A 70,948-nucleotide genomic window follows, 5' to 3' on the forward strand; every position below is an offset into this window, starting at 1 on the left:
AGAGCTTCTGTTCGACTATCACAACTATTCAGAGCTCAAGAAGGTGAAGTTGGCCGCGATAGAGTTCTCATATTATGCACTTGTTTGGTGGGATCAGATGGTGACGAGTAGGAGAAGAAACGGTGAATCACCTATTCAGACTTTGCATGAGATGAAGGCTGTGATGAGGAAGCGATTTGTGCCTAATCATTACTACCGAGAGCTTTTCAACAAGTTGCTGAATTGGAAGCAGGGAAGTAGGAGTGTGGATGAGTACTACAAGAAGATGGAGGTTGCCATGATTCGAGCCAATATTGTAGAGGAACGAGAGGCGACTATGGCGAGATTCTTAGCTGGTTTGCATTGGGACATTCGTGATAAAGTGGAGGCGACTATGTTGAGTTGGATGATATGGTTCAAATGGCCATCAAGATAGAGAATCAACTCAAGAGGAGGGTCAACAACAACAGCAACCAGAGACCGAATCAGTCCAATTGGAGGCAATCCCAATCAGTTTCTAGTGGTTCCTCGTCAAAAGGGAACCAATGGAAGACAGAGGCACCGCCGAGAGACGACAAGAAGCAATTCTTTAGGTCCCAAACAGAGGGTGCGAGTGCAACAAATCAAGGCAATCCGGCAGTTTCCGATGGTCGAAATTGAGATAAAAAGTGTTTCAAGTGTCAAGGATTTGGGCATATTATGAGTGAGTATCCGAATAGGAGACTTATGATCATGAGAGATGACGGCGAGGTTGTGACTGATGGGAAGGACACCGATCCGGATATGCGAGTTTTGGAGAATGTCGACGATAAAGAAGAGGTTGAGGAGATTTTCGCACCTGCTAGACAACTGATGGTAGCTAGGAGAGTTTTGAGTGTTCAAACTCAATTCGATGAGAGCGAGCAGCGGGATAATCTCTTTCACGCGAGATGTCTTGTTCAAGACAATGTGTGCAACATGATTATTGATGGAGAGAGTTGCACGAATGTGGCTAGTAAAGCCATGGTTGAGAGATTGGGGCTGACCGAGGTGAAGCATCCCAAGCCGTACCGTTTGCAGTGGCTAAATGAGACCGGCTTCATCAAAGTTACGAGGCAAGTGAAGGTTCCTTTTAGCATTGTGAAGTATGGGGATGAGGTGTTATGTGATGTGATTTCCATGCAAGCGAGCCACATCTTGTTGGGACGATCGTGGCAGTTTGATCAACGTGTGACTTATGATGGCTTCACCAACGAATATTCCTTTGAATATAAGCAGAAGAAGGTGTCGATTGTTCCTCTTACTCCTCAACAAGTTTATGAGGATCAAGTGCAGTTACGAAAAGAGGCGTAGAAGATGAAGTCCAAGGAGCAGCCCGTAGTTAAAAATGAGAATGGATTGATGCATAAGTCCCTTCTTACAAGGACTAGTGATTGGAAGTGGGCCATGAAGGAGGAAATGCCGATCATTTAGTTGCTGGCCAAGGGGTACGTGAGGAAGAGTTTGAGTCCTAGTTACTTCGTCAAAATAGTGTTTGAACCTGGTGCTTGGGAATGGTTGCATATGCGCAAGGAAAGATTTCCTTTTGAAGTAGGTGACGACTTGGATTTGAAGATAAATCCTCTTCAAGAGGAGGGGATTGATGCAGCTCAAGGTTCGTCGTTAGTGTAAGAAGTTTGGAAGCAAGAGTTGAAGAAGAAGTCATTTGGAGTTGGTGGAGTTGGCACGTTGGATAGCAGCCCACGTTTGATTTACGTGCTTTTGGGCCGAAGATGGAAGACTTTATTTATTTATTTTTAGCTTTGTTATTTAAAGCCCAATAGTTTAGCTTATTGGGTTATTTTCGAAATTAGGGAATAAGGGCCTTGTTTGGCTTATTAGGGTTTTTATTTAAAGTTGTTTCCTTATTAGATTAGGTTTAGTCTTTGCCTATATAAGGCTTGCTATGTGTTGGCCGAATTGTTAGCCTTTATCAATAATATTTTCGTGAGTTTTTACTCCTCTCTTGAGAGTTATCGAATTCCTCTTGAAATTCCAAGACGAATTCATCTATCGACGTAACAGCGAGTCAACCAACCCTCGTCGGGTGTTATTCATCGTCCCCGAGTTGCTACGTCAACATCATGTTGGGGTATAGGGATTCAATCGCCTATATCATTCTGTGGGTTAGATTAAGAGGTTTTGAGATTTTCCATATTCATTCGTTTCAAGTCTTCCGTTTGCGTGTTCGTTTGAACTGACTGGCAAGGATCGTATCATTTGGTATCAGAGCCGCATTCGTATTCAGGTTACATTTTCATTTTCTTTCGTCGTGTCAAGGGTAAAATTCTAGGGTTTCGTATTTTATTTATTTTTTATTTAGGATGTATGCCGTTAGATCTGTCCGTGTTTTTCATATAACTTCCAAATTTTTCAGAGTTCCATATATCTGTTCCGTGTTTGTCCGTGTTTAAGAGTTTGGCCGAATTGTTAGCCTTTATCAATAATATTTTCGTAAGTTTTTACTCCTCTCTTGAGAGTTATCGAATTCCTCTTGAAATTCCAAGACGAATTCATCTATTGACGTAACAGCGAGTCAACCAACCTTTATCGGGTGTCATTCATCGTCCTCGAGTTGTTGCGTCAACATCACGTTGGGGTATAAGGATTCAATCGCCTATATCATTCCGTGGGGTAGATTAAGAGGTTTTGGAATTTTCCATGTTCGTTCGTTTCAAGTCTTCCGTTTGCGTGTTCGTTTGAACGGTCTGAAAAGGATCGTATCACACCGCCTGCACCCAAACGGGTACACTTGAAGGTTGACTCCGCAAGGAGTGAATGACGCGTACTTTGAGGAATTAAAGGTATAATTGAATTTATAGTACATATAAATTTATCATTATATATTGTTAAAATGTTATATAATTAAATTAACTATTTCTTTTAACAGAAAGAGTTTGTTTGGTCGCCTGATGCTGAGCCTAAGGTGAGGTCGATGTGAGAGCATAAAGCCAGCAAAAGGTACAGTGATCTGATGAGCGACTACAAGAGGAAGCTCAAAGCGAAGATCGATGCAGGGGAAACGATGGATAGACCCCTGGGCATGTCAGACGAGTTTTGGATGGGACTCTAGGCATACTGGGAGCGGGAGGATGTTCGGGCTATTTCCCAGCGAGCACATGCGAACCGAATGTTTGAGCCCGATGAACCCGGTACATGGATCAGCAGGCACGTTGGAGGGTCTCAGTCCACTCGTATCCTGCAGCAGAGTTTGGTTAGTAATTATCAAATAAGTTCATAAGTAATGATTAGGGAGTGGTTCGATTGAGAAGCTCAAACGTGTTGAGAAACAATCTAATAGATGAACATGTTAGTACATTTTGATGAACATCACAATTAGACCCTAGATCAATAAATTCTTTGAACATACCAAATATAACTGACGAACATACGAATCTATTTAATTTATTAAAAAATACGTCACCACCAAGGATCAAACCCCAGATCAAACTCGCTTTCATAAAAACTAATTGACATGTTCATCTATTAGATTGATTCTCAACTTCTCAACACATTTGAGCTTCTCAATAAAACCTAACCCAATATATATAATATCGCAAATAATAACTTATTTATCTGATATACATGCATGAACAGAGCTTGGAGACTGGACTCCCCCTGACTGTAAAGAACTATAGCACCTTCCTCCGCCTCCACATGCGCGAGGATGAATCTTTTTTGTCATCGAGGGATGAGAGAATAGATGTAAGTGTTTAAGTTTAATCAAATATTAATACATAGTGAAATGTATTTATTTTCTAATAATTATGCATTATTATGTATGAATTAGGTGGAGATTCGTTGCATTGTTGTTGAGACTGGGTGAGATAATCGGCTGAATGAGATCTTCATGGAGGTCATACAGCCCGACAGGTCACGGCTCTACGGCACTAAAAGTACCGGTCGGAGCCAGGTTAGTAGGGGGTCTACTCACAGCACAGACACTTCCGCGATGTCTGAGCAACTGTATGAGACACGGATCTCCACACTGGATGAGCGCCTGCAGAAGGTTGAGGAGGACAGGGCTACAGAATTTGCAATACTTGAGGCCAAACGAGCAGCACGTGAGGCCCTTGAGCAGCGTGTGGCTCAGTTCGAGAAGTTCATGAGACGGTCGGGTCAGCTACCTTGAGCAGCAGTTCTACGTATTTATATTTGATTGAACTATTTATTTCATGTTTTGGAACAAAATTACACTTGCACTTTTTTTTTTACATTTATGTTTTCTTGAACTATTTATTTCATGTTTTCAAACAACATTGCACTTACCTCGTTCTCCATCCCCTATTTATTGTGATTGGATTCAACGTATGCAAATGAATTCAAAATACATTACAATTACCAAATTAAAATATTAATGGTGTATAAACTAGATTGATATATAAAAAAAATATTAATTATAAATTAATAAATAAATATTTTTTCGACATAAAAATAAGGACGTACACAATTATCAAATTAAAATACTTATGGTGTATAAACTAGATTGATAAAAAAATAATAATAATAATAATAATAATAATAAATTAATTAATAAATATTTTTTCGACATAAAAATAAGTGCGGAAACAAGACCGATCAATAATTAACGACATCTCTTGGATATCATCTCGACATATTCTAAGGTTATGAATGTATGATATTGTATATTGAAATAGAGTTTAAATGAATTAATAGGTACTAGATATATCAATAATACGAGTGTTCTGTACTGGTGACCACTCGAAAGGAACTTCAAAGTTAAGCGTGCTTGACTTAGAATACAACTAATATGGGTGATCGACTGGGAAGTTCGTCTAACATATGCACTACTGTATAAATATAGAAATACTTGTGGGGTATAAATAAATAAATAAAATAAATTCAAGACAAGTAATTAGCGCCGGCCTCTGCCGCCGGTAATACTCCAGCACATCCGGCGATCGGCACCACCGCCATTCGGTCAACATTATCGCCGCCGCTAATCACCGACGGTGGCCGCCGCCGGTAAAGTCCGACGAAGTTCCATCGATCAACGGCGAAGTTCACTAGCGGAGTCGCCGCCGTTATTTATCGGCGGCGGTCGTTTGCCGCCAGTAAACGAATCACCGACGAGGAAATTACCAGCGGCAACCCTCCGCCGGTGATCGTGTTTTCGGCAGTCGCCCCACGATTACCGACGGCAAATGTTGCCGGTAATCGCACTTTTTTTGGTAGTGTTACTAAAGTTTCAACCGGAATTTTTCTTACAATTGGTTTAACTTTTATATATAATATATAAATGGTTATAATGAAAATCAAAATTCAAAATTAGAACTATGAACACTGCATTGACGTGTAAAATTAATTGCACTAAAAAAATAGAAAAAAATAAAATTTTAGTTCCCTTCAAAATTAAAAATTATGTGCTACATTCATCAATCAAGATAATGCAACTATCGTAGCTCTTCATAATCGAAAAGTTAAGAATGGTTTTTCATTATTATTTTAAATAAAAATCCATTTGAATCCCTCTCTATATTACTATATATTATATATTATATGAATTTTAGATTTTTTGTAATCCAGTAGCGTTTTGGATACCTTTGGGCCATTTTTAAAGCCCAATGAATAATAATCAAAGTATTCCGGCCCATATTCTGCTTCATGAGCATAAAATTGGCCCATTAATATTGGCGTAGGCCTACAAACCTATAAACCGTAACGATAAAATTTTCACCTATTGTCAGTCACAATATAGCATATTTGACCAATAAAAATTGTGCACAATTTATGCATTTGACATATCATAGAATTTCTTTGTGAGGGTAAATATTTAAAATATGATCAGGATTTATACAAAACTCTTAGAATTAATATATTCAAATTACAATATAAACATCTAATTCTAAACTATAATAAACATACAATATAAACTGCTTTTATGATTAAGAACAATTTTAGCGTCCAAACTTATTCAAAAATGACAATTCAGTAAAACATTACAATTAAGGACTTTGGGTTTGGGCTATGTAGACGAGATATTTTTCCTTAAACACGATATTAGAGGATCAAATTTACAATTACTGAAATATTCTGAAATGTTTGAAAATTTTATGAAATAAAGAATTTGAAGTTTGACTGCGTCTACGTTTATAATCCAAATACTATACTTACATCTTCATTTCATCCAATTAATATTTCATCATTGACTAGCTGTCTGCGTTGGACAAAAATAAAAGCATATATGAGTCAATGTAAGCAACCAGCCACTGGCAGAGGGAGACCTTAGAAGTAAACTATAATTATAAACTATATGCAATAAAGTCAACATATAAGTACAAGATTAGCAGCTTATTTAGTAGTGAAGACTTAGTGCATGGAGAGGAAAAAATATACTGTATATTTTAGAATTTGGTGTTGGATGTTCTTAAAAAAACTCAATTATATACTATACTCCATGACATGACTGTTTGTGGTGGATTATCTGAAAGCATAAATGAAAACAGAAATATACTCAAATTCATAGAACTTAATTCCAAGTATTTAGGTATTCCATAATAATAATCTCCTGTACACCCGGGTGCACCATACACCCGGGTTGACCCGTACCCAGATCCTGACCCGCATGCTAATTCAAACTTGTATCATGATTCAAATCATGTTAATGATACTATTCAGTTATACAAATGACACTGCTTATAATTGACACTATTCAATTATATAAATGACGACACTGTAACATTTTAAAATGTTAGAGTGTCATTTTCAATCTTATAGTGTTATTTAAAATATTATAGTGTCATCTACAAGCTTATAGTGTTAATTACAAGAAGTGTCATTTATATTTCTGAATAGTGTCAATTATACACAGTGTCATTACAATGTTATAGTGTCATTTGTATAACAGAATAGTGTCAATTACAGGCAGTGTCATTTGTATAACCGAATAGTGTGATTTACAAGATTTGAATTAGAATGTGGGTTTGGATCAGGATGCGGGTCAGAATCTAAATACGGGTCAACCTGAATATACGATACACCCGGGTGTACCCAAGACCACCTCTATTATTATTACCGTAGTGATCAAAGTTTTGAGGGACCATAACCCTAGCTAGTTATATATATTGGATTATCCAATTTTGAGGGACCATAACCCTAGCTACTTACATAAGAAATTTCTGCGGCCACATTGTGGCTAGCTACGTACACATTAGTTAAATAGGAAAATTTTTAATATATTTATTTTAAATAAAAAAAGATAATATGTCACTGATTAGCAATGCTCTTACGTAAAAGTCACATGAAATGTTGGACGCAAAAAATATCACCCTGAGAGTTTTGATCAAATATGGTTATATAAATGTACATAAAAATCGTGATCGACATTTTTCGTTTCAAATTGTCGAAAAATAATGGAGCATAAACTACATTTACCCCAGAATTTAGGAAGCAATCTATTTATTCCCAATTCGAAGTCGACCTATAATTATGTAAAGTTGTAAACTCATCAAAATTCATAAAGAAATGGGTAAATATCGTATTAAACCCTGAACTATATTCGTTTTTATCAAAAATACCTTAGAACTTTTGAAATGCTCTCTAAACTCTCAAAGTATCAAATACATCCCGCATCTCTTTTTCGACCACCAGAAACGTGACGTGGCTCGCCGAATGCCACAGTGTAATTTAAATTCTATTTTTTTAATCTATGTCATTTTATATTCTCTTTTTTAAATCCATGTCATTCTATATATCAAAATTCATCCTGGAAATTAAAACCCAAATATTGAAAACCATCCCAAAATTAAAACCCAAATGAAAACCCTCCCGTCCGATTCGCTCGTCAAATTCGTCGGAAACCCATTTGGAATTACTTGCAAATTCGACATGTTGTCGGTGTTTCCGGGATAATTGTGGTCGGTGGCGTCCGAGATAGGCGGATTGTGCGATGAAGGAAATTTAAGGTTTTGGGGGAAAGAGGACGAGGGAAATTGGGTGTTCCGCAAAAAGTTGGGAGAAGATGGCGAGCTAGGGCTAGTGTGGATGTGGAGAGATGGTGGGTGGCGAATTGGTGGAATCGGAGAAGATGGAGCCATGGCTTGTACGGACTTGCATCAGATGATGCTTGGGATGGGGAGTTTGGAGAGGATTACCAATGATGATGTGTGATGGTAGGTTTGTCAACAAATCTAATTGCTTCATTTTGGCGTGGGATTCTAAGCTATAGGTTGTGGTAACCACTTTGTTAAATAAATGGATCGGAGTGGCATTTATTGGAGAATTGATTACAAAAGTATGGAGAATTGAACTTCTTTCGAGGTCTCCATGGCCGCCGAGGCTGGTAAAATTGAGCTCTAGAGCTCGGGAGAAATGGAGCTGTCGAATGCAGATCTAATTTTTAAGATGGATTTTGATTTATAGGATGACATGGATTAAAAATGAGAATATAAAATGACATGAATTAAAAAAAATAAAATTTAAATTACACTGTGGCATTCGGCGAGCCACATCATATTTATGGTAGCCGGAAAAAAAAATGCGGCATGTATTTGATAAAACCTTGATACTTTGAGGGTTTAGAGGGCATTTCGAAAATTTCAGAGTATTTTTGATAAAACGGGTATAATTCAAGGTTTAATATGATATTTACCCTATAGAAATTCATAAAAAAATAAACTAATGATCGAATTTATTAAAATTAGATTTTATTGCCGAACAAAAAAAGAACAAAAATCCCTTGGAAGCATATAAAGGAAACTAAGGGTTGGGCTTCATTGAAAAAATAACGATCGAATGAGCATTGATAAATAATGTAACACATTCCACAATGAAAAAAATAATTCAATGCAAAGTGGAGAAGTAGTGAAACGCGTCTTAAATTTTAAACAGGAAATGGACAAAATACATGCATGATGCATGCATTCGTTTCTTAATATATGTATATATTTATTAAGTCAACTATATATTATTAGTAAATGACCTTTCCAAAGTAAACCACGATGTTTCATGCGAATGTAGTTGCGACGTGAAATAGAAGAAGTCGTTAAAAATAATTTACTTCAGCTTAATTCAGACAATTAAGATAAAACGTTAACTAATTAATTAATGAATAGCTATGTCCACATTAATTAACAATATTTTTGATGATTCTACTACTATATGACGTCATTCAGTAGTTTAATTCGTTATATGCATCTCATATTACAAAAAGAATGATCAATATTATCATCATCATAATAATAATAGTACGTAGGCCATGAATATGATATACTTTTTTATGAATATGTGGATACATTAAAAGGTAATAATATAATGTGACATGAATCGTCATGACCTATTTACGCGTGGAAATATAACTGTATGAAAGTATAGCAAATTTCTGATTAAGTACCTTATATATCATATTCTCTCCGTCTCATTTTAAGTGTCTTACTTTATTACGCGCCGCCTCCTTCCGCCGCCCTCCCTCCAGACTCATGCTTCAATTTCCACCACCTTGATTTCATCTATTGAAGGATTTTGGGGAAGGGTTTGATTTGATCGGAGTTGGCCTTTGATTTCCTTCCCTCTTCCCCCGTCCCGCCGCCCTCCCTCTTCCCCCATGATTTTCACCGCGATTTCCGCCGCCTCGCGCTCTGCGTAAATCCTCCTCCTTCATCGACCTCCGCCCTCTACCAGATTCATGTGGTGCAGAGCGCGCGACCTTAATTTCTGAGATTCGGCGGCCCCTTTTCTCCGACCCAGATTCATGTGGCAACAACGTTTTTTTCCTTTTTTTTAATTTAAAAGAGTTTGACAAAACGACGTCGTTTTACTACATCGAAAAATCGTCCACGTCAACAAAATTCGACAGCCACGTCACCACCGATCAAGGTGGTAGTCAATGCGGGTGCAATTTGCGATAAAATTAAAAGGTGGTGTATTCTGGGACTATTTTTAAAGGTCGTCATGTGCAATATACAAATTCGGTGAAAGTTCGTGTATTTTTCGGCTATTAACCCTTAATTTTTTCATAAAGGGAAACAAAACATTTAAAGTGGGACAATTCAAAAAGAAAAATAAGGCACTTGAAATGAGATAAAAGAGCATTTTTTAAGACGGGCACATTAGTTTACTTTTGTAAATTAGTAATAAATATCAAGGTCAATAAATTTAAAGAGGTAATGATTAATTAGTATGTTGGTAATTTTTTAATTCAAAAGGTGCTTAATCGATTTAGTGAGTACATTGCAAGTTTATTAACTCACATTAGACATTGCACCAACATATATATATATATATATATATATATATATATATATATATATATATATATATATATATTTCTTTTTGATTAATTTTATGTGTTGCTTAATTTAAAATTTTAAATAAAATTATGTACTATTTCGATTTGATGATCTCTGTTTATCAAGGCTTATATGAACTAAATTGATTTATAGTTAACCAAATAAGAATAATTAACATGAGAACTCATCCTTATGTAAGTGATCATCCATGTGAATATTGTTCATTAAAGTCCATGCAATATTACTATATAGGAGTTTGAATTGGCTAACTTGATAATGACTTTGACCCATGCATATATATTATATAAATCCAAGTCGTTTGAAAATTGTCCAAGATTAAAGAGCCACTTGGTTTAATTTAGCTAAGTTAACGTGGTGCTTCGCTGACCTACAAATATTTGCCACCGATATATTTTGGATGATTGATAATATATGATCACAAAAACTTGAGTACAATTGGGTTGGTCCATATTCAGAATAGTGTTATTTATATAGTTCAAGTTAGGATACGGGTTCGGATCAGGGTGCGGATTAAAGTCTAAGTGAGGGTGGATCAGGGTGCGGGTTAGAGTCTAAGTGAGGGTGCAACTCGGTTGTACGATACACCTGATTGTACCCAAGACCACCTCATGTATGATTGAGTATTTTTATCCTCAAAAATAGGATTTTTCCAATTTTGTTCTTTCAATAAGATAAAAATCAAACAAAACTAGCTTAAATGATGAAAATAATGAGCCTTGATATATTCCAAAGTTTCAATCCATCAAAATAAATAAAATATTAGTCTTACTATCATCTAAATAAACGCTCCTTTAGTGTATTTTTCATATTTTATTTGCTTTTAACTCAAGATTTACAAGTGCTAAAGAATTAAAAGGTTTTTAAGAAGTTGTTAAATATGATTTCAAGGACTCAATGCAACAAAGTAATCAACACAAATGTATGAAAAATATAAGACATACAGCACAAATAAGCAAATTGTGGCCTCCAAAACTAACAATATAATCATTGTTATATCGCAAATTCTTGTGTGCTCCATGGAGCATCGTGCTTGATGACACTAACACTATTTTGTTTTACAAATGACACTATCATGTTATAGTGTTAGTGTCATTTCGCGACAGTGTTATTTATATAACATGATAGTGTCATTTGTAAAACAGAATAATGTCATTTCAAGATAGTGTTAGTGTTAGTATCATTTAATGCAATAGTGTCATTTGTAAAATAAAATAATGTTAGTGTCATTTCAAAATAGTATTAATATTAGTGTTAATGTCATTTAATACAAGTGTTAGTGTCATGAAGCACGGTGCTTCATGGAACACACAAGAATGCCTCTTGTTATATTGATTATTGAGAGCAAAAATATTCTCATCATTTGACTTTAATCTCTAAAAATACCTGTAACTGTAATCATAGTTTGCCTAAACATTCCCAAAAAGCGGACCTAACCGCCAGAAATTTTCGGCGAATACTAAGCTGGTTATAATTAAAATGTTATATTAAATTTTTTAAATTTTCGGACAAGAGCCGAGTTGAGATTATCTATTTAACTATATTTATCGTCACATTACAACTTACAAGCATTGACGAAGACCAAGTAAACTGCATGAGTTGTTGGTAAGATAATGTATTATCATAAAAATTTGAGTACAATCGCGTGCATTGTACAATCGAATTGATCCGCATCTAAAATAATATTATTTATACGATTTAGATTAGGATACGAATTCGAGTCAGAGTATGGGTCAAAGTCTAAATAAGGATGCAATTCGGTTGTACGATACACCCAGTTATACCCAAAATCAGATCATATGATATATGATTGTAAAAAAAAAAAAAAAAAAAAAGATAATGTCATATATCAACCTTTTAATATCATGTATTATCAATTTATATGAGATCCCATGTTGCATTTTTAAATGAAGAACATTTAAGAATTCTAAATGGTATTTACTTTTTAGGATTAATGTTGATGAATACAAATAATATAACTAATTGCTTGTTTACTAAGAGGGATTGAAACTTTGAGATATTCCAATGTCTTTGATATATAATTTTTATTATTTGAGCCAATGCATTAGAGGTATTTTTGCTTCTTAATTATATAATTACATAAAGAGATTTATTATGTGTATTTGTATCGATTTAACTAAATACTACTAAAGTTATACAATTTTCATGACATATATACAATTTTTCAAATCAAGATTTTGATTTAAATATATCTAAAATATAAAGTGATTAAATTGAGAATTTAGATAAATAAGAACAAAAAATACATAGAGATGCCATTTAGGACATAGGATTAAAATATATTTTCATATTATTTCTAATATATATATATATATATATATGTATATATGTGATATTTAATATTTTTAAAAATATATAAATTGAAAATGCACAAAATGAGAATTTTAAGATAAATATAAAAGAAAATGTAGAAGACGCCTCATAAGATCCCGAATAAGAGAAAAATTGGAATAACTAATCGTATTTTATAGTATATGACATGGTAATATAATCCTTTATACATAAATTATCTTCAATGAAGGCACAAATTACGTTTAAATTCAAGGTACATTAAGAATTTAGAAAAAAGAAAAAGAATAATTAAGTAATAAAGCATCCCTAACATTTACATTGAAAATCAAATAGGTCCTTAACGTTCACAAATTAGGCAAATAGGTCCCTAATGGCATTCACAGTCGGTAAATGAAGTGACTTATTTATCCCAATTTATATATAAACGTTAAAGATCTATTTATCTCAATTTGTAAACGTTAAGAATCTAGTTGCATAAAACATAACGTTAGAGACCTATTTATTTTCTTGTTATAAACATTATAAGTGTATTTGTTATTTAACCCATAAGTTTAAACATGATTTAGGATTGGATCGAGCTACCTTGTACATTTATACTCAATAAATTAAGTTTCAAACAAGAAGTCGGAATCAAGTACAAATAGGTGGAAAGGTGCCGACCTTTAAAAAGACAAGCAATTTTGATAAAGAACTTAAAATTATTTTAGGACCCTTTACTTCTTAGGATTAATTTTAGTGCATAAAAATAATAAAATTAATTCCTTATTTATTAAGATGAATTTACAACTTTAGAATATATCAATGTCTTTAATCATTTTTATCATTTGAGTTAGTTTTGCATATGATTCATATCTTTATTAAAAGGATAGGATTTATAAAATACTAATTTTAAACTAATAACATTTAGTTATATATTTTAAATTAATTATGTTAAATAAACGCTCCTTAAATAGAGAAACAAATCAAGATAACAAATGATAGGTGACGAGGGTCCGAATTAGAAGTCGAAACGCGTAAACTTAAGAGGGTGAATGTCAATTATAGTTTAACGTCTAGTCAATTAACAAGAACGAGAAAGTCAAGCTTTTATAGACTATATATAGTGATAAACGTGACATCGACACACATGTGACACATGTGAAAGGAAAATAAAATGTTTTAAGAAAAATAAATCAAAAGTTAAGTATGAAAACTAAAATTGGGAAAACACAACGATCAGTCCGGAAATGAAATGTTGAAAGTTGTAAAATAAAAACAAGCACCGGCCAAGCTTTGAAATCCAAAAGAAAAGTTAATTAAGAGCAAAAATATATAGTATATAAAAGCTATTTATTGCTAAAACTATATTTCATTATACATTTAAACTATGTGAGCAACAAATATATTCGTGTATTCATGTATCCAAAGATTGTAAGATTCGAATTCATAAATTGATTATCTATATTCACCAAAAGTTTAAAGACCTTTTAAATGTTCTATTATTGTCTTCTTTATATTCCCAGTTAATACACTAAACTCTTTACTGCAAATTGAAATAAAAATATATCATGAAATCTAAAAAGACATATAAAAACTTAAAAAAATCAAGGCTATATTACACATGAGGGAAAAATTACGACAGCGCTCGCCAAACATGCTGATATAAATCTAACCGTAAATGTTCATCACAATGCAAAAATACAAATAAACACACAAAATAGATAATTTATCAGTATTTATACTAATACATATTTACATAAAGTTCATATTGTTAATTTTAAGTTACTTAAAAACAAGTCACTGATTACTCGTGTTTAATCGAGTATAAAAAAAATGATAAATGGAGTAGTAACTTTTTTTTTAGGGATGGAGTAGTAACTTTTGATAGGGTTTTACAATACAATAATGCTATTTGGACAAAATATAGTTAAATACTTTAAAAAATAAATTTATTTAAAATGTTTGGTTCAAAATAAAAAAAGATTTAGTTAATTTTATTATTTTTTCTACATTGTCTTTTTTTAATAACTTTTTTAATTTTTATTATTTTTAAAATACAAAAGCTACAAAAAGAAAATAAAAATTTTAAAAATTGTTAAGAACTTAAAAATAAAATTATAATGTGGCTAAAAAAATAAAATTAATAAAATATTTTCTAAAGTTGAACAAAATTTATTAAAATATTTAACTTTTTTATCCGATCAAATTTTATCCAAATAGCAGAGAAAAACTTTACAATATCCATATTAACCTTTTTCGATGCACATATAATGTATCCACATATAATTTATTAAACTATTTTTGGAAAGTATCCACATATAATGTAAATTAGTGGATTTGACACCAAAAAAGAAAAAAAGAATAAGTGTAAGTGTAAGTGGCGGAAGCAAATTTGAAGTAGAAAATTGCAGCAAAGGAAGGTTCTTGGTTGTGAATATAGCGGCAGCTGCGGCGGGCCCCACAAACAACTGCCACATCTCCGCCACGCCTACAATTCTACCAACTGTTTTAAACTAAGCATGAAGATAGTCGTGTTGCCGTCGACTTTCTTTTTCCATCAATTTCCTATTTTCTCGATTCATGCTACTAAATACATTATGATGATGGTGATGATGATGATGGCCGCGTTTTCTTCTTCCTCTTCTCCTCTCTGTATTTGACTTGACCATTTCTCTCTCTCTCTCCCGAGGTACAATACGGCTCCCTCTCTCCAATCAATCACTCTCCATCCCGTATATATAACTGTTGAGGATTTGCTCATTCTCATCCCCACTCTCCGCTTCTCCGATTGGGCCAGGGTTTTAATTCCTCATTGCACTTGCTCTACCACCAAGTAATTTAACCATGTTTTTTAAGGATTTTTTGCTGATTCTGTTTGTGTGCTGGATTAATTTTGGGGGCAGCGATGCCTACGGCCTCTTCGGCTTCGATGTCCACCACCGCTATTCCGATACCGTTAAGGATTTCCTCGACGTCAGGGGGCTGCCGGAGAAGGACAGTCTCGACTACTTCGCCGCCATGGCCCACCGCGACCATCTCTCCAAAGCCCGCCGCCTCGCCACCACCCCGGCCTCCAGCCCCTACCTCACCTTCTTCGGCTCCAACGAGACTTACCGCCTCTCCTCTCTCGGATTGTACGTGCTGTCAATTTCTCCACTTCATTATTTATCTGCTCGATTATGGTCTTAATTCGATTAATTTCTACTGGTTTATGAGGGAGGGCTAATTGTTTGAATTGCTACTGCTACTATCTGCCCCTAAAAGAGAGGTGGTTGAGATTTTGAAGGAATGTCACAAATTGGGTGAAAATGGAAGGATACGATAAAGTATAGTTTAGACACGCCCTTCACTTTCACTAGATTCACGAATCAACTGTTTTATAAGTAGCATCTTTTGTTGGTCCCCAAATTCGCTTGTGCACTTACAAGTTTGTCTTTGATAAGCTTTTGTGATTTTTGCTTCATTCTTCAATGGCTTCTGGGGTAACTCACGTTTTCTTGGAGATTTTGAGTATTGATGACTTAGAAACCAATTTCATGCTCTATTAGCTAAGTTAAACTGTGTTCTTATTGTCTAGAGATATGAAGGCTTCTGCACAACTAATAGTATGTAGTGGTGAGGAGAGACAAGGCATGGTGAGCTTAACAAGAAACTTCCAAAAACACCTATTTTATTCTTTGGATGCTTAGTAGTTGAGCTACAGTTCTCTCTTGAAAACTGGTTGACTCAACAAACTATAATTACTTTCTTATAATTATATCATATTTAGGAGAGTAAATTAATGATGTATAGTTCAAGTAGTTGAACTGCATCTTTGTTCTATAGAGTTCATATTACTTGTCATTTTTAAGAGAATTACAATGATAGCTCCAGTGATAAAATTATGTGCTTTTTTTTTTTATCTTTTCTTAATTTTCCCTGTCTTAAAGGGTTTGGTGTCTTAGGTATTTCCTTCTATAAAGTACCTTAAAAAGTGAATGTAAACAGTAGTTGCATCTCTTTCTTAATTATTATTGTTTTGTGTATTTGCAGTTTGCACTATTCACTTGTTTCTGTGGGTACCCCGCCCGTGTCCTTTCTTGTGGCACTCGACACGGGGAGCGACCTATTTTGGTTACCATGCGACTGTACGGATTGTGTACGTAGCTTGAACTCGACTTCAGGGAAGGTATGTCATTCCAAGACTTCAGAAATATCTACATCAACATTATCGTATTCAAAACCTACTTCCATAGAAGTTGTGATGTTATTCAACTAGCCAACCTCACAGCACCACGCCTCATACTTCTCGTTTTCTTGATTTGCATGCATATCTCTGCTCATTATTGATTTTATTTTAATGAAAACAGACTGTAGAGCTAAGCATATACAACCCTAATGTATCGTCAACTAGCTTACCCGTTCCCTGCAATAGCACTATGTGTGGAAGGACAAGAGGATGTGCGCTGAGGCGTAAAGCCTGTGCTTATCAAGAAGTGTACCTTTCCAGCAATACTTCAAGTACAGGGATATTAGTAGATGATGTTTTGCACTTGGGAACATATGAAAGTCCTCAAAAACCTGTTAGTGCCCCAATTACATTAGGGTATGTGTTTCCTTTTTTCGGTAGACTCGCTCATAACTCAAAATATTTCCTTAAATTGAGACTAAATAATATGTAAATGCTCACTTTTGGTCTCCTGGGACTGTTTTATTTTTCACAGTTATTTCGTATTAAAGCTTTAGCATGTGTCCTCGTTTCAGATGTGGAATAATTCAAACCGGTGATTTTCTTGATGGTGCTGCTATCAATGGTCTATTCGGACTTGGTATGGACAATATATCGGTCCCTAGCATCTTAGCCAACAAAGGGCTCGCAGCAAATTCTTTCTCGATGTGTTTTGGAGGGCGTGATGGAGTTGGAAGAATTGCTTTTGGCGATAAAGGAACTCCCAATCAAAAAACAACGCCTATCAACGTTGAATCATCACAGTGAGCAGTTGAATTTGTTTGTGCAAAACATGCATTGATTTATCCTATTTTCAGCTCCTAAGTCTAATACTTGCAATCAATTTCTGCTTCTTGTCTGCAGTCCCAGCTATAATGTGACCGTGACAAATATAGTTGTGGGGGGAAATTCAAGCAAGGTCGAGTTCACAGCAATCTTCGACTCTGGCACCTCCTTCACATACTTGAACGACCCAGCTTATTCTGTTATCGCAGAGGGTGTAAGTATATATATATATATATATATATATATATATATATGATACAACCATCTTTCGATTAATCCTCTCTTTTTTTTTAGCAAGTCATGAAATAATTTCTTCCTTTGCAGTTTGATTCTCAAGTAACTGAACCACGTTACCAACCTGAGAGGAAGATTATCTTCGACTACTGCTATTCACTCAGGTCAGTTGATTTAGTCAACTTCTTGGGCCACTGTATGTTTGATTTTGGGTCGTCCTCGCTTCATTATTTCCATTGCCTGCAGTAAAACTCAAGATAGCTACTATACTCCGGACTTGAACATCACGTTTAAAGGCGGAGACCTATTTTTTGTCACTATGCCAACTATTGTGATTCCACGGCAGGTGTGAAATCTTCAGTAGATTATATTAATTTATGAAATTTTTTTGAGGAAAATTAATTTATGAAATTTACTGTCAAAGAATGTGCTAAAAACTCTGATTCATATTCAGGGTGGATATGCATATTGTTTGGCTATCGTCAAAAGCGAGGATATTAACATCATTGGACGTAAGTATATTGGATTAGTTTACTTGCTGATTTGCATTTATCTCTTCGTTTTAAACCAAGAATTTATGCCTCAAGTGACACAGAAGAATTAACAAAGCATCTATATTCTGTTTAAACGATTTTTAGATTCTTGAACCTATTAGCCATCTATATGAAAGCATCTTTTGGGTCATCAGTCTGTTTCTTCTGACATTAATACTGTCTCATTTTTGCTGACGAACTCTATGAATTTTTTAAAATACTCCTAGAAAATTTCATGACTGGCTACAACATAGTCTTTGATCGCGAGGAGATGATCTTGGGGTGGTCAGAATCCAACTGTAAGTTTGGTTTATCATTCTCGCTATATTATGCATCTATTTCTACAGCCACGAGCTCGATTTAATAAGCACTCGGCTGCTGATATCAGGCTATGTTACTGCTAGTGGATCGAACACCTTACCTGTAAACAAAGGCAACAAAACGAGTGATGCTCCCGCGCCTTCCATTTTAGACCCGGAGGCCACACCTGGGAGCACGAATCGTTCTTCTGCACCATCTCCACCGCCACCACAGCCAGCAGGGCTGCCTGTTGGAAGTGGAGCTGCTCGACTCAGTTCCATCGCTAACGGACTTCTGATGGTGGCTGCTTCTCTATTTTTCTATCAATTCCTCATTCTTTCTTCATGAGATTTGCCAACGAGGTAACAGTCCCTTTTTGAGTATTCTGTTGACAAATATATACCACAGGGTTAATTAGTTTGGAAGATTTTTGTCAATTATTTGTTCTTTGATAATTACATGAAATGATCTGATATACTTATGTATATAGAAAAGGGATTGGACTTCAATAATTACACATGTGGATGGAATTGGATTCTGGGACGCTCATAGAGCATTTTGGGTTTTCCTTTCACTATTTGTATCTATTCGAATATTCTTGTATAATATTATTACATTTGTTGAAAGTTATTATTATGTTTACATTTTGCTTTGTTATGACAGTATGCATTACTTTTTGGTGGATTGGTTTATACTACCAATAAATATCCATTTATTGGGATGTATGGTAATAATGCCCTAAGTTTATAAATTTGATTATACTATCCAGGAGCATGCGATCTATACGTGTAGGTGTAGCCTCTTACTTAACATGATGAGCTTATAATTGAATTATTATATAATATTACATAATTGTTCTTAAATTAAAAATAAGAGGTATATGATAGATATAATTGATAAATATAAGTATATAATTATTGCCCTTCAAGTAGGGACATATTTAGCAAATCAAATTTTATAAAGTAGATACCTTTTATACAGAGTGTATAGGCCTCATGTTTTCAACTCACATATGATATAATGATGGAGCGGTTAATTCGTGATTTAAATGTCCAGATTTCTTAAGGTGTTTGGTTTGAATTATAAGGCATAATTGATGAAATAGTTCTACTTAATTAAGTGCTTGGTTTCAATAATTCGGACAGTGATGGATAACTCGACCTGCATTCTAAAATTTCTAATAATCAAATTGAGTGATTATTTATCACTGTTAAATTAGGTGAATTATTTAATCATCTTCCTATATCATCAATCTTATCAATCTCATCCATCAAACCAAACCTCCGTTAACAAGAGCACAAAGAATCAAATTTGATGAGGATGATCATCTTCATCAAAGATGTACAAGTAGGGTACAGCAGGTGTAGGTTCATGAGTCTCATCACAATCCTTCTCACTCTCTTTCCAACCTAAATGCTTAATGTACATTTCATCAAAAGCATCCATGTTGAGGCCTGACGCTACAAACACTTCTAACTCTTCTACAAACCTCTCTGTCCTACCTGTCAAAAATGGCCTCACCGCATCCGAAACTGCCGCTCTGAACTCTTCTCGCGCCTTTTCAGTCGAGACACTAGTCTTCTTTGACCAATCCCTGCAACATTGAAGAAATGATGACAATCATCCAGATCTCTGCAAATCGCATTTAGAAATTAAGATGCACAATACCTTCTTAACGAGTCGACAACACCAAGTACGTGATGCATGATAACGTCGACATCCTCCTCCTGCATATGGAGTGAACGATATACATGTAATCTACAATACTCTCTCAAGCGACAGAGAACATCAGCAGTAACTAGGGTACCTAAAAACTGACTTGACTTGACTTAATAATGATTATTAATCGGCATAATAGATTCTGACCAGACAATCCATGTTTCTTCTCTCAGATCCAAACATTCTACAGTCTTCATTTTCTTTGTTATCAAAGGCGTATATTAATTCATCAATTAGGCTCCTACAAATATAAATTCCAATCATATCTTCAGTACTCAAATGTCAAATCTAGTGGAAGAAAAATATGTAAAGGGAGACGCTGAGAATCAGATGAACGCTGAAACTGTTAAGTATTTGGCGTTGTATTGATAAAGAAAGAATCTTTGCATTCTTGACTGACAACTTCCACAAAGACCTACACTAGACTGTATTAGTAAGAAATCTAGAAACATTGGCAGAGGGTAGAAGGTCTTGTGTCGGGTTGAGGTGGAAATTAATGTCCACCAGATATATATAATAAATTACTGTGTGATCCATCTAAAGGCAATTTATTCCGATCGCGTAAGTTTTTCCATCTTCCAAACAATTTATGTATTAAAATTTACAAGGATAATCCTGGTAGAGTATTATTCAAAACTAACCACTTTGTCAAGTGCAATAGGAAGGGTGGTGATTTATACTCAATTCAGTTATCAAAAGATTGGGAAATAAATGGAGAATATAAGAATGAATACCTGCATTACAGCCTGAATTTCCCTTCTCAACCAGTCAGCTAGGAAATGATTTTGCCGTAGATACTTGCGAAACTTCCAGTAAAGTGAAACATGTACTTTTTCAGCAATATCACCTGCCACCACATAACCAGGGTTTGAAAGGGGGGGTGATTAAAGCTAATTACAAGATTGAAATTGAATAGAGCAATTCAAATAGCAAAGGAATTGAAAAAACCTGGGTCGGTGTAGTAGCATTTCAGCCTATATCTGTGAGCTTCTGAAAAGAATTCACTGTGAAATCACAATAAACGATCAAATAATTGAATAATTTGCAGTCGAGAAACTAAGAAAAGGTAAAGATGAAGATCTCATAAATATAGGCTCAAACTAAACCAACTCTACCATACCTATCTCCCAAACTCTTGCCAACATAATGCCGTTGAAAAGAAGTTCCATCATATCCACAGATAATCGAGAAGTTCTCTCTCTGAAGAAAGGTATAAAAGAATGTAATAAAAGATAAAAACAGCCCGAAGAGGAATAGAGCATTCATAAATTATCCACTGGTAACTGTTTACAAATAAATATACTTATTCATCTCTATCTTTTCTTGTCGCCATATTCTGGCATTTTGGTATCACAAACTAAAGAGAAACCCTACGAAAGAAACAAAAACTAGTATTTTATTCCTATTCATCTCTCAAGAGGATGTGGACAACGGAGATCATCAGACCTTTAGCAAGCTCCTCGACCTACACAAAAATCTTGATAGACTGGAAAGCAAAACTATTGTTAAACTACACAGCATCAGTAGTTTTACCTAGCTAGCCCGATTAAGATTTGCTAAAATCTCCTTACCAAGCATGCAGGTCATTCCGAGTTTTGGCCAAATAATAGGTTCTTAACTTGCTAGAACCGGTAAGCATGGGATACCACATGTTAATAAATATAGGAACTATCAAAGTGAGATCTTGTCATTGCAATAACACAAGAAAAAGGCTCACATCCATTATATGATTTTCCCAAGACAATTGCATCAACAAGGATTATTGTTTACAAAGAGAGTATCATGATCGGTTTCATAAAAGTGAGCAAAGTATCTACGGTGATGAAATTTGTTACAGAAAATTTGACGTGATTTTAAAATATAATTGCATCAGCAAACATACAAAGGCATAAAATATATGTTAACATCCTTGATCAACTAAGACTAATGTTGAATTAGTAAATGAAAGGTGAAAACCAAAATATAAAGCTTACCTTGCACAAAGGACAAGTCATCGATGAAGATGAACAGGATTGCCGGCGTGCAACTATATTGATCCATTTCACTATGCAGTGATAGCAAAATTTGTCTGAAACATTTGAGCTTAAACATCAATGGATAATTAAAAACCACAATATGCCTTCTTCTTTCTGGATAAAATTTCAAGTAGCATATTTACAAAGACAGCTTGAAATAAAGGCCGAGACAGCATACAAAGTCTCGCAAAAACTATGAGATATGCATCTTCCAAACATCAGACATAAAGTTTCTGAAATTCACTCCATAGAACTATTCTCCATCAACATAAGAATTAAAGTTCCAATATTAGAATCTCACTAAAAACTACTTAACCATCTAAATATCATAATTAAAATGTAGTTTATTATGCCTATAGAGTCACTAGCTCCTTTTAAGATCTTTTACTAGTATAATTTGCATCTTCAAACTCCTTGGTTTCTTTCTATTTTCCTCTCCTCATTTCCTCTCTACTTATTGCACCTCAAAATGATTCATTACCTACTCCAAATTCCAATCAAAACATACTCGGAGGGTTCAATTTCAAGAAGAACGATCTGAAGTAATTGCAAATCAACTCTGGGAAATTAATTTTTCAAGAACATGGAGAATGTAAAAAATGAGTTGAAAACAAGAAGAGAAATCAAAATTGAATTAATTGAAGAATAATATCGCGGAAATGGAGGCTTACGGAAACACTGATCCAAATAGGATTCTTGCGTTGTAGGGGAGAGGCAAATGGGGCACGGATTATGGGTCGGGGTCGGGCTCGGGCTCGGGCCGGCAGAGGAGCCGCTCAACCTTTCTTCTTCTGCCATATGATTATCTGAAACCACCCTCTCATTAAATAACTACTCCCTCCGTCCCAATATTGTTGGCCACATTTCCTTTTTGATCTGTTCCATTATTATTGGCCACTTTCCAAAATAAGGAAAAATTAGACTTAATTAAAGACCTTAATTAACTCACTAAATGAACCCTAATTATACCCTACTTAAACCTATTTTTTGGCATCATTTCTTTTCAACCTAGCCGCAACCCTTTTTTCTCTCTCTCTCATCGGTCCAACCCTAGCTGCCACACTTCGGCTCTCTCTCACCGTCGAATCACCGATTGAACGACGATTACCCCTCTGAATCTAGGGGTTTCTCCCTTGGTTCCCCGATTAATTGCATGTGTCCGTCTTTTTCGGCCCATTTCATACGCTGTGATGAAGAAACACACGATTTGGTCCGACGAGCAGGCGTCGCCGGAGCCCGTCACCTCTCTGAGCGGTGTCCTGTTGGCCGCATCTCCCTAAGCCGGTGTTAGGTAGAATCTATGTGCTGCCTTTGTGATGTAGAACCACTTTTCATCTATGTGAATGGTGTTGTCCATAGCCTTAAACTTCAATGCCAACATAATGCGATCAAATTCCAATGCCTCTAATGAAAAACGCAGTCGCATCAACTTATTTGGGGCTGTGAGATCCGGCTTAATAGCACTTGAATGAGCTCTGATCAGCCCCTTGTTTACCCACCTCCAAACTGTGCTTTTGCTTTGATTTATCCCCACTGCAAGTCGTCTAATTGTTGATCTTTTGTGTAGCTCTAGGCTTTGAATTAGCTCTATGTCGACGCTAACTCTTTTTCTTCTTGCAGCACTGGTTTGTGGCTTGTTAAAAATATTTAATCACCTTTTTCCTTTTGTTTCTTGGCAGCCGCCCAAAGTCGAGTGACGGTGCGTTGGGAGGAGTTGAAGAGGGCTGCAGCCTAGTTGAAGAGGGCTGCAGCCTCCTTCATGGCACCATATCTAGGTTTGCCATTCTTCAAATTTGCAAGAAGAAACTGCACTATTTTGTTCCTATCTTTGGTAGAGAGGTCTTTGATGACCATAGTGTATGTAGTTTTTGAATTTTTGGAGCAGAACTTGTAGTTTTTGAGTTTTTGGAGCAGAACTTGATTAGTGAAAATCTCCAAATGATGGCAGATTTATAGATTTGTTTTTGGGGGAAACTAAATTTGTACTCAAATTTGTGTAATGATGGAGATTTATAGATTTGGAGGCCAAAAAAACTGCGGCCTCTTTTTGTTCATTTTTGTCTTATTTAAATTGTTTTTTGTTAGTCATAGCTTTGAGTTAATTTAAAAACTTGAAATTAGTGAATACTGGTGACGTCAAATTAATGAATGGAACAGCCGAAATTATTGAATATTGGTGACTTCATATTTAAAGTTGACTTCAAATTAATGAATGGAACAGCCGAAATTATTGAGTATTGGTGACTTCATATTTAAAGTGAAAAATGAAACAACAAAAATGAATGAAAACAGCCGAAAATGACTTCATAATTATAGAGTTAATTAATGAATGAAATAGCCGAAAATGAAACAGCGAAAAAAAACAAAAAAAGTGAAATATATTTAAAGTCAAATGAGAATAACAAATTAATTAAATGCCTCTAATTATATGGGGACCACACTTATCTCCACTAACTATTCCTTTTTTAATCTCAGTGTCGAAAAGAATGTGACCAACAATATTGGGACGGAGGGAGTACTTCTTCCAAAAAAAAAATTAAATAAATATATCCATTATTAAATTGATAATTTTACAGAAGAATACACAAGCATACTCATACTATACTGTAACCTTTTTTTTTCTCTATTACATACAGTTTGTATGCTGCTCAAAACATTTTCTAGGTATTTAAAAAAAATCGCTTAACTATTTTGGATTGAGATTCAGTGTATTATATTTGATGTCCCATTTTATATTTTATTTTCAATTTTATTTATTTTATTATATATTTTCTCTCTAATTTCAACTTTATATGCTTTAATTTAATTTTATGATTATTAATTGGGGTTTATTCCATCTAATTAGGGTATATAATTATTTTTTATTATTTAATTTCACTTTTATTTTCTAATAATAGGCTGATAAATTATAAATAATGGTGTATTATTTTCTAAAATAAAATTAAGTATAAATCATACTAGTATTATAAAATTTTTATTAAAAATTATTATTTAAATAATAATAATTATAAAAGTGAGAGAGACAGTGCACACATAAAATTATAGAACACCGAATCTTATCCCCTTGGTCTCACTTTGTTAATGTCCTATTCTTTCTTGATATGTTCAAATATATAGTTCACTTTCTAAATTTAAATTGCATTACTTTCTTAAAAAATTATTAAAAACAATGTGATAGCATCAAAGTGAAATGGTAGGAGTATTGATTTTATGGTTTGAGCTCGATTCGACCATGAATTTGATTGTGGAGAATGAGGAGGGTGCATTTGAGAGAGAGAGAGAGAGGGAGAGAGATTGTATGATAAAGAAGTTGAGAGAGAAATGTTGAATTGATCATCACTCCAGCGGAGTAAAACCTCCTTTAACATACTGCAAACAAGAAAATGGCATGTTAAGCAGTTTGTCCACCTCAAGACCTTTGCAAATCAGAGTGTTCAAAATTGTATTCCACTCCATACTATCCTTAGGTCTGCCCAAACCTCGACATACAACAAGAGATGTATTATACACCCACGGTACAGGAACAGTATAACCAAAACCATTGCCCCTCTCTAGCAACACATCTACATATGCGTCACATACTCGAGACACGTGCTTTCCCATATGGAAGAACGAGACCTGCGGTGCATCTGCTGCATCCAAGTCCACCTCCACGTCAGCGTGCAGGTTCACCACAACTGTGCCGTGATCCGGATGGAGCCGGCTCCCCAGAGCTTGCAGAAACGGGGAATCAGGATCCCACAGCTTGCGTGGGAAGATGTCTTCCCCGTCGTAGGCATCAATGAAGATGATGTCGTAGACATTCGTGCTCTCTTGAACAAACTTCTCCGCATCCCAACTGAACAGTAGCATCCTTTCATGAATGCCTTTCCACAGAACCTCATCCAGAGGGTCTGGCACTGCACGAGCACGCTTTCCATTGGGAGACGTAACTGTGAAGGCAGGAAACCCCATTGCTCGTGTTGAAGCTGAGACTACAATCGGATCAATCTCAACCGTGTGAACCACAGCACCTGAAAAGGTACCAAAGATGAGATACGCAGCCATGTCCAGCAAGAGTAAACAGCAAAATGTTTGGCCAAATCAAAGAACATGGTTCTCGTCCTTATCAAGCTAGTAAACAGATTTTTCAGATCAGAAATGTTAAACCATAGCAAATATAATGTACCAATTCAGTTCAATCTCAAGGGCTGCCAAACTCTCAAAAGTAAAAAACTACTAAGGACTACAGAAACACAATTGTCCACGGGAAAGACACAGCTCACAAGTGTGCAAGGGTGCATAATTCACTTGCACAGTGTCATATTTTTTTAGCAATGCCAACTTCAGGGAAGTAACTGGACTATCCTTATATAGTGACTATAGTAAGGGCCATTGACAAGAAAAAAAGATTATTAATGTGAATTTCACAATATATTATTATATATAGCTAAATATTGCATTTATATGAGAGGAAAGTATATTGCATAGAACAAGATCCAACTACAATTGTTCGCTTATGATTAGAAGCACCTAAAACAGAGCGATATCTAAAATAAAGCTTCTCAGATCACTGAATGCAAAAGAGGGTTAGTTTTATTAAACCTTGGATTTCACTAGCCATAAACAAAGGTATGCTTCCTCCGCCATGACCGATACATAGAACATTCAAATTTTGTTTCCCAAGTACAGCATTCTTCATGAGCTCATAATTGCATGATGTGATGGTAGACAATCCAGCAGATATCATACTCTTCACATCTGCAAACAAAGGCACGAATCAGAAAAACAGAGAGTCCCAACTCTTGCTCGATAAATGAGCACCGGATGGGTAAGGAATGACCTATACATAATATCATGGGAAAGATATACAAATCAATGTTCAATTCTTTTCTCAGTCTACTCTTTTCAATCTCCCACTTTTTTTTTTTGTTTCAGACTATCCATTGAAAATTGAGCTCAATAAAACGATTTATTTGATACAGTCATTAGGATTCTAGCATAGTGAATTGAGAAGGAAAAAATTTGGGGGGAATTACATGGTACAGCCAGACAACGTGGCTGCTGCATAACGCAAACGGAGCCAGCTTCATCTCCTTCTTCTTCTTCCGTACGCGCAACCAAAACTTTAACGGTGCTTTCACGAGTGAAGTCATTGAAGTGAAGCGTTCTCCATTCATAACCACAAACTCTGAAGTTTCCGCCATTTTTCGAACCTGGAAATATCTCATCGCGCCTCTGTTGGAGCCATTTTTCAGTTTTTCCCCAGTAAAATCTGTCCTGCATCAATGCTATTCGTCAATAGCTACATAGAAATATATCCATACAAACGTGGACATATATATATACGTAACGACGTACTGGTTTGGAGCAAGGGTGAGATAGAACAGATACGACACCGTTTCCATGGCGGGAGTTTTCCCGGAAGACGTTGCGCCTGGAAGAGGGGTGGCCGGCCCACCACTCGGAGGAGTAAAGCCAGTCGCCTTCGTCCTCGATGTGGCGGCGATTAATCGCCGTTGAGAAGCGGCGGAGGCTCGATCTCAAGTTGAAACGCAGTGCACTGAACATTTTGCGTGATCGGAATTGATGGAGAGTGGTTTGTAGTGAAAGCCCTAGTTCCGGCCAAAGCAACGGACTTTCGGATTTTCACTAAGGGTGGGTTTATTTTGATAGTAAAATTTTCATTTGAAAATGATGGATAAGAAAAAGTGAGATAATATTATTATTATTTTTTTTATCATGTATTTACTTTGTTAGAAATAGATGGATAAAAAAATTAAAACGTTGGAAAAGCCAGCGCTGACTGGATCCCAACTCCCGCGGATAGCAGGTTGAAGAAGCCAGTGATCGCTGGGCTTCAGCGGTCGCGGCGCGGAGAAGGCAGCGGCCGCTGGGCCCACTAAATGCTTAGAGCATCTCCAATGCATTGATGCTTAGGGGGTGTCTTAGAAGGTGGTCCTCATCTAAGACACACCCCTCTCCAATGCATTGTGTCTTAGATGGGTGCTTAGATCCCCATTTCCACAAAATTCACATTTCTACACTTTTATTTTTAAAATTCATATTTTATTAAAATTAAATTCTACATTACAATAATTTAAAGACATAATTTAAATACAATAAAAAAATAAAAAATACAATAATTTCCTAGGGCTCGATCGGACCAAAACGAGACCAAATGTGCTCCTTTAAGTCCAAAGTGAGGCGAGCATGCATCTCCACGTCTCGCATGGATGCTTGTCGTGCAACAAATGCACGAAAATCCGGCGGAGCACCGGCACGAGGTTGAGATGCGGCGCTACTCGAAGCTTCGTCGGCGTCTTCTTCCCACTGTGTTGCGTGCTCGCCTTCGTCTTTGATGATCATGTTGTGCAAAATGATGCACGTGGACATGATGTCGCTCATCTCCTCCTTGCTCCAAAGACGCGATGGGCCTTTGACGATTGCCCAACGAGCTTGAAGGACGCCGAAGGCTCGTTCAATATCCTTGCGAGCTGCTTCCTGCATCACTTTGAATCTCTTCCCCTTCGGATCCGTCGGATGTGTAGGACTCTTCACGAATACCGGCCAATTGGGATAGATGCCGTCAGTCAAGTAGTACCCACTTGTGTAGTAGGTGTTGTTGACTTGATATGTGACCGGCACCCCCATTCCTTGCAGTCGATCGTTGAACAACGTCGAGTTGTTGAGCACGTTGATGTCGTTGTTCGAACCAGGAGTCCCAAAAAAAGCATGCCAGATCCATAGATCTTACGATCCGACGACTTCGAGGATGATGGTCGGTTCCCCTTGATCGCCGCGAGTGTATGCGCTTTGCCATGCCGTTGCACAATTCTTCCACGGCCAATGCATGCAATCGAGGCTCCCTAGCATTCCTGGGAAGTCGTGCTTCGCTTCGTGCATTGCTAGAAGCCGTTGGCAGTCGGCGGAAGTTGGCCTCCTCAAGTATTCCGCGCCGAAGAGGTAAATAATGGCTCGACAGAATCTGCGCAAAAAGAAGGTGCTAACCCGTGTGCAACATATAAAATGCAGCAAAAAAGCATATCACAACAATAAAAAGACTGCATTGCCTTAAAAGTTACATGACGCCTATATGCACCAAATTTTTAGGCAGACACAATAACACATTGGCATCAAAGGTTTCGTATCATGGCTGAATAAACTAGATCTCGCCAAACAAATCACAATTGAAAAACAAGCTGCAGCTAGCAACCAAATCCCACAAGAGTCACTAAATAATGGGTGATTCTATACGTAGCCCCTATTTTACTCAGTATAGCCCCTTATAAAAACAAATTAATAAAAATAATAAGAAAATTACTATTTTAACCTTATAGCCTCCAAACAAATTAATCACGTAATAAATAATTGTTCTTTGCTTTTGAGAAACCAGCCTCAACGAAACCAGTCCCACCTTGTAGTGGAGACACGCAACTAAAATCAAACTAACTAAAAGAGAGAAATGTTTAGGAAAATTCCTAAAGGCTTAAATATATACAATTGAATCATTCAAAAAAATATATACAAACAACTCGCGATTTTGAGTAGCACAGTCGAAAGCCTCTCAAGTAATATGGCTACAGAATATGTAGCCTCGCTCCATAGAATTCTAAAAGCAAAATTGAAACGAGAATTTATTATTAGAATAAGCAACCAAATCCAGTGAAACAAACAAAGAAGTATATATTATCATTGTCAAAGCCTTTGTCCATGATCACATTCAGTGCAAACTGCACAACCCCTTCAAACATCATATTGTTTCCAGAAGCTCTCACCTCCATTTAGCAGCCATCAAATCCTAATCATCATGATTACGCATGAATGAATCATCCTTAATTATTCTTATTGTTTTGAGCGTGTAAGTGTCCAGTTTCAAGTTTCAACCATTTCACCGGCGGCGAATTCTAAAGAGAATTGCCCTAAATTAAATTAGGGGTAATATTATTTTTATTATTTTATTAAATGTGAGGCTATAGAGAGAAGAATGGTGGCTATCAATAGAATTACCCCTAAATAATTCTAATGGGAAATGCAAACCTTCGAAGCTACAAGTTCAAAACTTGATCTCAATCAACTAAGCAAAAAGTAGATAAACCTCACAGGGAAGATAATATAACATAATCCGAATCTAGATTGAATTAACTTAAAAGGTTACATAAAGAAACATAGCATGTCTTGAATGATCAAAATGAAAACACCAAACCAGAATCCATTCCATATGTTCCTCAATCGCCCTTTCTCCGGAATGAGCAGCCCTCGGTGAGCCTGGCGCGGCCGCCAGTCGGTTGGCACAGCACCGTCTGGCAATTTCCGCACACAACAACTATTTGGGAGTGGCTGAACACAGTGGTTCTGCACACACATACACATATTCACACAGATCAACAATCACTCAAAATCTCACAAATAATTCAACAAACTTGATTCACAATTTCACAAATCCAATTATCCAGTTTACAAAATCCGATGCAACTTACATATTGAAGCAACCCTGGCACTTGACATCCTACAACAATTACAAAAAACCAATAAAAAATAATGACAGAAAAAACTAAAAACCATAAATCAAATTAGCGAAAACGAAACCGAAATTGAAGAGAGGTTACCATGAAGAAAGAGTTGGGAGATTGCACAAGGCGCTTAAGCTTGTGCTTCCTTTTCTCAAGCTCCGCCGGTGGGTTGAGCAAATCGTAGTCGTTCGAGAGAACCTATCAACAAGCAGCAATTTTATCAAATAAACGAAAAATCAATCGTCATCAGCAAGAGAAATTCGCAAGAACCGCGACAAAAATACTGTTGGGAACCTTGTGGAATATCCAAACCCTTGTTTTGATGATACCAAAATTCATAGGACTTAATTGTAATAGACTAGAATTACTTTGAACTCAAGTGTTAGAGTTCGTTTCTAGTCTAGTTTGCGGTGTCGAAGACTGAAGACTGAAGACTGAAGACTGAAGACTGCAGATACCAACAGAAGTATCAGTTGAAGAATCAGTTGAAGACTGATTACTTAATGCGCGCAATAGACTGATACTAAAGTCAAGTATCAGTTGAATATTCCTCCTCGGACTGATCTTCCAACGTTCAGAGGAAGCCACGTACTCACAAAGTACAGCCGCATTAAATGCAGAGATCTCAGGATCTTATCTCTGCAGAGGTCATTCCTATCTGGTGGTTACTTTTCAGAGATGTCACATCTCCTGTCCATCAAAGAGAGCCGTTTCCACCCAGATAAGGAACCTCGAAGATTGAAGCCTCAGCCCAAATTCGAATTGCTCTCCAACGGAAGAAATCTTGATGACGTTCTACGCCAACGGATCTATTCAAGAGTTCTCCTACAAATAGCGCTCGAGGATCACTTCAACCTTCACCGATTTAACGACATAAGCTGAAGCTCTGCCGAAATTGCTATTCAGCCTAAAGCTTAATATCTACAAAGCTTGAATCGAAGAAGAGAATTCCAAAGCCAAAATCAGTCACTGCTGATTACACACATTCTCTTAGACCTTAGGCAAACCTCTGTTTACCCAGAAGCCAAAGGTCAAACTTGCTTCAAAGAACTTGTTCTTTGTAAGTATAGTTGGCACTCGTTCAAACCTCCTCCCCAAAAGAGTGTTTGAGTGATTCGGAGTTCAGGAAGGTACTCTGACTCTGAGTGAGAAGTCTTAGCACGGGTTGTGTTGAGCAGAGAAATCCGACGCGAGTGAAGCGTGGGTCCTGAAGAAGGGTTTTTTTCAGTGGTACGGTTGTGTGCACCCGGCAAGCACACAGTTTGGTTTGCAGTGCACCTGTTAAGCACTTGCGGAGTGGATTGTTGGTCTGATCAACCAGCCGTGGATGTAGGAAAGGGTTTTTCCGAACCACGTAAAAGTCTCTGTGTTGTTTACAGTTTTCAGTTTTACATTCTTACTTGTGTTATTTCAATTGATAAACTGAACACTGATTAACTGCAAAGAGAAACCTAATAACCAACAACGTGCTCCACCGAGGCTATTGCGAAACTAAGTTTAATTTCCGCTGCGTATGATATCAGTCTGACTGATCTATCTTTTAATAGTCAGGAAGAGTGTTATCATCTATGTCTTAGCAAACACGACTGAAGCCCTTACGTGCATCAGTTAAGTTTCAACAACTTAACTGATAACTCTTTACTGAAGAGCTTTCAGTATCAGTCGTCAACCCTGTTTGGTCAAAACTGATTTCTGTAAAACAGGCGTCTTTGTTTGCATGCAAAGTTTCGTTTTGATCTCTGATTGAGATCCCTCTGATTGAGGATTTGTTGAAAATAGCTCATAGGTGTATTCCCCCCCCCCATACACCTATTCGAGACCCTCTGGACCTAACAATTGGTATCAGAGCAGGTTGTTCGCAAGAACTATCTGTATCTGATTAGGTTCTAATTGAACTAGATCCTTTTTCTCAAAGGTCTCGAAAAAGTTCTCTCTTTATTTTTGTGTTTGCTATCTGTTCTATCTGTTGTTATCTGTTCTCTCTTTTTTGATGGAGACTAACCACAGCAGATTATCTTCTCTACCTATGTTTAGTATTGAAAAATACGACATATGGAAGTTTCGGCTTGAAAGCTTCCTCACCGCCCAACATTGTCGAATGTGGGAAGTCATCACCAGCGGACCAATCACCATCACCGAAATCGTCAAAAGGGTTCCTGTTGATCCACAACAAGATCCTTACGATGAGGTCCAGCCCAAGCAAAAAACAGACTTCACCACAGAAGAAATGAAGCAAGATGAGCTAGACAACCTCGCCAAAAGCATCATCTCCGGCACCATTCCCGACAAGCATGTCATGAAGATCATCAAGTGCGGAACTGCAAAGGAGATGTGGGACATTCTGGAAAGAATGTGCGTAGGTTCCGAGGAAATCAAGGAGAATAAGCTATCCATAGCTTGCCAGAAGTTCGACTCCTTCCTCATGCTCAAGAATGAATCTGTCGAGGAAATGGAACTTAGATTCAATCAAATCTTGAATGAAGTTCAATCCATTTCCAAAGACAAATACACTCAACGAGAAATCAACCTGAAGATTCTTCGAGCACTGCCATGAGGAGAATGGCAGATCTACTCAGTCGCTCATCAGCATAAGCCTGAATACAGTCAGCTCCCGACAAACAAGCTTTTATCCGATCTCATGGAAAATGAGTTCGACCTTCTGAGAAATCTTGGAAACAAGAAGGCTAGAGGATCAGACGAAGATGGTCCATCAACCTCAAGAGGAGTTGCACTGAAAGCCTCAACAAGAGAAGGCAAGAAGCAGATCAAGGAACCAACGGAACTCAACCCTGAGGACTTCTTCAGTCAATATGCTTTGTTGACTGAAAGATTCAACAAGATGCAGTCCAAGTTTCGGAAGTACAGAAGGTTCCACAAGCAGCACTACAAAGAAAAGGAAAGAGAAAGCAACTCCAGACATTCCATAGATCGAAGCGGAGAAAGGAAGTCAGCCGCTTACGACATCAAAGACATGGAATGCTTTGGATGTAGAAAGAAAGGGCACTTTCGAAATGAATGCCCTGATCTGACTCAAGCTGAGCGCAGAGAGCTGAAAGCTAAGAAAGATCGCAACTTTTCGAAGAAGAAAGCGATGGTTGCTGACGATGCTGATTCTTCCGAAGACACATCAGAATCATCCGACTTCGACAGTTCCAGCTCAGACGATGAGAGTCGAGCATTGATGGCCAATGAATCAGAAAGCGTGGCTGACAACAGCTACGACAATGGAATGAATGGCTCAAAGGTAATCTCTCATTCAAAAACTCCTTATACTGATAACTTCCTGATGCTTTCAGGAGACCACTCAGAATCTGGAGATAGCTCATCCGATGAGACTGACAAGTTTGATCAGCTCATGACTGATCACTGTCAGTTGAGGAAAATGTTCGAAGATCTCCTCAAGCAGAATCAGAAAATGGACAAGGAGATCAATGATGAACGAGCTAGAAATCAGACAATCATCTACTTTTCGGATGAAACTTGTCTTGATCAGCTAATCATGGAGAACAACCGACTGGAGGAAAAGCTCAGAATCTCCAACTCAGAATGTGAGAGAGCATCTCATGAGATCAAGAGGCTCAATCACAAGATGGAAGAAACAGTCAAGAACTGCATGATGCAGTCTCCCATGATGAGCAACTTTCCATCGAAAGGTCTTATTAAAAGCATTGGAGGAAAGGTTGCAGCTGACAAAGGAAAGAAGATCGTGATCATTTCAAAGGACGATCATTCTGAAATCACAACATCAGAAGAATCAAGAGATCATGATATGGATGAAGTTCGCAAACGCAGACTGATGGCAAGATCAAATGTTCCACCTCCACGGAGCTACAGACGAGCAAAGGAGGCCCCCAGTCAGATCATCTTACTGAGAAGACTGGAAAGCAGATTTCAGTCAAAGATCGGGAAAGGAACATCAGGAATCAAGAAGAATCTTCCTCACTAGTCCAGGGGGAAGAAAGGTCACATCAGTCAGAGACTGACATCAGTTCAGTTTCAGAAGGAACAACATCCATGGAGACCAAACAATGTTGAGTCCAGTCGAGCTAAGCGACATCCATGACGACAAGCAACTGGACATCAAATGACTCGTGTCACACGACATCACTCAAGTCTCCATAAGTCTGCAAAGACGCGAGTATCTCAAGGAAGATACTTCGTCGGGCAAAGAAGACCTCAACCACTCATCAGACAGAACTCCTACAAGAGTGAGGCCTTCAAAGGAAATTCTCAACAGAAGAATGCTCGTGTGCCAACTGAAGCGCCAACAACGTCAATCAGACAATCAACAAAGCGCAAGAGATCAGCCAGACCAACTCTGAAGCAGATATGGGTTCCAAAGGGAACTCGAGCTAACATCGAAGGACCCAAAGCTTGATTGGGTGCCTGAAGCAACTCTTCCTTGCAGGTCAATGTCAGGAAACACAAAAAGAAGGAAGAGGTTAAAGCTTCAATCAGAACGTGGTATCTGGATAGTGGCTGCTCGAAGCACATGACGGACTACAAAGAATATCTATCTCAGTATGTTGAGAAAGCTGGATCCAAAGTTGCATTCATAGACAACTCAATCGGAGAAACAAAAGGCTACGGTGTGCTCAACATGGGTAACGCCAGTATCAATAATGTTAGCTTTGTTTCTGGTCTTAAACATAATCTGTTGTCTGTAAGTCAATTTTGTGACAGCGGTTTCACAGTGAAGATCAAGAAGGATGAATTCACTGTTAGAAACAATCAAAAGAAGGTGGTTCTGAAAGGATTCAGACAAGGGAGTCTCTACGTCGTTTCATGGGAAGACAGTCCACCAGAAACATGCCTCATCAGCAAGAGCAGCTCGGAGCTCAACTGGCTGTGGCACAAGAGACTCAACCATCTCAACTTCAAGACGATCAACATGCTTGCTAAACATCAACTGGTAGAAGGTCTCCCTTCTATTGTGTTCCAGAAGAAGCAAGAATGTGAAGCATGCCAAAGAGGAAAGCAGACGCGAATGTCATTCAAGTCAAAGTCAGGACACTCCTCTGAAAGAATTCTGCATCTACTTCACATGGATCTGTTTGGCCCTATTACTCCAAGAAGCTACAACGGTAGGAAGTACACCTTAGTAGTTGTGGATGACTATTCACGATATACTTGGGTCATCTTTCTCTTCAAGAAGAAAGAGACGCTGGAGGAACTGCCAAAGCTGCTGAGAAGACTGAGCGTTGAAAAGGAAGTGAACATCATCAGCATCAGATCAGATCGTGGGACTGAGTTCCTCAATACTGTCATTCGTGAGTATTGTGATGAACAAGGAATCAGTCATCAAACTTCTGCAGCAAGAAATCCACAGCAGAACGGAGTTGCAGAAAGAAGAAATCGATCTTTGAAGGAAGCAGCAAGGACGATGCTAGCCGAATCAAAACTCCCCTTGAAGTTTTGGGCCGAAGCAGTCAACAACGCATGCTACACGCAGAATCGCTCCTTCCTCACTCAGAGACATGGAAAAACTCCATACGAGCTATGGAAGAACAGAAAGCCTTCGATTGCCTACTTTCATGCTTTCGGTTCTAAGTGTTTCATCCACAACAATGAAAAGAAGAGGTTAAATACTTTCGATAGCAAGACTGATCCAGGTGTCTTCCTTGGATACTCTGGAACAGAACTTTCAAGCAAAGCCTATCGAGTGTTTAATTCTCAAACTCTTTGTGTTGAAGAAACACCTCATGTGATCTTTGATGAGTCTACAGATGATTTCAGGGAACAAGAAGCTGAAAAGTGTGTTCAGAACACTGAAGGTTCCAAAGCTGAAATCCACAATACCGAGCCCTCTACTGTCTTGGTGTGGGGACCATGCAAAGATAAAGATACTGAGAAGCTTCAGTATCAAAAGATCAGCCAAAGGTCTGAAGTTCAGACTGGAGCCAATGCAGATGGCATCAGTCAAGGGGGAACTCCAGTTGCTGAAGATCGAGTTGAACGTGCAGAAGCAGCTCCAGCTCAACTCTCCCCTGCTCTAGAAAGTGCTCAACACTTCAGAACCATTCTGACCGAAGAAGCCCCACCATCTCCAGAAGAGATCAAGAAGTATCGAAGATGGTTTGAACTCCACTCAAAGGAGAACATCATTGGAGAACCATCAGATGGCGTCAAGACTCGGAGATCAATGTGCAACCTCGTCTTCGACATCAATCAGAACTGCATCAACGAAGATACGATTTTCAGTTGTTTCTTATCATCTACAGAGCCCAAGGACGTTGAAGAAGCTCTGAAGTCTTCTCAATGGGTCATCGCAATGCAAGAAGAACTCAATGAATTCAACCGGAATTCAGTTTGGGAGCTTGTAGATCGACCAGACGATGCAAAAGTGATTGACTTGAAATGGATTTTCAAGAACAAGAAAGACGAAGAAGGAAACGTTGTGAGAAACAAAGCAAGACCTGTAGCAAAAGGATACAGTCAAGAAGAAGGAATCGACTACGACGAGACGTTCGCACCAGTTGCCAGATTTGAAGCAGTCAGACTCTTCTTAGCCTTCGCAGCTCACAAAGGTTTCAAGGTACACCAAATGGATGTCAAGTGTGCATTTCTCAATGGAGTGCTCACAGATGAAGTCTATGTGGAACAACTTCCAGGGTTTGAGGTTGCTGGACCAGAAAAGGTGTACAAGCTGAAGAAAGCGCTCTATGGATTGAAGCAAGCACCAAGAGTGTGGTATGATACTCTCTTGGAGTATCTTGTTGAACAAGGTTTCAAGAAAGGATCTGTGGACAGAACTCTGTTCACTCTCAAAGAAGGAGAAGATCTCTTGGTTGTTCAGATTTATGTCGATGACATAATTTTCGGATCCAAATCCGAACGCATGTGCAAGAAGTTTGCCGACATCATGACCAACAAGTTCCAAATGTACATGATGGGAGAAATGAATTTCTTTCTCGGATTGCAAGTCAAGCAGACTGACGAAGGAATACTGATAAGTCAGTCCAAGTATGCCAAGGAACTGATAGCCAAGTTCGGTATTCAGCACATGAAATCAGTCAAGATCCCAATGAACACAAACTGGAAAGTTGATCCAGGTTCAGAAGGAAAATCTGTCTCTTCGACGAAGTACAGAGAAATCATTGGATCTTTGCTGTATTTGACTGCGAGCAGACCAGACATCGCATTTGCAGTCGGGGTATGTGCAAGATATCAATCAGATCCAAAGGAAGCTCATTTGGATGCAGTAAAGCGTATACTAAGATATCTCAAAGGCACACCCAATTTAGGATTGTGGTATCCAGCAGACGACGACATCAAGCTCACCGGATATTCAGACTCAGACTTCGGTAGATGCAAGCTTGATCGCAAATCAACCTCCGGAACATGTCAATTCTTAGGCAACAAGCTCATCTCATGGTTTTCAAAGAAGCAGACTTCAGTCACCACCTCTACAACTGAAGCTGAATATGTTGCTGCCGGAAGCTGCTGCTCACAAATCCTGTGGTTAGTCCATCAGTTGAAGGACTATGGGATCGACGAAAAAGAAGTTCCTATCTATTGCGACAGCTCCAGCGCTATTGCAATCTCCCAGAATCCAGTTCATCACACCAGAGTTAAGCATATTGCTATTCGACATCACTTCATCCGTGATCATGTCGAAAAGAAGAATATCTCTATAGAATGGATTCCCACTGCTGTTCAGAGTGCAGACCTGCTGACCAAGGCTCTTCCAGAAGAGAGGCTCAATGATCTGTGTGGAAAGATCGGCCTCATCAACCCTGAAGAGTGATGCTGTGTTTGAAGACCTTCTCAAACAGTCATGCTGACTGGTGGTCAACCAACTGTTGATTCTACGATCACCGACGTGGAAAGCAATGAAGTCAGAACGCTCATCTGAAGAAGAAGTCATCCTGATGATTCAACCAGGATCTAGTGGTATCAACTGACTACAATGTTCAGTTGATCAGTAAGTATTTTAAAAGCTTACTTTTAAAATCAGTTATTTCAGTTTAGAAGTTTTGAGTTTCAGTTCAAAATTTTTCTCTAACTGATCAGTTTCTTTCAAAAACTTTAACTGATTGTTGGAAAATGGAATATCCGAGAAGGACAAGTATTTTAAAGGGAAAATCTATTTTGATTGAACTTGTCCTGATCTTTTACCAAAAATCTTTCCAACCTTTTTGCCTTTGTGATAAAATTTCTTGAGAAACTCATTGACATGACAGAATGCAATGATGCATCTCACCTTTTAGAAGTCTCAGTCCCCCGCAGTGAAGGCGGACGTGAATTTTTCTTCAAATACACTTTAGGCACAGTTTTCGAAAAACTTTTCATCTTCTTACATGGTTCACGTCTTGTCTATTTATACCATGTTGTCTTCACGATTTTTCTGCATCAACTAACAACTCTCCACAGCCTTCACTGTGAGAAAAACTTTCAAACTTTCCAAAGTTGCAGAGAAAAATTGTTCCGACTAAAGGAGAAATCTATGACGGCAAAGTCATGGAGTGGAAGAATGACGCTCACATACCTGGTCTTCACCGGACCCTTCCATTGGATCTCAACGTCTCTCCGACGTCAAAGTTTGCTCTACCCTCACTTGTATCCAGCGAAGCGAGTGTCTTCTATCCTCATGCCCGGTGCATTGGTTTGAAGTACCTGTCTGAAATAGGATAGACTTCATCGTCTTCACCAAAAGGCCTCTCGCCTTTTGTGGAGCTTCGATGCAGAGCAACAACAATGAGCAGGAGCTTGTTGTCAATCGGCGCTACGTCAACAGTGGAATCCTCACAGCTACAACTGAATTGACGTCCCCTCACCTCTCCAAACCTCTGCTTCTCTTCTTGTCTCCCTCATCATCTCACTCTTCTTCCTAACCTCTTTCTAAGCCTTCGCCTTCTGCATCCCCAATAACCCCAATATCTTCCTCATACGAACTTACCTTCGCATGCTCTTTGCTTCCTTCTTAGGTTCGTCCTTCTTTTTGATGTTGCCAAAAATGGGGAAGGAAGATAAACCATCATAAACGAACTTAAGTTGGTTAAGCAACATGATCATCTGATTTCATCCGATGATCATGAGGAAGATTAACCAAGAGGTAAAGTAAAGACCTCAAATCAACGGAAAACAAGTGAGAGTGGAACAAGCTTAGGAACATGAAGACACGAAGACAGAAGATGAAGATCATGAAGGAATATTAAACTGAATTAACGTTCCGCTTTGCCCGATGATCGTTTCTTGGTTATTATTAATTTATCATACAACGATTAATCCTAACATGCTCCTATGAATTTAACAGCTGCACATAGGTGTTAGAAAATACTTACTTGTAAAACGGATGCACAGGTTGTTGATGATCGTATCGAAAGACTCCAGTTCTGATCTTCTCGACTGTATCCCGCTCAGCTTTCACCGTTGGATGGACAACGAGCTGTGAAAGTCCCAAGGCAGAAAGCTCCCAACGTTTCATGCGCCTCCTCTCAGCTCTCAAACCCTAATAATTATCAGTGTGTATTTCCTGAGAGCTGACAGCTGTATTTTATAATAAAATAAACAGTAGGGGGCGCCACTTTAGGGTAGGGGCGATTTCTGCTCCTTCTAGGGCTAGGAGTCATTGGGCTAGTCCAGGGACCAGATACAAGGAATAAAGATGGGCCTAAAATAAATTAATTTATCTATGGTCAGCCCAGACCATAATTAATTTATAAATATCAGTTCATTCCACTAGAGAACCGATATTGACTTACCCCTTTATTGCCGGTGATGAGTCGGGGCTTGTATTTAGACTTATTAAATCCTCGTATTTAAAATATCCGACATCCATTAATTAATTAGAGCTCTGACAGCCTAAATTAATTAATCTCTTTGTAATCCTTAAGCAGTACCACTCAAACCTCATTATTGCGCCTGAACTTAATCAACCTGCAGGGTTTAGCGCAATAAACATTATTGAGCTCCTTAAGGGGATGTCATTATCCTATACCGGATACGAGTACTAATACAGATAATCAGATATCATATATTAACCGCTATCACCCAAGATACAGAGTACTCAAGTTACTATATAACTCTCGCTCAGAGTAAGTCAAAGTGATAAACGAATCAACATATATATCTGACATCTTATTAGTATTAAGATCTTATAAGTCACCGAGATCTTTAATTCTTCACTTTAGTCAGATAGAAGAATATATCTCACTGTGGTCCTATCAATAATTATGACGTACCAGTATAGATAAGTAGTCAAGACAAACTACTTCCATCTACACCGCAGCCTAAACCAATAACTTGTCCTAGAGTTATTTCGGCTGTGATTATATTATATCTCTTAAGGTTATTCCAATTATACGGTCTTCTGTGATCTACAACACACTATATAATCTACTTATATAGAGATAAAGAACATACATATGCAATCATGAACCCAATCAGATAGGAGATTAAATAGTGAACACAAGAATCATTGTATACAAGCATAAAACGTTCTTGCTTTCAGTATACAAATCCAACAGATCAAGAAGTTCAAGGCGCAACCAAGCAGACTGCTGGAGTCCATGGGTTCCCCATGTTGTTTTTGTTTTTCTTTTTACTCCAATGTAAGTCTTGCTCTGTACCTCGACTGATGGCTTATCAGTCTTTTATTAATGAAAAGAACTTCTTTTTGATCTCAACCTGAAGACAATGACTTTTTGTCCAGGCTCTGATTATGTTTTTATGTCTTCTCCTTGTTCTGTTTTAGAACTGTTTCGTTCTTAACTCCAAGTACAAGTTTTTAGGTTCTATTATTAAGGGGGAACTGTTTTCACCCCAGTTTTAGAACTTGTACTGTGAGTTCAGTCTTTTTGGTGTCTAGAACTGCTGTGTGGTTTTGGCATCATCAAAATGGGGGAATTGTTGGGAACCTTGTGGAATATCCTAACCCTTGTTTTGATGATACCAAAATTCATATGACTTAATTGTAATAGACTAGAATTACTTTGAACTCAAGTGTTAGAGTTCGTTTCTAGTTTAGTTTGCGGTGTCGAAGACTGAAGACTGAAGACTGAAGAACGAAGGACTGAAGACTGAAGATACCAACTGAAGTATCAGTTGAAGACTGATTACTTAATGCGCGCAATGGACTGATACTAAAGTCAAGTATTAGTTGAATATTCCTCCTCGGACTGATCTTCCAACGTTCAAAGGAAGTCACGTACTCACAAAGTACAGCCGCATTAAATGCAGAGATCTCAGGATCTTATCTCTGCAGAGGTCATTCCTATCTGGTGGTTACTTTTCAGAGACGTCACATCTCTTGTCCATCAAAGAGAGCCGTTTCCACCCAGACAAGGAACCTCGAAGATTGAAGCCTCAGCCCAAATTCGAATTGCTCTCCAACGGAAGAAATCTTGATGACGTTCTACGCCAACGGATCTATTCAAGAGTTCTCCTACAAATAGCGCTCGAGGATCACTTCAACCTTCACCGATTCAACGACATAAGTTGAAGCTCTGCCGAAATTGCTACTCAGCCTAAAGCTTAAATCGAAGAAGAGAATTCCAAAGCCAAAATCAGTCACTGCTGATTACACACATTCTCTTAGACCTTAGGCAAACCTCTGTTTACCCAGAAGCCAAAGGTCAAACTTGCTTCAAAGAACTTGTTCTTTGTAAGTATAGTTGGCACTCGTTCAAACCTCCTCCCCAAAAGAGTGTTTGAGTGATTCGGAGTTCAGGAAGGTACTCTGACTCTGAGTGAGAAGTCTTAGCACGGGTTGTGTTGAGCAGAGAAATCCGACGCGAGTGAAGCGTGGGTCCTGAAGAAGGGTTTTCTTCAGTGGTACGGTTGTGTGCACCCGGCAAGCACACAGTTTGGTTTGCAGTGCACCTGTTAAGCACTTGCGGAGTGGATTGTTGGTCTGATAAACCAACCGTGGATGTAGGAAAGGGTTTTTCCGAACCACATAAAAGTCTCTGTGTTGTTTACAGTTTTCAGTTTTACATTCTTACTTGTGTTATTTCAATTGATAAACTGAACACTGATTAACTGCAAAGAGAAACCTAATAACCAACAACGTACTCCACCGAGGCTATTGTGAAACTAAGTTTATTTTCCGCTGCGTATGATATCAGTCTGACTAATCTATCTTTTGATAGTCAGGAAGAGTGTTATCATCTCTGTCTTAGCAAACACGACTGAAGCCCGTACGTGCATCAGTTAAGTTTCAGCAACTTAACTGATAACTCTTTACTGAAGAGCTTTCAGTATCAGTCGTCAATCCTGTTTGGTCAAAACTGATTTCTGTAAAACAGGCGTCTTTGTTTGCATGCAAAGTTTCGTTTTGATCTCTGACTGAGATCCCTCTGATTGAGGATTTGTTGAAAATAGCCCATAGATGTATTCCCCCCCATACACCTATTCGAGACCCTCTGGACCTAACAAATACCATCTTTGCTGTTGAATCGGGGCGAGACGGGAGAGAGAGAGGAGGCAATGGCGTCGCGTTCAGCTAAATTAAGTAGGGTTTTAGATGTATTTGGGCGTTTCTCTGTTGGGCCAAATACTACAGATAAATCTATGCAAATATGGGGATCCTATTGGGCCGATGCAGAAATCAATTCACAGTAATTCGATTTTGTAGTTTACGAATAAATGTTTGTACAAAAATAAACTGCTACATGAACTAATGATGCAATTACTCTGATATTGAAAGAGCCTAAAACTATAATTCTCTTACGGATTAATAGCATTTTTGTCACTATAACCTCTTATATAAAATAATAATAATAAATTATTATAAATTTACTATTTTATCCTACAATTTATAGCCTCTAGATTAAATTCTTATTTTTGTATAACCCCCAACCTCAGCCTCTGACGATAGAAATCCTATTTTATGCAACTATTTCATGAGTCTCTGGACTCTAAATTAAATCCCTATCTTAATTCCAACCTTGTATGTTATAGAATCGTGAAGCTTATTGCTTAAAAATTATACTAAAGTTTAATGGCATATTCGAAAATCGAAATCCTATTTTATGCAACTACATATTTTTAGAATCAGTTTTCATTGTGCAATCATATCAAATCCATTTTTTCCCATCAAACATATAATTTGGGAAAGAGTAGGCAAAGCAGATGCGAGACAAGAGATATTCTATTTTTAATTTTGACACGAGATTGGAACACAGAACAAAACCAATCACTCAGAAATGCTTGCATACGCGTTTGAATTTAGCATCAGTGACGAGGGAATTGGTAATCTTTGTCGGCTACTGTGATATAGATGAAAAAGGGGGGGTACAATTAAATGAGTTTATAGTTCTTGCATTTTTCATTTATCTCCTCACAGATGATCCAGTCTCATTGAACACGGTATTAACATCGATGTTTTCTTTGCTTGCATGGGCTCTGTTATCGGGTGATTGTCCTACTGATAAATCTTAACATGGTGCAGTAATTGGAGACGTATTCGCCTCAGATTGAGTTGCGTGTGTTATGGGGCTTATATAAAATAGAGATTTAATTGGAGGTTATGATCGTAGGGTAAAATAGTAAATTATAATTCTTTATTAATGTTATTTTATATGAAGGGCTATAGTGAATAAAATGAGGGATGTGAATATAATTACCCTTAATACAATATTGGTGGTTGGTAAATTCACTATTCATTAATTACTAGTGAGCTCTCCCGTGCGAACGGACTGATATTGATGAGTAGAACTTTCAAAGCTATGTTTCTCCTTATTGTTGTTGGTGAGTATGTCGAGTGTTGAGGGCTGGGAGATAGAGAGGGAGACGAGGGCAGCAGGCCTTCCAGCCGTGCGGTCGCCGGAAAGGGGGCGATGGCGACGGAAGCTATGGAGGGGAAGTGGTTTTGAGAGAGAAAGGAGGAGAAGTGGGAGAGCAGGGCTGGGAACTGGGAGAGCAGGACTGGAAGAGCAGAATTGGGAGAGCAGGGCTGGGAGAGCATAGCTAGGAGAGCAGAGCTGGGAGAACAGGGCTGGAAGAGCAGAACTGGGAGAGCTGAGCTGGGAGCTTTTAAATTAAAAATTAAAAGCTTGACCTGTTTAAAAATCAATGATAATTTTTAACAAATTGATATATGATTAATAAGTTTCTTCTTCCTTCATGAGCTTCATGTGTTATTTTTTTATATTGAGGCTGAAAAAATCATCCATGAACATGATGAATTTCTAAACATGAATTTATTAATCTAATTTTTTTTAATATATTAACAATATTAAATAAAAAAATTTAAAGATCGCGCTATGTTGAACTCAAACCCAAAATTTTTGATCTTATGCACTAACCACTCGACTAACACACGCACACAATCTCGGGTAACTTTTGATTCAACAAAAGCTGTATTTCTTAATGTTAAGTAGTTCCTACATTTGTGTCTCCGTGCATCGCACGGGAGGCATACTAATATATTCTAAAAAAAAAAAAAAGGTGTATATGCACCAAATTTTTAGGCAGACACAATAACACATTGGCATCAAAGGTTTCGTATAATGGCTGAATAAACTAGATCTCGCCAAACAAATCACAATTGAAGCTACAAGCTGCAGCTAGCAACCAAACCCCACAAGAGTCACTAAATAATTCTAATGGGAAATGCAAACCTTCGAAGCTACAAGTTCAAAACTTGATCTCAATCAACTAAGCAAAAAGTAGATAAACCTCACAGGGAATATTGGTCAATGATAATATAACATAATCCGAATCTAGATTGAATTAACTTAAAAGGTTACATAAAGAAACATAGCATGTCAACTAGAATCCATTCCATTCTATCAAGAATATGTTCCTCAATCGCCCTTTCTCCGGAAGGAGCAGCCCTCGGTGTGAAGGATTTTAGCCCCGAAAGGATCATTTCTTGGATATCATAATTCACCATACAACGATTAATCCCTAACATGCTCCTATGAATTTAAGTGCTGCACATTGGAGTTAGAATCACTTACTTGTGAATTGTATGCAGAGGCTGTCGATGGCTGAATTGAAAGACTCCAGTTCTGACCTTCTGAACTGTATCCTGCTCAACTCCCAACGTTGGATGGACAACGAGCTATGAGAATTCCCAAGGACAATTCGGCCACTTACAAACGGCGCCCTATACTGCTCTCTAAAACCCTGATTATTTTGTGTGTCTTATCCTGAGAGCAGATAGCTGTATTTATAGACAAAACACAGTCCTAGGGCACCAATAACTGTAGTGGGCGAAATTTACTCCTACTCACATTTAGAGTAAAACAACATCATTCCTATGTAAATAAACTCAAAGTGAGCTTAAACTTAGAAAATTTGTATCAATATATGAAAAGAAATATAATTACACATTATTTATAGAGTAAAATTTTAAAATGCCCACTTTTATTAAGTTATAATGAAAAATGCTCACTTTATAAAATTGTGTTTGTGGCCAAATTTGACTAAATTACCCTTAATATCTCAATCAATGTACTTGTAAAACAAAGCCTACTTTTTTTACAGCAGACAATTTTTTTTAACACTTTTCTTACACTTTTGTCCTTAGGTCAAAAAAGTGACTTTTGCACAAAAATGATGTACAACCATCAACATGCAAATTCGACTTTTCACTTTAGTTTGGGCGTAGAATCAAGTTTTTTTTTCCTTCATATATATATATATATATATATATATATATATATATATATATGGGAGGACTAGAATAAAAACACTCTTAAGTGTATAAAAACACTTAAGATTTTCAGCCCTTAGATCATCATCAAGATCTACGGTTGATTCGTAACCCTTTTGGATGAATTCGTGGTCCTGAGTTCGAATCCCAAAGGTAGCAAAAAATTATTTTTCACAATTCGTAACCATGTTTGATGAATTCGTAACCATGTTGGATAAAATTCGTACATTAAAAAACGTTTATATTTATATTTTAAGAAGTGTTTTTACCGTAGCCCTCCCCTATATATATATATATATATATATATATATAAATGGGCATTTTTAATTAGAAATATGAACATTTTTACTCATTAACACTTATTTATACCCAAAGTTTCCCCCAATTTTCAGTAATAGGATACACTTTTGACATATTAGCACCAAATAAATATTACTGCATCCGTCCACGAAAGAACTTTATATTTTTTCTGTTTGGGACGTACACAAAAGAATTTCCTAATTATTTTTAGACTATACTCCACCACTTATCAAAATATCATTTCCCCTTACTTTTACCTTTTCACCATTCTTATTACTCCCTCCGTCCACCAAAAAAACTCCCATTTGGGGTTCGGCACGGAGACTAAGAAAGCTGAAAAAGGTGTTGTGAGTGGGGTAAAAGGGTAGTGTTAATGACTTTTGATTAGTTTTCTTTATCTTTGATTAGCATCAAGGTATTTGCACCTTTTCATTATTTTTCTGTTTATTTTCTTAAATTATTTTCATTCTTTTTATTCTTTATTTATTTTACAGATTCTGCATTTAATAAATTGCCATTTAAATAAACTTCACTAAATTAACTTTATTTATTTATTGAACATTGAAAACTGAAAAATGAACATTAAATGATCGAATTTATTTGGGCAGATTACAAGAACTGAAAAATGCATTAAAAATCTGCTTTTAATGAACATTGAAAACTGGCGCCAACTTCATTAATCACTTGAAAAAAGGACAGCTTACATGGACCGAAAAATTTTGGAGGGAATTTTAGAAGGCATCACCTAAACTTCAAAACAACAATAAATAGGGGCATTTACTATCAGTTCTGCCCAGCATTCATTACAAAAGAGAAAATGGTGAATTTAAGAGCTAGGCCTAAGTTAACTAATGAGGATAGAAATTCTTTGGCTCAATGGCTGCTCCAACACAGCACGCAAGGTAAGCTCCATCATGGTGCAAAGAAGCAGGCTGCCGAGAAGTTCCACGTCGACTTGAGGACCGTTTGGACGATCTGGAAATCAATTCAAGAACATGACCAAGGCATCACCAGCCCCCAATAGCAGTAAAACATACACAAATCCTCAGAAAAGTTTCATCATCGGATCAAGCATGGATCAATGTAGTATCATCCATTCAAAATCAGTTCAATAACCAACAAATGGCATAAACGGCCCACACACATAGATGCCCACCCATTTCGTCCATTTTTCATCCTCATATTGGGCGAAGTTGTAGAACTCTGCCTCTTCCAGAGATCCGGGTTCCGGAACCCTAGCTTTAGGAGATCTAGTCGCCGGGACCCGATCGATAGTAGATCTAGTCGCCGGGAGAAAATGGATCCTGCATCGAGGCGGCGGAACCCTAGAATCGAGTTGCATGCTGAATAAATTGGTTTCCGGCACCATGGATTCTGTTTCCGACACCGAGAACACCGTTTCTGACACCATGGATTCTGTTTCCGGCACCGAGAACACCGTTTCTGACACCATGGATTCTGTTTCCGACACCGAGAACTCCGTTTTCGGCACCATGGACTCAGTTTTCGACACCTCAAGCCCAAGGAAGGCGGCATAGGATTTTGCCACCGATTCCATGGACGGGAGATCGGTGGATCCCAAATCGTTCTCCACCGATGGTGAAACCCAGAGAAAATTATCGGATAGGAGTTTTTCAGACATAGTTGAACGAAGAAGAAGAAGAAGATGTGAAGAGAGAGAGCGGCGAAGAAGACAGAGAGCGGCGAAGAAGAAATGAGATAGAAACCCTAGGTTACAAATGGGCCGATAGAGGTTATTTAGTGGGTTGGGTAGGATTATTTAATTAAGGTGTTAAATAGGTTAATTATTTTAGATTAGCAAATTTAATGGTAAAGGGTAGTAAAACTTAAAAAGAAGGGAGGGTATAAAAGTCTAAAAAGCAGAATAGGAGTTTTTTTGGTGGACAAAAATTTAAGTGCAAGTAGGAGTTTTTTTGGTGGACGGATGGAGTATTAATTAAAACATTTTTTTTACTATTCTCAATAACATTTTTTCTAAAGTTCGTGTTACTCTCTCTTAGAAAGTTCTTTTGTGAATAGATGAAGCATTTCATATTCAAAGCTAGAGTGCACCTAATTTCTCAATACTAGATAGTCGCGTTGGCAATAGAAAAGGTCAGTAGAATTCAAACTCGAATTACTCTCTTTTAGAAAGTTCTTTTGTGAATAGATGAAGTATTTCATATTCAAAGCTAGATTGCACCTAATTTCTCAATACTAGATAGTCGCGTTGGCAACAGAAAAGGTCAGTAGAATTCAAACTCGAATTTAAAAGAATGATATCAAAAATATTTCCACATAATTATTTTTATATGTAGACCAGCTGTTACATAATAGTAGAGGCAGGGGCGTAGCCGGGGGGGCTGAAGCCCCCTCCCAAATTTTGAGTTTTTTTTTTTTTAATATATATAGATATATGGTTATATTATAAAAGAAATTTGTTTTACAAAAGTTGATTAGCTTGTTATATTCTTCCATTTATAATTAATTTAGGGATAATTGTGTTATTTAAAACTATATAATCTATAAAAATATTATACAGTATTATCACTATTATGCTTGTCTTTTAATAGAAAATGCCTAAAATGGATGGAATGCCAAAAAAAAATTTGTTTGCTAGTATTACTATGCTTGTCTTTTATTATTATTGATTCTAGCTTATAATTTATTGAAAATATATAATTTATGAAAATATTGTTCGTTATTATTGTTATTATGCTTGTCTATTAATAAAAAAATGCCTAAAATGTACGAAATGACAAAAAAAAAAGTTTGTAATGTATTGAAATTAATTTGTAATATATTAAAACTATATAGTATATGAAAATGTTGTTCTTTATAATTACTATTATGCCGTATTTTAATAAAAAATGCTTTAAAAATACAGAATGTCCCAAAAAAAATTGTAATGTATTGAAACTAATTTGTTATATATTTAAATTATATAATCTATGAAAATGTTGTTCTTTATTATTACTATTATGCTTGTCTTTTAATAAAATAATGCCTTAAATATACGGAATGTCCAAAAAAAATTTCTCGGTAAATTCAGCCCCCTCCCAAATTAATACCTGGCTCCGCCACTAAGTAGAGGCATACAACTACATAACATGCTCTGCAAGATAATACAATCTGCCCTCACCTTCAACTTTGACCTTATATTTTTGCATAATAATGTTGATGGTTCTGATGAAAAGATTTACAAAATTATCATTCAATGAAACATTTCCAGATTCCATTAGAAAACATATAAAACAGACACCAAAACTTTCAAGAAAGAAAATATTCAAAAAATGCATATCTACACCAAAACTAGCTAAATTTGCATAAGCAAGACCAAAACATCTTCTTTTTGTTCAAAATGGGGCAGACCCTCTTACAGCTTCAGCCTCTGTTTCTTAACAAAAAAAATACAGTAAACACACATTGCAACATATCTTTGGTGAAAATAAAATGAGCTAAAAAAAGTGAACAAATGCACATTTAGTAAATCAGTTACAAAGTTTATCACCAAAAATACTTTAGATTATATTTATCTTCAACATCTATTTTGGTACAGTCTAATTGATCAATTCAAAGAAATCATCAATCAGTTCTCATCATCATCAAACTCCTATCATCATTTAGGACCTCCAAAACTTGAACCATAACACACAAAGACATCAAGAAATCCTAAAAAAATAAAAAATGACAAAAGAAATGAACAAACTCTAGCTTAACTCAATTTGCACATTGCCCAAAAATCATCCCAATTTGCAAGAATCCCTCAAAATGCTCTTCCTTTTCTTCTTCTCCGGCCCTTCTTCAAGCTCCCAAAATTCCTCAACCACACGGGAAAATCACCCTTGGTGGAAACCAAACCCACCAAAACAGCACAGCAACAAAACCCCAAAATCCAATCTCTAGCCCCTCTCCTCCACCCTTCCACAGAAAGCCCAAAGAGCACAAACCCTAAACCCCCAAATAAAGCATCAGAATCCAATGCCAATTCTTTCCCAACAATCCACCACAGCCCCACCGCCCCGAGAATTACCAAAATGCCCACCAATCCCAATTTCATCTTCCTCCTCCTTCTCCAACCGTCGGATCCGCCCCTTCCGAATCCGCTCCAGAACCCGTTCCGGCCTCCATTTCCGGCTCCGAATTCTCTCAGAATTGAATCCACAGGCTCCGGAAGAATCCGGAGATGCGACGCGATGATGTAGGCCGATTCCAGCACCAGCTTGCCGGATTTCGCGATCCCGTATCTGTTTCTCCTGTTTACAGCGCACACGGTTGTGGTTTTCTGCGCCGCAAAAATGCGGTTGTGATGAAGCGGAGACGTCAAATTAGAGTGGTTGCAAGGAATTTTGACACTGCGATTTGATTGATGGAGAAAATAGGTATCGGAGAGGAGACGGAGAGGAGTCTGCATAGTTGCAGCGGCCATTCCTTGCCCGACCCGACCGTTGTTATATTTCCATAACCTTTTTTGAAATTTGAGGACTCAAATTTTGCGATTCTTTTTGCTTTTTTTGGCATGCAAGTATTTTATGTGGAGGGGTTTAGAAGTGGGCTATGGGCCACAGAATTTGGATATTGGGCCCAACTTCACATCAATATCCAATGACAATGAGATCTGGCTAATAAAAACAGTTTAAAAAATTATGATTAAAGATGCGTTTAATTTTATGAAAAATGAGAAAATATATCTTTTTTCACTTTTTCCTATCATTTTCACATGTTCAGTATGATAAAAAAAAAATCAATCGAATAGGGTGAAATATTTTCTCGAGAGCTTCTTTTCATTCATTTTCTCTCCAATATTGGATAATATTCTTTTTGGTAGTGATGTGAAAATATTTTTTATCATTTGCTCATCTCTTCATCTCTAGTAAAGATATGATAAAAAATGAGAAAAGGATAATATTTTATTTATTTATTTATTATTTTCCAATAATTTTTTTTAAAGTAAATGCACCCTATATCGATAGATTTTCAATCATTCGTCTAAATTGCTAAATGAGTTGCGACAAAAAAGTTTCTTCTTCTTCTTCTCCTTCTTCTTTCTTGTTTTTTTTTTGTTTTTTTTTCATTTTTCATTTTTAACTACTAGAATACGTAGCTGGTTTTCTAGGATGCTAATTCACTTTTAACCGGATCCTTTTTTATAACTATACTCTCCACATAATATACATAAATATATAGAGAACTTTTTCTTTTTTTGAGGAAAATATATAGAGAATTGATATAGTCCACAATACTATTTTTTTTCTCTTGTACATTAGTTAGTATGACTACGATCATTTGCATAATTTCTCATTTGACCTTATTTATTCAAAATTCTTATTGGACTCTCTCTCTCCATTAATAGATTTCAAGATGAAAATTCTCTCTAGCTAAACCAAAAACTTTCACGAGATTCAAGATTTTCCTCAGTTTCAGTAAATTCTACATATGTAATATGTTTATAAACTCGCATGCCATTTAACCAATTTCTAAAGAGACATTACATGTGATTATTTAGTTTTATCTAATAAAATTCACACACATACACACAGAGGCACCATGGCAAAATACAACTAGTGGCACTCGCACGCTTTATCTCAACCATATACATGAAGCAACCATTCACTCTTTTCCCCAAAAATTAGAAAGAGAAGGCTGCAATGAGTAGGCTTACCATCATGAAAATAATGTAAAGGCCAACAAGGCAGAACCCCCAGAATCTAGGAACTCGAAATCGGTTCCACGTTACGACCAACAAAGATCCCATCAAGCTCAGTAACAAGAACACAAATGCAACCACTATACTCGTGTGGAAATGAAGCTTATACGCTTTAGGGTAAACATTAGCAGTCTGTATCACTAAACCTGTTCCCAGCCCGAAAAGCATGTTGAACATAGGCCCGGCAAAGCACCCGGCCATAGCCATTGCCGGTTGTCCGGCTTTAGCAACAGCCACATCAGCTACAAGATCCCCAATCGAATTTCCCCATGCTAGAACAGTCAATCCGAGGAGTGCAGAGGGCAACTGCAGAAGCATGCCAAGTGCCGCGAGGCAGTTCAGCAGCTCACCAGCTACGGTGGATATCCAAAACACGCTCATGATGAATGCGACAACCACAGCAGAGATCTGTTCTTTTTTGGGCGCCTCTTTCTCCACTATGTAGTGAAGAGTAGCCAAAGAACTGCTTCCAAAGAATACAACTAACCAAAGAGGAAATTGGGTGTTTGAAAGAAGAAATTTAATGGGATGGTCTAAAGACATAAATGATTTGCAGGAGTATAGGAGGGCCAGTGGACAAAGAGCAACGTTGGCTGATTGGTAAAATCGGCTCCATTTGGATGGTGAAGTTTCCGGAACAGTGAGTTTTAGAAGTATTGAGACTGGAACTTCCCATATTCTTGAAATCTACAAGAAAGAAAGAGAACCTCAAGTCAAATGACCAAAAATCAGAAGAAAATCATGTAAGCTCAGAAACCTTCATGTATCTGTAGCTACAGGTGACCAACACTTCTAAATGAAATTCAAGAGAGTCTTGAAACTTGCAATTAACAAATCACATGCAATGTCTCTTTAGAAGTAGTACCACTGAACTCAAACTAGCTAGAGATATCATCAGCATTCATACAAGTGATTCTGTTACTACATTTTCTTAAGAAGGGAATACTTACCAATCAAACTAGAACTTAGTCATCAATCATTTTCATAAGAAATATCTTTGACAATGTAAGAACACTTATCCATTAACAAGCTAGAACAAAATAGTGTGATTTTTCTAATTTTAATTTATATAGCAGAACTGTAGTAACATATCCCATTCTCAAACCCATTAATAGTAACATTGTGGCACCAAAACAATATGACCAATCTTGCATCGTCAAAGTGTAACTCAAGTGCTGAACATGGGAACTTATGGACTCAAGAAGGATGCTAGATTACTATGAAATGAAATTATAACTTATTTATTGCCTTGCCACTACAGAATATATCTATCTTCTCCCATGGAGGCACTAGCCTAGCAATACCATATATGTACAACAACGAGTGCATCCAAAGCATGTATGAAACACATAATGACTATCCTAACAATTCATGCAAAGCTAATTGTACCAAATCAACTAACGTACTCTTTTTTATCTTGAACGCGTTCTTTTTTACTTACTAGCATACAACTTAATCAGCAGGCTACATTCAATACATTTTCTCTTTAAACATCACAAATTGACAACCAAATCATGAACAAATCAGAAATTTATGAGGATGTTCACATGGAAAATCATCCTACTGTTGCTTACCCCCATAATCAGAGACTAAACTGGACAAATCTAAGTTTCAGTAATATACAACTTGTAATAAGCCATGTCACTACAGAAAAAAGTTATCCAAAAATGAAGGAAAACAGAATTTCATGATCCACAGGCACAGACAGCAAGCAATCACAAGCAACTCATAAATCAAATGCAGGAGGTAAAATATAGATTGGATCTCACTAGCACACCTTCTCATAGGCTTCCCAAAACCCGAAATTCGTCTTCCTCTCGACCTCAAATCGAGCTATCGACTCCCCGACTTCACAATCCACCACCTGGTTTTCCCGATGCTCAACCAACCCCAGCTCTCCGCCACCATTCCGTGAGCTTCTACCCTTCTCTCCGGCAACGCCAGCATACCCCGAATCCATAGAAAACACAATCCCCACAAAGAAAATATAAAAAGCAACAAAACCAATCGCCTGCCACAGGAAGATCTCAGCGCTCAAGTAAACATAGAAGAGAAAAAAAGCAGCAGTCAAATAGAACATCACATCCCTTATAAAAGGAGCTGGATCGACCGCAAACGGCGCTGCATACAGCGCAACGAAGCCGACGACAAAGGCCGAGACGAATGTCCCAGCAGAGAGAATCGCACCGAAGCCGGTCCGAGGCTGGCCCCCTCTAACAGCGGCCACCGACGCAAACACGTCGGGAGCGCCATTTCCGAGAGCTAGCAGCGTGACGGCGCCCATCGACGGGGAGAGCTTGAGGTGGGCGGCGAGCTTGGTGACCACGACGGAGAAGCGATCCTGGGCGGTTTTCACTAAGATGTAGAACTGCAGGAGCAGAATGAGGGCGAGGAGAGGGACTGAGAGAAAGAGATTCCCGCGGAGGAAGCAGGAATGGAGAGATGAGTAATTGAATAGGCCGTCGGCCGCTGTAGTGTTGGAGGGCGAGCATTTGGGGGTCGGCGCGAGCAAGGATCTGTGGGGAAATAGTTGGGGTTTTGAGGGGTAGTTGGGAATTGTAGCGCGGGGGTGGAGGAGGAAGAAGAGGAGGGTGGCGAGGAGGAGTGGGATCACGGTGAAGTTGAAAATCCGGCGGCACGTGGCGGCGGCGGCGGCGAATTTGAAGGCCATGCCATTCCAAATTTTGTAGCAGCACTGATTTATGCATTCATTCTGTTTGTATTTTTGCTTCACTGGAAATCAGATGAGTGAATCTTTTGACTTTCGACGACACTTAAATTTTTAAATAATAGGAGTAGTATATTTTTCTTTTGTTGTGTTCGTCTCTTTTAACGCGCTTTTCTCTCTTGGATCTGCGATCTCCAATTCCTCATAAAAACTTCTTTATCCAAATTATTTTGAAAATTAGAATTTTTATAGATCGATATTTCGATATATTCTACCCTCTCCCCCTTAAATATTAGCGTATTTTTTTGATAAATTAATAGTATTATTAAATAAAAAAATTAAAAGGTCGCGCCATAGAGACTCGAATCCAAAACCTTTGGCCTTAGGCATTAATCTCTTACCGTTTGGCCAACACACGCACACCAACAAATAATTGCATGTTAAATATTTGTTAACTTGATTATTAATTAATAAATGAAAATTATAAGAGTAAAATTATCAGAAATAACGTATGATGTAGTGTTCAAAAATAAAAAATACATATATTTAAAGAACATATTAAAAAAATCCAATAAATACTTCATCAACACGATAAATATGATCTTTTTATCATTTTTGTTTGTTTATTTTCATTCTATGACATATACCCTTTATACTTTATCTCATTCACACATAATATTTTATTAAAAAATATATCTTACACACCATTTATATTACCTTACAAATCAATTCGATGGGACAATTTTTCTACTTTATACACATCTCTTAGAGCACCCACATCGCCCCTACTCGATCCCCCTTACTCAAGTAGGGGCAAGATCGAGTAGGGCGATGCAAGCCCTCCCTACTCGAGGGCTACTTGAAACATCGAGCGATACTCGAAGGCTAGTGTGTATTAAAAAAAAATGAAATTTGAAAAAACGGCAGTTTTAGCAGATGACAATTTTTTATTATTATTATTTTCGGTCCATTTGACCGTTTGTTGTTTTTTTTACTTTTTTTTCTTTTTTTCTCTTCTTTAAATACTCCTTCTTCTCCAAACCCTAAATCCATCTCCTTCTACCATCTTCCATCTTCTTCCTCTCTCTATCAACCTCCATAGATCCACACAACCCAAACATATATGATCCAAATTGGTGCCCCGATTATCATCCCGATTTAGCGGGATGCAACTTGGGGATGACCCTCCAACCGGCGAGGAGGAGTCACCGGTGGCCCATAGTTCCTCCAAACTGAAGAAAGGAGGTCGGGGGAAGGAAATCGCCTACAAGATCAAGCATGACAAGAAGGCGCCGGCTGAAGGAATGACTATCCGTCATACCTATACCCTTGAGGAGAAGGACCTCATCGTCTAAATTTGGACGGAGGAGACCAATGAGGCCATCCGTGGGACCGATCAAAAAGGGGAGGCGTATTGGACACGGATTCTCGACCGTGTTAACACCCTTATCGGCGCCAACCTCAAACACCGCCAAATTCAAGGGCACTGGCCCGAGTGAGCGCGGATGTGCAGCTCTGGAAGGCAATTTGGACAGAGACGCACACCCGGTGGCCTGCCGGCCATTCGGACGACATGCTCTGGGACAAGGCCCAAATCCTCTTCAAAAGTAGGAGCCCAACTAAGAGCGCGTTCAACTATTGGAACGCGTGAAAAATTCTCAGGAACAACCACAAGTTCAAGTCGATGTACCTCGAGGGAGACGTGTGGTGTTTACGAAACCAACACCTAAATCTATAAAGGGAAAACATAAAATTCTACCTAGTCGAGAAGGCTGGAAAGAGTAAAAATAGCTGATCGAAAACCTTGCACGAGAAAGAAAACAACTATTGTATTCGAAAATATGAGAGAGCGTAAGTAACAGTACACGAGCTCGGGCCCTATTTATAGATTTACAAGCGGAGGGGTAAAATAGTAAAAACATCTTCGGTGCATGCGTCTTGCGTGGTGGAAGGGTACGCTGGTAATTTCAATAATACGTGGGAGACCTTCTCGCGCATTTAACAACTCCTCTGATAAAAAATGTCTCCTCTGGCAAAAGCGTCTTCTCTGGTGATGTTGACATCTCTGGCGGAAGTGACTCTTCTAGCGAACACATCTTCTCTGGCAAGGGCGTCTCCTCTGGCGGTAGTGGCTTCTCTGGCACGGATATATTTTCTCTGATGGCAACGACTTCTCTGGTATTGACGACTTTTCTGACGATGACGACTTCTCTGATGGCATTGACTTCTCTGGCGAGTGTGTCTTTTCTGCCATATTTGACCCGCCAGTGGGGTTGATTCCTCTGATTTGTATTCTTCCCCTACTCTGCACATATTACTCCTCATCAACCACTCCCCCCTCTGGTCTGGTTGAACCGGGTATTCTTCGTGTTCAACCAGTGGGGTATTGTGAAAGCCCAAACTATGCTGTTTTCCTTGATCCCTGCAAATCATGAAGACATAAGTACTCTAATTTCATAAGAAAGCAAAGATAAACCCTGTAAATTGCCCTCTGGTACTTTTATTATTCCCACCCTCCCTGGTCTGGCTAGTTCACTCTGGAGTATTGCCACTAGCCAGAGGACTCGCCCGCGTGGATGACGTCACCTGCATTAAATGCCTGCCCAATCTACAGTACTTTTCCTGTACCCCGAGGTTACTTTTTAACCTTTGCGTCCTTTCGTCTCTCCGTAGAAATCCTCATCCGTCGATTATTTCCCGTGTACCACGCGTCGTTCATCCCGTATGCTGGTGGTTACCCGCGTACAATATTACTTAGTCGATTCGAACTCCCACTTTTCACTATTCTTCTTCTCCAAGCTTTCCGAACGATTTTTCTGCATTTTCCGGCGATTCCCTCACTGTTCCGGCATCCTCCCGCGACCCTTCCGCTCCAGGTTTTACCGTCCATCTTTCTCTGGCCTAGGTAACTCGCGCATCCTCTTCACTGCAATTTTGTGTTTAATCGTAGCGTAGTGGTATAACTGTTGGTGCTCTGATTGAGCGTGTTAGAAACCCTAGGATTGGCATTTCCCATCATGGCCTGCACCTCCGCCCCTCAACCCTCTCGCTCGCCTTCTCCTTCTGCCCGAGACCCTTCATCTTCCTCCCCCTCGCAGCAAGATCTCGAAAATCTTCCTTCTCCCTCTGTTTCTGACGAATCTCAAACTGCGCCCTCTCCCCCTCCACCTAAGAAAAAGGGGAAGAAGACCCCCCAACCCCCCAAAAGTGTTCCTCCATCCCGTCTTAGTGTCGCGGAGGTGGAAAAATTGAGAAGCAAATGTAGGCGTCCTGATGGTTTAAAGTTCGAGGCCTTCTCTAAGGGTTCAACGCCTCCCGAGAACCTTCACCATCCCAAGATGATACTCCCTCCGTCCACGAAATGAGTACCCATATTTTCTTTTTTGTCCGTCCACGAAATGAATACCCATTTCCCTTTTTGGCAAGTGTACCCCACACATCTCTTTAATTAATACACTCAAAAAGTGGGACCCTTAAACTATTCACACTACACTCCATACATTTCTTAAAACCCGTGCCGTCCACAAATGGGTACTCATTTCGTGGACGGAGGGAGTAGTTGTTTGGAAAGCCCAGATAGATGCTGGTTTAAGGCTCCCTCCTCCTACCTTGCTGGTCGATGTTTGTAATTATTTTCACATCCCTTTCTTCCAAGTCGCCCCTTCTGCTATCCGAAGGCTATATGCCTTCCATGTTTTGTGCCGGGCTCACGGTGTTGGGGACACCGCAAAACTGTTCTGTCAGACCCAGACCCTTCGCATGCAGGGCAGTCCCCTGTATAGCTTTGCAGCTCATCCAAAACATCCTACTACCTTTCTCTCCTCTTTGAATTCTTTCGATAAGGGCTTCCTGAAGCATTATTGTTATGTGCGCACCCTTTTCGGCACCTGGCGCGATTATCACGCTTTGGAGTTAGAATGGCATAAGCTTCGCACTACTTATAAACCGGCTTCTCCCGAGGTCCCTTCCACCCGTGACCAGAGTATTATAACCCACCTTAACGCTATGAACAAGGCCCAGCCCCTAGACTGTAGGTACCTTGCTGAGAATAATTCATCTCTGGCATACAATGGTCTATTTCCCCTGTACCCAGAGAAATCAATAGGTAAAAAATATACATTAAAAAACATATTAGCTTTTGTTACCCTGATTTTAATGTTGTGAAATTTTGGTTTGCAGATATGTCTTGGAAGCGCAAGTGTGGGGACAACTTGCCCGACATTCCCTCTCTTGCTGGCAGCGGGGAACATGGCACAGGTGGTTCTGCTTCCGGGACAAATCCCACGGAGCAGCCTATTCCTCCTGTAGTTGAAATCCCAGAGGGGAATGTGGAAGCCTCGCGTCCATTTGACGCAGAGGAAGTTGATGCGGGAGCCCTTGTTCATAGGGGTAGACGCTCCAGCGCTGGTGATGCCGCTGGCACCTGTGAAGAAGATATCCAAATCGTGGATATTACTGATGAGGTTCCTTCGCCCGATTCAGCTCCCGATGCCCCCCTTGCTGAGCTTTCGAAGAAAAGGAAGAGGGGCTCCCTAATCTCTGTAGGTGAGAAGGAGAAACAGGAGGGCCTGAAAAAGGCCGGCAAATCTTCAGAGCCAGCAAGGAAGTCTGCCGGTGGTGTAAAGATTCTCCCCTCTGCTGGGGACAAGGGCAAGGGGCCAGCTAAGAAGTCAGCTGGTGGTTCTAAGGTTCTCCCCTCGACCGGTGGAAAGGGTAAGGGCAAAGCTGTGGTGCCCTCGGCTGATGAACCAGAGGATCTTGTTCCTGGGCCGATTTCGAGTTTATCGGGGCAGGAATTGATTGATGCCTTGATAGCTCGTGTCCACTCAAAGGACCAAGAGAAAATGGAGAAGCTGTCCCGACCGGCTTTAGCTACTCAGCTCTGCCGGTTGGCTCTTCAGGTATCCTGCATCTTATACTCTTTGTTAAAAATTTTAAATTACTAACCTTTTATTGTTTTGTTGGAACCCATTTTATTTTCTTGCAGGTGGAGTCGGGGATGTGGGGAGCTGTTAAATGCATCCATGACTACGAGGTGGCAGAGAAAGAGAGAAAGAAGGAACAAGCGGACGTTGCCAAGCGTGATGATGATGTCGCTGGGGTGGTGGAGCGTCTGAGTAAGGCTGAGGCAGAGATTGCTGAGTTGAAGGCTCGGCTGGCTCAAGTAGAGGTGGAGAAATCTTCCCTGGTTTCTGAGCTAACAAGGACGACCAAGGAAGGGCATGAGAACCTGGCCAGGTTCAAGGCGGGATACGAAGAAGCCTATAATGCGACTCGGCGTGATTGGAAGAAGACGCTTGCGGAAGCGCAAAGTCGTGCCTATGTCCTGGGGGCGCGAGATCAACGTCTGGAGTATTTCTTGTCTCCGCAGGGCCAACACTTCCTGGGGATGATGCTGGAAGGCACTCTGGGGGCTTTCAAAAAGACTCCTGAATACCTGGAGGACTTCGGACCCCTTTTTGCTTACGTGATAGAGCGTACTGCTACAAAGGCCTTGGAGATGGCGGGAGCCACCCCAGAGCAACTTGCTACCCTGAACCTGCACGCCTTGATGGACAACCTCAAGGATGAGGAGATAAATGCGTTGATGGGGATCCCTGCGGATTCTCCAAGGAAACCGGAATGGTGGTACCCAGTGCTGGAGAAAGCCATTCCCTATTTTACTCTCGGGATTGGATTTGACTCGTTGCCCTCCGCACCCATGTACATGTCTGCTTTCTCTGCTTCTCTGGTGCGCTTTGTGAACCAACTGCGAGATCCCTCTGGCAAAACCACCCGGAGATTTTCTCAGTTCAGCATGGAGCCTCCCCTGCCCTCTACCTTGGCGCCTTCCGCTTTTTCCGACTCTGCCTCCTCCTCTGCTGCGGTGGACCAACTGTTTGACCTGTACAGAGATGAGAATCTGTATGTGCAGGAGGCTGCGAAGCTGTTGGATCTGGGAGCTCGTCTTCCGAAAGTGAAGAAAGCTGGCATGCTGCCAGTATTTGCAGGGGGAGCCTCTGCTAGCCAGCCCTCCGCAAGTGGTGTCCCTCTTCTGGTCTCCTCTGCCTCTGTCCCTGCTTCCTTTACCTCCCCTGCGGATGCCTCCGTCCCTCCTGCCTAATTTGATGACAAATTTTGTAATTTCTCTAGTTTGTATAAATTGAATACTTACTTTTTGTTTTGGGGTGTATAGCTCTGCCTCACTGGCATATTCAAGTGAAGTTTTTTTCTTTTTTTTTTTTTTGCTTGTGCCGCTTTTCTCCCTTCATTCTTTACGTTGTTCTTGCTGCTCGTTGATGTTTGAGTTTATATTCCCGTCTTTCCCCTGATGATTTGAATTGACTTGTTACGCTTGTTGTTGATGCTTCTCTGATCCCCTCCCTTGGGATTTCTTTTGATTTCTGCTATAAGGATTCCGTTGACTCTTCTAGCGAGAATTGTGATGACTCCTCTGGCGAGGATTGTGATGACTCCTCTGGCGAGGATTGTGATGACTCCTCTGGCGAGGATTGTGGTGACTCCTCTGGCGAGGATGGTGATGACTCCTCTGGCGAGGATAATGATGACTCCTCTGGCGAGGATAGTGATGACTCCTCTGGCGAGGATAGTGATGACTCCTCTGGCGAGGATAGTGATGACTCATCTGTCGAGGATTGTGATGACTCCTCTTGCGAGGGTCCCGATGACTCCTCTGGCGAGGATTTTGCTGACTCCTCTGGCGAGGATGGTGATGACTCCTCTGGCGAGGATAGTGATGACTCCTCTGGCGAGGATTTCACCGCTTCCTCTGTCGAGGATTTGGTTGATTTCTTTGTTAACGATTTCGTGCTTCCCATCCAAGCTGCTTCCCATCCGCGCTGCTTCCCATCCAAGCTTGAGCACTCTGCGCGGAGCATGGAAGACCCGGGGGGTGCAACCAACTTTCGCGGCTTACGATTAAATAGTAACCCTCTGCGTGGAGCATGGAAGGCCCGGGTGGCACGACCAACTTTCACGGCTTACGATTAAATAGTAACCCTCTGCGTGGAGCATGGAAGGCCCGGGTGGCACGACCAACTTTCACGGCTTACGATTAAATAGTAACCCCCTGCACGGAGCATGGAAAACCCGGGGGGTGCGACCAGCTTTCGTGACTTACGGTTAAGGACAACCTCTGCGCGGAGCATGGAGGACCCGGGGGGCGTAACCAACTTTCGCGGCTTACAATTATGTGCCACCTCTGCGCGGAGCATGGAAGGCCCGGATGGCACGCCCAACTTTCGCGGCTTACGATTGAAAGAACACCCTGCACGGAGCGTGGAAAACCCGGGGGGTGTGACCAACTTTCGTGGCTTACGGTTAAAGCAACCTCTGCGCGGAGCATGGAAAACCCGGGGGGTGCAACCAACTTTCGCGGCTTACGATTAAGTGCTATCTCTGCGCGGAGCATGGAAGGCCCGGGCGGCACAACCAACTTTCGCGGCTTACGATTGACAGGAACACCCTGCACGGAGCATGGAAAACCCGGGGGGTGTGACCAACTTTCGTGGCTTACGGTTAAAGCAACCTCTGCGCGGAGCATGGAAAACCCGGGGGGTGCAACCAACTTTCGCGGCTTACGATTAAGTGCTATCTCTGCGCGGAGCATGGAAGGCCCGGGCGGCACAACCAACTTTCGCGGCTTACGATTGACAGGAACACCCTGCACGGAGCATGGAAAACCCGGGGGGTGTGACCAACTTTCGTGGCTTACGGTTAAAGCAACCTCTGCGCGGAGCATGGAAAACCCGGGGGGTGCAACCAACTTTCGCGGCTTACGATTAAGTGCTATCTCTGCGCGGAGCATGGAAGGCCCGGGCGGCACAACCAACTTTCGCGGCTTACGATTGTCAGGAACCTCTGCGCGGAGCATGGAGGGCCCGGATGGCACAACCAACTTTCGCGGCTTACGATTGTCAGGAACCTCTGCGCGGAGCATGGAGGGCCCGGATGGCACAACCAACTTTCACGGCTTACGATTGTCAGGAACCTCTGCGCGGAGCATGGAGGGCCCGGATGGCACAACCAACTTTCGCGGCTTACGATTGTCGGGGACATTCTCTGTTCTGGTTGGGTGTAACCCTTCTGCTCTGGTGAAGCATGATCCCTCTGTTTTTTCCTTGGCCTGCTGAGAAGCAATTTTTGAATTTAAAAATTGGGACCTACGGGTATACACCCTACTCCCCCCTCTGGTGACATGTGCAATACTCCGTTATGAACATGTTGGCCCAAATACTTCTTACTCCCTTCTCCGGCCCATGCCTTCGCATAAGCCCATTACCTCTTGCCCCCTTTCTCAGGCCCAACACCGTCTCTATATATATCCCTCCATCCTTCATGACCTAGTTCATAGTCCCTTATTTTATTCCCGCCGCCCTAAGCTGCTCTCCTCTCAAACCCTAGATCTCCCGTCTTTTTGGCTCAAAATGCCTTCTTATCTTGGTTGTAATGCCCTCAGTCGGGGGAGCGAGTCCTTTTGAGAAAGTACGCCGGCGCCCGTTGGTGACTGAAAAAACAGGACTCCCCCCCGCCTGAGGGTTTTATCTCCAAGATTCTTAGAGAAAGCTCCCTCGTTATCCTTTTCCGACCTCCTCTCAAACCCTAGATCTGTTATTCCTTTTCTCCTACTTCCCTTATTTTTTCCCATCTTGGTTGTAAAGCACTCAGGTAAGGGAAGTTCCCCTCTGAACACTCACATCCCTAAAGGCTCCGCCTTTTACTCTGTATTTCTGGTGCAGATCTCTAACTTTGTGGTTGTGATGAGCGGGCTTCCCTTGCTTGAGAGCGTTATTGCCGTATTTCCCGGATCTGGCCGTCGTTTCTCCAGATCTGAGCGTTGATTCCCCGGATCTGGACATTGGTTTGTTCCTTTTCTGTATTCCTTCTCTGTAGCATTTTGACTTGTTATTTTTCTGGATATTCTGCAGGCATGTGGTGGAGCTAAAGTAGATCTGAGAGATGAGCATGTCCCGGCAGCGAAAGAGAACTCGAAGTGTTGGATCGTAGAAGAAGAGACGTCCATCCCTGATGCTTGCTTTCCCTTTGACCTGCTAAGAAGCAGTTTTTGTATTTGTTTCTCCCTTGTCCTGCTAAGAAGCAGTTTGCCTTTTGAATTTAAAAATTGAGGATTACGGGTATACACCCTACTCCCCCCTCTGGTGACATGTGCAGTGCTCTGCACGAACATGTTAAGTAGCATATGTAATGTAAGAAAACAAGAATTGAAATAAACAAACACAACACCAGGGAATTCCCTAGAACCACATATCTGTTTTATTGATATTATGGCCCCGGACCTCGTTAAAACCCCTGTGGGGAAAAAGAGTATCCGGTCTACAAGTGATTACTCCTGCTAAGAAGCAGTTATACATAGAACTTTTTTAGTGTGTTTATATTCCATGGTCTGGGGAGAGCTCTGCCGTCTGAATCCGACAATATGTACGCACCGCCTCCCAAGACCTCTGTGACGATGTATGGCCCTTCCCAATTGGCCTCGAACTTGCCCACCGCCTTTAACGCATCAGCTCGCTTGAGAACCAGATCTCCCTTTGACAATTTCCTCACTCTGACCCGTTTGTCGTATCCCGCTTTGATGATGCCTTTGTACTTGGCCGCTCTGATGCGGGCTTCCTTCCGCTGTGCTTCCACCAAATCCAGCTCTGCTCGGCGGAGCTCCTCATTGTGCTCAGTGTTATACGTGGTAATCCGGTATGATTCTAGTCGTGCCTCTGCTGGTATCACCGCGTTAGATCCGTACACCAGCGTGAATGGTGCCTCCCCTGTTGCCGTTTTTGGACTAGTTCGGTAAGCCCAGAGAACAGTGTCCAACTCTTCCACCCACTTCCCTCTGCTCTGAGTCAGCCTCTTCTTGATTCCCTCACATATGGTCCGTTAGCTAATTCCACTTGTCCATTTGCCTGTGGGTGAGCCGCTGAGACAAACCTCTGTGTAATATCCATTCGATCACAGAAATCCGCGATCCTCTGCCCTGTAAATTGAGTCCCATTATCAGACACAATGATTCGTGGTACTCCGAATCTGCAACAGATATTCCTCCAGATAAAGCGTTCCACTGTAACTTCATCGATCTTGCTCACAGCCTCAGCCTCGACCCATTTAGAAAAATAGTCTACTGCCACAATGAGAAAGCATTTCCCTCCAGGTGCTGTAGGCAGCTTGCCGACTATATCAATGCCCCATTTGTCGAACGGACAAGCAGCATACATGACCCCCATGGGCTCCCCTGGTATGTTGATTCTCCCGGCATGCTTCTGACAAGCTTCACACTTGCGGACGAACTCTCTGGCTTCCTGGTTGATATGAGGCCAATAGAACCCTGCCCGAATGATCTTGCGTACAAGGTCCCGAAATCCCGTATGACCACCACAGCAACCTGCATGAATTTCTTGCAAAGCAAAATTAGCTTCCTCTGGAGATAAACATTTTAGCAAAGGTTGAGTGAAAGATCGTTTGAAGAGTTGATCGTTGATTAGACAGTAATTCTCATAACGGGCCCTCTGGTTGGACTCTCTGCTTAGCCGCTCCCCTGTCTTTAGGAAGTGTATGATCGGAGCCCGCCAATCATCCCTGATCTCTACCGAGAACACCTGCGAAGTCTCCATCTCTCGGTTATCACAGAGTAGAATAATCTCATCACTCCAAGTTTGCTCCACCGCGCTAGCCATTCGCGCCAGTAGATCCGCCTTTGTATTCTCCTCCCGTGAAATCTGCTCGAGCTTGAATTCCATGAACTTTTCTTTTATTCCGTTAATTTTGGTGTGGTACGCTTTCATCCTCTGATCTTTGATATTGTATCCTCCTGAGAACTGTTGAGCTACCAGTTGAGAATCTGTCCTGATGATGACACACTCGGCCTTAAGCTCTGACAAGATATGTGCCCCTCTGACCACTGCCTCGTATTCTGCCTCATTATTAGATAACCGGCAGGTGAATTTAATAGCGAACTGATATGTTCCGTATCCTGGCGAAGTGATATGTACCCCAATTCCGCACCCCTCTTTTGTCACTGACCCATCCACACAAGCCACCCAGAACTCTGGTATGGGACGACGAGTTGTTTCTTGTATGAAGTCTGCCAATGCCTGCGCCTTGATCGCCGTTCGTGGCTCGTACTCTACATCATATTCCCCTAGTTCCACAGCCCATTTAACCATTCTTCCCGACAAATCCGCGCGCCCCAAAACTTGTTTAAAAGGTAAAGACGTGCGTACCACCACTCGATGTGAAAGGAAATAAGGCCTCAGCTTTCTTGCCGTGATCATGACCGCCAGAGCAGCCTTTTCGATCTCTGTGTAGTTGAGCTCAGGGCCCTGAATAATTCTGCTGACAAAATAGATGGGTCTCTGATGACTTCCCTCCTCTCTGATTAGCACAGAGCTGATTGACTCCTCCCCCATAGCTATGTATAGATACAACGTTTCTCCCGGAACTGGCTTGGTCAGAGTTGGGAGTTTTGCTAGGTACACTTTAAGATCCTCAAACGCCGCTCGGCATTCCTCTGTCCATAGAAACTTGGTTCCCTTCCTCAACACTTTGAAAAACGGCATGCTTCGCTCTGCCGATCGCGATATAAACCTGCTCAAAGCAGTGATACGCCCATTCAGAGTTTGCACCTCCTTGATTCCTCTAGGCGGTGTCATTTCTAAAATAGCTTTGACCTTGTCGGCGTTGACCTCAATCCCTGCTGGTGTGACTTTATACCCCAAGAATTTCCCTGTTGTGACCCCAAAAGTGCACTTGGCTGGGTTCAACATGAGTCTGTGATCTCTGACTACTGTGAAGATCTCTTCCAGATCAGACACATGGTCCTCTGCCCTGTTACTCCGTACGAGCATATCGTCTACGTACACTGAGATATTTTTAGCAAGCTGCTCTTTGAAAATTTTCTCCATCATCCGCTGATACGTGGCTCCTGCATTCTTCAGACCAAACGGCATACTCTTCCACCCATATACTCCACAACAGACGGCAAAGGCCGTTTTGGCGATGTCTCCCCTGTTCATCTTTACCTGATGATACCCTTGGTACGCATCCATCATGGATAATAAGGCACATCCTGAAGTGGAGTCCACCAATTGGTCAATCCTCGGCAGAGGATAGTGGTCCTTCGGACAAGCAGCGTTTAAATCTCGGAAATCCACACACATCCTCCAGGTGTTTGTTTTCTTGGGTACCATCACCGCGTTTGAGATCCACTCTGGGTATTGCACTTCCACAATATGCCCAGCTTTCAATAGTTCATAGACCTGCTCTCTGATGGCAGCGTCCTTTTCAGCCCCAAAATTCCTTGTCCGTTGCTTTACCGGCTTGACCTTAGGGTCCACGTTGAGGCAATGCTCCGCCAACCCTCTATCGATTCCCTTCAAATCTGCGGTGCTGAAAGCGAACACATCCGCATTTCGCCGAAGACAACCAATGAGCTCTTCTCTGACTTGATCACTCATGGCCGATCCAATCTTGGTCTGGAAACCCTCTTTCCCTGGAAATAACTCTATCATATTGCAAACATCGCTAGTGGACACCAGCGCGGTTTTCTCTGTGGAGTCTCTGTCTTTTAATAAATCCGCCAACTCTTGGCGCTCCTCTGCTGGGGCATGCACCTCACCCACTTTCCCCTTCTTCCGGGCGTTCGACCCCTCTGTCCATCTTTCCCTTTTCTGCCCCGCTGACTGTGTGAGCATTTGCACGTGGCATGCTTTTGATGTCGTTTGATCGCCACAAACTTCTCCCACTCTTCCACCCTCGATTGGAAACTTCATTTTTAGGTGAAACAAAGAGATAACCGCCTTGAACGCCGTCAAGGCGGGCCGGCCAAGTATGACATTGTATGAGGGTTTAGGCATATCCACCACTAAGAAACGTACCATCCTTGTTTTGTTGCCCGCAACTGTACTGCCAAGAATCAACGGCAGCTCTACATACCCCAGGGGCATGACCATCTCTCCTCCAAACCCAAACAGAGGAGCATTTGTCGGCTCAACATGAGCGTTAATTCCCATATTTTGGAGACATTCCTCATACAAGATGTTTACAGCGCTGCCCGAATCCACGAAAATACGGTGAATAATGCAGCCGGCAATGTCCGCCGTGATGACCAGCGCATCATCATGCGGATACATTAGTGTGCGTATATCCTCTGCTCCAAAGGTGATTGCCGGCTCCTCTGCCGCGCTGGTGACTTCCATGACCCTTTTAGGATAATACCCTGTTTTAACTGCTCTGACGACTTGCTTTTTAGCCCTATTTGATGTGGGCATCTCGTTCTCTCCGCAAATCATGTGCACTTCCCTTCTATACAGGGGGGGAGGAAGAGCTTGTCTGTCTGCCCCCTCTCTGCGATTATCCTGGTTGTCGTCAAGCCTGCGATCTCTGTTGTTGTTCCCCTGTTCTCGTCGCTGATCCCGGTTATTTCTTTGATCCCTCTGATCTCGCTGATCTCTCTGATCCCTCTGATCCCGCTGATCTCTCTGATCAGTCCTCCTCTGACCTTCATTTCCCCTGTCAATGAGATGATCGAGATATCCCTGACGCACCAGTAACTCCAATTGGTGCTTAAGGTGTCCACAATATTTCGTGTAATGCCCGAAGGAATTGTGATATTCACACAACTTATTGTTAGGCCCTTCCTGCGGCGGCCCAGTCCGGTAGGTCCCCGGTGCCCTAAAGAACGGCTGATCCTTTATCAGATGAAAAATTTCTTCTTGTGGTTTAATCAAGGGCGTGTATTCGGTAAACCGCGTTACTTCATTCACTGTGCGTTGTTGATTAGATGGCATTCCTCCCTGGGGTGGGAGTACCCTAGGAGGCAACCCTCTGAATGGGGCCCTATCTTGCTGTCTCTGTCTTTCGGGTGCTTCCTCAGCTTTCTTGACTCTGTGTTTCTCATTTTCCACCTTCCTCGCCATTTTGGCATCCTCCAACTGTAGATAACCCGGCAGCCTTGCCATGATGTCATCAAAATCCCTTGCTGGCCGAATTTGTAATTCGTCAAAAAAGATCCCCGGCCTGAGTCCTCTGACATAGGCGCAGTTTTTAATTTGCGATTCTGCCTCTGGCACCTCCAGAGCGGCAAGGTTAAACCTCGCTGTGTACTCCCGTAGCGTTTCTCTCTGCTCCTGCTTAATATCCATCAGCGAAAGGGCTGACTTCCCTACCCTTCGTGAACTCGCGAACTGCCGCAAAAAACGAGTCTGTAATTCTTCGAAAGAGTGAATGGAATTTGGGGGCAGCGTTCCAAACCATAACTGAGCTGGTCCAGTAAGAGTAGTGGAGAAGATTCGGCACTTAATGCCCTCCGTGTACATGTGCAGCGTAACCAACCCTTCAAACCGATTGAGGTGTACCTCCGGATCGGTAGTGCCATCGTAATCCAGTGAGATGGGCTTGTAACTTCTAGGTAAGGTATCTGCCAAGATATCGTCCGAGAAAGGACTGCGGTTGTTGATCGGGTGGAGCCTTGATGTCTTAGCTCTCTTGTCCCCCTTATGCCTCCCCTGCTCCCTTCTGTCTCTGGGCGCATCACGAGCGTGGCGCTTGTGGACTCTATATTCATGTCTGCCAGAGGAATACTCCAGCTCCCTCTCCTCTGACCTCTCTGTGTAGTGCGATTTTTCCGATCGATGGGACTTCTCCACCCGATGCGATTTTCCTGACCTTTGTTCCCTATCCTCCCTTCGGGATTTCTCCCTAAGTGATTCCTCCAGATCCTGGAGTTGATGTTTCAGCTGAGACACTTGGTTTTTTAACCGAGCCTTCTCTCTTGGTCTCTCCTCCTCGAACACCAGGGAGACGGATTGACTATCAGACTCGTCAACCCTCTCCTTTCTCACAACACTGTTGAGTCTGACCCGGCTCCCCTCTGGTCTTCTTTCCACTTCCCTGTCAGCCGGGGCCCCTTGCACTTCCAGAGGCATCGCAGCTTGTTTGTTGATTGCTAAAGTGTTTACCTCCTGAGCAGCGGGAGGTGGGGCCTCAGTGCCCTGCAAAGTAGCCGTTCCCACCAGTGGAGCTACAGTGGGAACAGTGGACAACATGGGAGTTCCTAGTGCTTGACGCACAGCGGAGTAGTGAAGCAGCGCCATCATCTGTTCCATTGACCCAAACGTGAGCTGTCCCGCTCCAGACGCGGGAGTTAAGCTTGGCATATCAGATCCCGGAGTTACCAGAGCAGATCTCTGGAGACTTGTATTCAGCCCTGTCAACGGAGTGGCGGAGATAGCCTGAAACCCTGGTGGTGCAGCGAAAGCAGCATTGCCCTGTAGGCCAGTGAACAAGGAGGCAGGCACCTCAGTGGTGAGAGCAGCGGAGTCGAACTCTTTCTCCAGGTTGCGGTGAGCATCTGACGATCCCATAGTACCTACATGTAAGCAAAGTGAGAAAAGTCCCAAGGACAAAAGAACAAACCCTCCGTTACCGATGGGAGTCCCAATATAAGAAATCCAATAAAGAATCCCGAGCACCGGTACAAAGACCGTTAAAAAGTTCCGAGTAATTCTACACTCTGGAAAATAAACCCAGAGTATAGATTGAGAAAAACAGAGCCCTCAGTAAAATCCAGCAGACGCGAGATACCCAGAGATAAGTACAAACAGAGCAACCACCAGAAGACATGTTAGCACGATTCATTAAACATGATAACAAAAAGAATTATGTAAAATACTACCATAATATGAAGATTAGTCAAGGAAAACATGGAGAACATGAATAATAGTTTCCCATAAGTGAAGATCGTCCACAAAACAACAATACGAATTTCATCGCAACAAAGACAAAGTGTTTAATTATCATATTACTGAGGTAAATCCCTTGT

At 39.9% G+C, this 70,948-nt stretch overlaps 7 protein-coding genes across 10 annotated transcripts; 1 reads left to right on the forward strand and 6 right to left on the reverse strand.

The window, feature by feature from the left end:
* Window positions 1–14,989: 14,989 nt before the first annotated feature.
* Window positions 14,990–19,258, forward strand: LOC130996931 (aspartyl protease family protein 1-like). 2 transcript variants are annotated; one of them, XM_057922208.1, is made up of 11 exons: window positions 15,061–15,243; window positions 15,458–15,688; window positions 16,587–16,722; window positions 16,904–17,139; window positions 17,298–17,525; window positions 17,626–17,761; window positions 17,872–17,945; window positions 18,028–18,127; window positions 18,236–18,293; window positions 18,542–18,613; window positions 18,703–19,258. In XM_057922208.1, the coding sequence occupies exons 2-11, from the start codon at window positions 15,573–15,575 to the stop codon at window positions 18,960–18,962; spliced, it is 1,416 nt and encodes a 471-aa protein (XP_057778191.1). In that variant the 5' UTR covers window positions 15,061–15,243; window positions 15,458–15,572; the 3' UTR covers window positions 18,963–19,258. The 2 variants fall into 2 exon arrangements, with proteins under 2 accessions (XP_057778190.1, XP_057778191.1); XM_057922207.1 differs by having other exon boundaries at window positions 14,990–15,688.
* Window positions 19,259–19,877: 619 nt separating this feature from the next.
* Window positions 19,878–23,159, reverse strand: LOC130996947 (uncharacterized). The gene is made up of 7 exons (XM_057922233.1): window positions 23,020–23,159; window positions 22,307–22,401; window positions 21,454–21,533; window positions 21,282–21,337; window positions 21,068–21,180; window positions 20,283–20,341; window positions 19,878–20,208 (listed from the first exon to the last, which is right to left on the reverse strand). Exons 1-7 carry the CDS (start codon window positions 23,144–23,146, stop codon window positions 19,920–19,922), a joined length of 819 nt encoding a protein of 272 aa, XP_057778216.1. The 5' UTR covers window positions 23,147–23,159; the 3' UTR covers window positions 19,878–19,919.
* Window positions 23,160–25,658: 2,499 nt separating this feature from the next.
* On the reverse strand, window positions 25,659–28,004 carry LOC130996934 (uncharacterized). Of its 2 annotated transcripts, none has more exons than XM_057922213.1 (4): window positions 27,689–28,004; window positions 27,367–27,602; window positions 26,933–27,088; window positions 25,659–26,361 (listed from the first exon to the last, which is right to left on the reverse strand). In XM_057922213.1, exons 1-4 carry the CDS (start codon window positions 27,733–27,735, stop codon window positions 25,685–25,687), a joined length of 1,116 nt encoding a protein of 371 aa, XP_057778196.1. In that variant the 5' UTR covers window positions 27,736–28,004; the 3' UTR covers window positions 25,659–25,684. The 2 variants fall into 2 exon arrangements, with proteins under 2 accessions (XP_057778196.1, XP_057778195.1); XM_057922212.1 differs by having other exon boundaries at window positions 27,367–27,607.
* Window positions 28,005–28,477: 473 nt separating this feature from the next.
* On the reverse strand, window positions 28,478–28,981 carry LOC130998594 (uncharacterized). The gene has a single exon (XM_057924009.1). It carries the CDS (start codon window positions 28,979–28,981, stop codon window positions 28,478–28,480), a length of 504 nt encoding a protein of 167 aa, XP_057779992.1.
* Window positions 28,982–30,390: 1,409 nt separating this feature from the next.
* LOC130996964 (40S ribosomal protein S27-2-like) lies at window positions 30,391–43,351 on the reverse strand. 2 transcript variants are annotated; one of them, XM_057922258.1, is made up of 4 exons: window positions 43,223–43,351; window positions 30,937–31,038; window positions 30,808–30,836; window positions 30,391–30,682 (listed from the first exon to the last, which is right to left on the reverse strand). In XM_057922258.1, exons 1-4 carry the CDS (start codon window positions 43,223–43,225, stop codon window positions 30,556–30,558), a joined length of 261 nt encoding a protein of 86 aa, XP_057778241.1. In that variant the 5' UTR covers window positions 43,226–43,351; the 3' UTR covers window positions 30,391–30,555. The 2 variants fall into 2 exon arrangements, with proteins under 2 accessions (XP_057778241.1, XP_057778240.1); XM_057922257.1 differs by lacking the exon at window positions 30,808–30,836.
* Window positions 43,352–50,510: 7,159 nt separating this feature from the next.
* Window positions 50,511–51,173, reverse strand: LOC130998595 (uncharacterized). The gene has a single exon (XM_057924010.1). It carries the CDS (start codon window positions 51,171–51,173, stop codon window positions 50,511–50,513), a length of 663 nt encoding a protein of 220 aa, XP_057779993.1.
* A 1,015-nt stretch (window positions 51,174–52,188) lies between these two features.
* Window positions 52,189–55,268, reverse strand: LOC130996929 (cation/calcium exchanger 5-like). Its single transcript, XM_057922204.1, has 2 exons — window positions 54,229–55,268; window positions 52,189–53,138 (listed from the first exon to the last, which is right to left on the reverse strand). Exons 1-2 carry the CDS (start codon window positions 55,120–55,122, stop codon window positions 52,374–52,376), a joined length of 1,659 nt encoding a protein of 552 aa, XP_057778187.1. The 5' UTR covers window positions 55,123–55,268; the 3' UTR covers window positions 52,189–52,373.
* Between the last annotated feature and the right edge of the window lie 15,680 nt (window positions 55,269–70,948).

The sequence above is a fragment of the Salvia miltiorrhiza genome, chromosome 8 (assembly GCF_028751815.1).
Source record: "Salvia miltiorrhiza cultivar Shanhuang (shh) chromosome 8, IMPLAD_Smil_shh, whole genome shotgun sequence".
Taxonomy (NCBI): Eukaryota; Viridiplantae; Streptophyta; class Magnoliopsida; order Lamiales; family Lamiaceae; genus Salvia; species Salvia miltiorrhiza.

Bases quoted from the DNA above. Each gene is read 5' to 3' on its own strand.
- LOC130996947 (XM_057922233.1), bottom strand. From the start codon at position 23,146: ATGGCAGAAGAAGAAAGGTTGAGCGGCTCCTCTGCCGGCCCGAGCCCG. The intron at 22,402-23,019 runs GTAAGCCTCCAT...CAAATGTTTCAG, and splicing joins CTATTTGGATCAGTGTTTCC to ACAAATTTTGCTATCACTGC. The intron at 21,338-21,453 runs GTATGGTAGAGT...GTGATTTCACAG, and splicing joins GGCAAGAGTTTGGGAGATAG to TGAATTCTTTTCAGAAGCTC.
- LOC130996964 (XM_057922257.1), bottom strand. The intron at 30,683-30,936 runs GTAACCTCTCTT...ATGTGTGTGCAG, and splicing joins CTCCCAACTCTTTCTTCATG to AACCACTGTGTTCAGCCACT.
- LOC130998595 (XM_057924010.1), bottom strand. From the start codon at position 51,173: ATGGCCGCTGCAACTATGCAGACTCCTCTCCGTCTCCTCTCCGATACC.
- LOC130996934 (XM_057922212.1), bottom strand. From the start codon at position 27,898: ATGTTCAGTGCACTGCGTTTCAACTTGAGATCGAGCCTCCGCCGCTTC. The intron at 27,089-27,366 runs GTAATTCCCCCC...CTTTGTTTGCAG, and splicing joins ACGTTGTCTGGCTGTACCAT to ATGTGAAGAGTATGATATCT. The intron at 26,362-26,932 runs GTTTAATAAAAC...GTACCTTTTCAG, and splicing joins TATGGCTAGTGAAATCCAAG to GTGCTGTGGTTCACACGGTT.
- LOC130998594 (XM_057924009.1), bottom strand. From the start codon at position 28,981: ATGGGGGTGCCGGTCACATATCAAGTCAACAACACCTACTACACAAGT.
- LOC130996931 (XM_057922207.1), top strand. From the start codon at position 15,399: ATGTTTTTTAAGGATTTTTTGCTGATTCTGTTTGTGTGCTGGATTAAT. The intron at 17,526-17,625 runs GTGAGCAGTTGA...TCTTGTCTGCAG, and splicing joins ATCAACGTTGAATCATCACA to TCCCAGCTATAATGTGACCG. The intron at 18,128-18,235 runs GTGTGAAATCTT...ATTCATATTCAG, and splicing joins CTATTGTGATTCCACGGCAG to GGTGGATATGCATATTGTTT.
- LOC130996929 (XM_057922204.1), bottom strand. From the start codon at position 55,122: ATGGCCTTCAAATTCGCCGCCGCCGCCGCCACGTGCCGCCGGATTTTC. The intron at 53,139-54,228 runs GTGTGCTAGTGA...TCTTTCTTGTAG, and splicing joins TTTGGGAAGCCTATGAGAAG to ATTTCAAGAATATGGGAAGT.